Source organism: Trachurus japonicus, chromosome 12, assembly GCF_045865225.1.
Source record: "Trachurus japonicus isolate A0001 chromosome 12, Traja_1.0".
NCBI classification, from domain to species: domain Eukaryota; kingdom Metazoa; phylum Chordata; class Actinopteri; order Carangiformes; family Carangidae; genus Trachurus; species Trachurus japonicus.
This window is the reverse complement of record NC_140918.1, coordinates 24130311-24202399: the sequence shown is the minus strand read 5'-3', so window position 1 is coordinate 24202399 and position 72089 is coordinate 24130311.

Sequence of the window (72089 nt, the reverse complement as noted above, 5' to 3'; positions counted from 1 at the left end):
GTCAGTACGTTCACTTAAATAATTCGTTCCTTCGAACGAATCACTCGCGAACTACACAACACTACATTAGGCCGGTTCCAGGGTGCCATTCCGAAGGGCCGCCACTCCGAACGTTTACTTTAATTTGTCGGAATGCCGACCCTTAATTATTTATGGGAAAAGGGTGCCATTACGAACCTGAAAGAAAGGGTGCCATTCCGAACCTGAAAAAATCTTGAATGGTTTATGGCACGGAGTAAGTACGCCTAATTGCGGTGGTAGCGTAGTGGTCAGAGCATCTGCACTTGACGTGGTGGATCAGGGTTCGACTCCCGGGGGAGATACATATTAACTGTGATTTTATTGGCCTCTACCTAACCTTTTTACTAAACTTAACCAACTCCTTTCTACATTGCCTAAACCTAACCAAAGCACAGAGCAAGGACATTTATTTTCAGCAGGAGTGCCGCGGCTGCATCAGACCATGGATGTACATGCATCAGACTCGCACCTGGGTGAAACTTTGGAGGCGGAGGGGGAGGGGCCGGTCGGGCGCTGTCCCCGCGGCGCGTCGTGTCAAGCCGGGCAGGAAGTCAAACCACGAGAGAATCCGGTCAATTTTCAAAATAAAACACATTCGGAACGGCGGCCCCTCGGGAAGTTCGAAATGACGGACCTTCGGGAATTTTCGGACTGGCAGACCGTCGGAATGGCGGTCCTTCGGAATGGCGGTCGCCCCCCCATTAGGCCAGGACCCGACTGTACCAAGAGGGTTTGACTGAGAGGCGTCTCTCTCATCCCTCTCTCTCTCTCTCTTTCTACTCTTCCTACTCACTTCATGTCGTTTTCCTTTTAATACATGGCTTCTCTTCTTTCTTCTTCACAGACAGCAGCAGCAGCAGCAGCAGCAGCACACTGTCTCGACCTAAATGTACCCTAACTAAGAGCTGTTTTAAATGGATTAAGAGACGTCCATTCGCGTCCGATGAAACACAGGGAACGCTTTGTATGGAAAAGTGCAACTACAGAGGAGTTTTCCTGACGTTTGCTTGGCGAGTCTTCCAGACGCCGCCGGTGTGACTGCAGCTAACCCAGCTCAACCAGCGGCTCTCTCTGAGAGCCGTGTCGGTAAGTGCCGCTTTCTGCAGGTCCAAACTCTACCTCATCTGTGACTCCTCTCTGGAGTCCCCGCGTGTAAGTTTCTTTTTACTGGCCCTATGACCAACTGCTAAAAAGCTACAAGCAACTAGCTCCGTGTAAACAAACTCTACGTCATCACGCACAAGCGTCACGTCATCACGCACTACACCGTTGCTGCCGGAGTTTGTTTTCTCCCTCTTTCCCAGACTATCTCATCTGCTCCCGATGGGTCCACTCACCTCTCCACATGACTGTAGCAGCTGCCTCCACAAGTCCCAGAAGATCGCGGAGCTGGAGAAGCGGATCTCCAACCTGTACTGGATCAGGGACGGAGAGGATCTCATCGACTCCGTGATCGCTATTGGCGCCGGTCCTCCTGGAATCTCCGCGGATTTGGACTCCACTGTACCAGAGCTCAGTGCACCACCTGTCGGCTCCACGACCACCGCTGACTCCAGCCCAGCTGCCCTGGCTCCAGCTGAGCAGGTCTCTCCCCCTGAGCTCCGGAATGTCTCATCCATCACTGCTGCACCTAGGCTGGGTCCTTCGGCTCCTACTCCGCATCTCCATCAGGATCCGTGGTTGCCGCTGGGGGCCAGGCCAAAATGGGCAACTAAGCCAGCTGAGGTCACTTTCACCTTAAGCCCCAAACCGAGGTTTAGAGCAAGCAGTTCCACTCCCAGCCAAGAACACTGGTCCATCGTTCACGGAAAAAGACATAAAAAGTCTAGTCCAACACGTTCGCCGCCATCCGAGATCAAATTAGACAACAAATATGATATCCTGAGCGTCGAGGAGTTTCCTCCGCCCCAGTCTGATCCTGCCTGTTCCGTGTCTGATCTGCTGCCTGCTGCCCAGAAGGATAGTGGGTCTGCTCCGAGACCTCCAGGCAGGTCTGCGACCTCCACCTCACGGCGTAAGATCGTCAAGCAGGCTGCTCTTGCGGCGAGACGCTCCGGTGGTCTCCTTCGCTGGGAAAAGACAGACAGGTCATCTGCCACAGCTGAGTCCGTGACGTCACTCCCCTCTGAGCAGCAGTGCTCGCCTCCTCGTCTTCGCCCCTTGTTTCCCCCAACTACAGCCATAGTGGGTGACTCCATAATAAAGTACATCCGCTTCTTTAATTCCACCACTCATTGTTTCCCAGGAGCCACGGTCGCAAAAATCGCAGAAATACTCCCGGGGTCAGTCCGAGTTGCTGAAAAGCGACTTTAACAAGCTGCTCGCTGCATTAAAAGACTGTGGAAAGTCAGTTTTTATCAGCGGCCCTCTTCCCACACTCGGACGCAGCGCGGAGCGATTCAGTCGGCTCCTCCAGCTCCATTCCTGGCTTCAGGCTGCCTGCACCCGTCTTGGTTTCCATTTCATAGACAATTTCAACTTATTTTGGAACCGCCACTCCTTTTACCGGCCCGATGGACTCCATCCAAGTAAACTGGGCACTCACATGCTTGCGGCCAATTTTCAATATATTGTTGCCAGTTACCAAGCACATGTATGACTGTTTACAACCGACACCCCCTCCGCCGTACCTGCCTCTTCTTCTTCTACGGTGTATTCAGAGGACACGGTCTCCCGGTGCTCCGAGAGCTACTCCCCCTACAGGCCGCAGCCAACACTTCTCCCCACAGACAACTGGTTTCCCACAGACCAATGTATTGATTCAATTTCTGATATCCCCACTGATCTGCAAATTTCTGATGTCCTGGCCAAATCTGGGTGTGACTCTGAGCCTAGTCCCATACCTGTGCTAATTAAAACCAGAGCTCACAAATATCATAATCATACTATCCGCGCTTGTAGGTACCTGAAGCCTCTATTACACACACCAGCTATTTGCAATACTGGTCCTAAATCACTTACGCTGGCGTTGCTGAATGCTCGCTCGATCACCAACAAATCTTTTATTCTGAATAATTTTTTCATCTCTAAAAAGCTGGATTTTATGTTTTTCACTGAGACCTGGCAGAGAGGCAAGGAATATGTATCCATGAAAGAGTTACGCCCGCCTGACTGTGCTTTTATATGTGCCCCAAGGACCACTGGCCGAGGTGGTGGTCTAGCCCTGCTGTACAAAGACAGTTTCTGTCTACGGAGGGTAAACTGTGCAAAGCCTACCTCATTTGAACTGTTAATTGTTACAGTCGGCCGCTTGAATCCATTTTATTGTATTTTAATCTACCGTCCTCCTGGTGTCAGTGGTCAATTTCTGTCTGAATTTAGTGAGTTTTTAGCGTCCATCGCCACATTTGGTAGAATCTTATTGCTTGGTGATTTTAATGTACCTATAAATGACACCACCAATAGCTGTGTCAATAACTTTATAAATCTTACAGAATCTCTTAATTTCATTCAACATGTCTACGGCCCGACACATGTCATGGGTAACACTCTCCACCTAGTTTTTACTCTGGATCTGGACATTGAGTGCATCAGCTCTGAGGAGCTGCCAGTCACCGATCATAGCTGCATCCTTTTTAACCTGTCTGCTATTTCTGATTGTACATCCAGTAAGCGTGTGAAACTGTCCCGCATGTTAAACAACCTCTCTGCTGAGAAATTTTCAACTGCTTTTGAGAGTGTGGTACAGCCTTCCATTGTCAGTATTGATATCGATGTTGATTCTCAGGTTTCAACCTTTAAAGGGATAGTTCACCCTAGAATGATATATCGCTCATTATCTACTCACCCTCATGTTGACTAAGGGCTGGAAGAAGTTTCAGATTCCTCCGTGGCTTCTCTGAGTTACAGGGGGTCTCGGCATAGCAGTGCATGTCCATATAACGGTTGCAAAGGGACACCGGAGCTCTTCGTAAAAAAACACACACAAAAAAACATCCAAATACCTCCATGATGCTCGTATGTAATGTCCGTCTTGTGCTGAAGCCCCAAATTGCGTAATTGTCCCGAAAAAAATTAAATAAGTCTATATTTTAACTCATTGAGTGCCGCGCTCCTTTCCAAAGTTTTAGTCAAGTGTACCGGCAAATTAGACCATATTTGACTTTTTATTTTAGAGCCATAGTGTATTCTATATTATTGCCACCAACACATACTGTGGCTCATTTGAAAGGTTTAACTTTATCCTTCAAATGGCCACAAACCGTTTGTTTCTACGTGCCTCCGTTCCTGAGAAAAGTCAAGCTAAACATGGCTGGGTTTCACCAAAATCCCTCCTTTTTTTCTAGAAAAGGAGATAGAGCGTCTTTTATGAAAGGTGCGCTGTTTGTGCCTGTCGCTCTTCTCACACTCGCATTTCTGGATCAAAGGGCTCGTATAAGATAAATATACACAACAATTGTTGTTCTATTCACAAAACCACGATCGGGGGCGGGGGGGGCGCCACTAAACAACAATAACACAGACGCACCGTGCCGTGTCACAGCCTCTCGCCGCGGAACGTGAGGCTCTGCCGGCCACAGCGGCTCGCGAACACCGGTCCCGCCGGTGGTCGTGGTCCTTCTGTGGTACGGGTCGGTGGTGCCGGTCTGCTTTGACCCAGAGACCATCAGATTTTACCGCGGGAGGACTTTGGGGAGGACACGGTGTTGCTCCAGATGAAGACCGGGCGGGACTGTCGGCTGAGAGCTTCCTGGTTCAGCTCCCAGCTGCTGCAGCCTCGCGGGTGAGAGCGGAGCAGCTGCGGCGCAGCTGCGCTGCATCTGCATGCAGAACTCCGTTTGCAGAAGCTGAGTTATGATAAAAACTTCCAGATCATGAGCTGTCATGTGACTTTGATCGTCATCTATTTCAGTTCTCCTCGTCGTAGAGTCCCCAAATTTACATATAATGTGTATTAAAGTGTCTATTTTCATAATTTAAAAAAAAAGCAAAAAACGAAAAATTTCGTTTTTGGCACTCAACGCATGGGAACGAAAAACGAGAAATTACGTGGTTGGCACTCAATGAGTTAAGCTTGTTTGTGGCGGAAGCTTCTCGAAGCTCCTCTTCCTGGTCCGTCCAAATCTCGCGTGATTTGCGCCTGCGTCAGTGCGGTTACTGCGAATCACGCGAGATTTGGACGGACCAGGAAGAGGAGCTTCGAGAAGCTTCCGCTACAGACAAGCTTAAAATATAGACTTATTTAATTTTTTTCGGGACAATTACGCAATTTGGGGCTTCAGCACAAGACGGACATTACATACGAGCATCATGGAGGTATTTGGATGTTTTTTTGTGTGTGTTTTTTTACGAAGAGCTCTGGTGTCCCTTTACAACCGTTATATGGACATGCACTGCTATGCCGAGACCCCCTGTAACTCAGAGAAGCCACGGAGGAATCTGAAACTTCTTCCAGCCCTTAGTCAACATGAGGGTGAGTAGATAATGAGCGAAATATCATTCTAGGGTGAACTATCCCTTTAACTCACTCTGCTCTGCCATTCTCGATGAGATTGCTCCTCTAAGGCCTCGTCTCATTCCCGCCACGAATCTCACTCCTTGGTTAAATGAGGACATCCGCAGCCTCCGGCGTAAATGTCGGAGAGCTGAGCGCTTGTGGAAATCAACTAAGCTTCAGGTCCATCGTCTTCATTTTAAAGAAATTTTAGTGGAGCTCAATTCTGTGGTTAGGGAGGCTAGAGCCTCCTATTTTACTAATCTTATCGCTTCAAATAAGAGAAACCCAAGGGTTATTTTCGACACCATAAATAATATTACTGGTGCACCTCTGCCTGCTCTACCTGTGTCCTCTGACAAGGACTGTAGTGAGTTCTTATTGTTTTTTGTGAACAAGGTCACCAGTGTAAAAGCCAATATAATGCCTGTCTCTAACTCCTCCCTGCCTGATCCACCTGAACAGCAACCCATCATTGATAATTTCTCTCCAGTGTCTATTCACCAATTAACAGAAGTTGTGCATAAAATGAAGTCCACTTCCGGTCCACTAGATATCTTGCCCACAACTCTGTTGAAAAATGTCTTTAGTACTATTGCTCCATCATCAATTGCTCGCTGGTTTCTGGTTCTGTCCCGTCCCACTTCAAACAAGCAGTCGTTCAACCTCTCCTTAAAAAACCTAATCTTGACCCCTCTGTTCTCAGTAACTACCGGCCCATTTCCAAGCTCCCTTTTATTTCAAAAGTATTAGAAAAAGTTGTTGCCAATCAGTTAGTCACTGCATTGAACAAACATAGCATTTTTGACAAGTTTCAGTCCGGTTATCGTCAATTTCATTCCACCGAAACAGCTCTTCTCCGGGTCTCAAATGACATCTTGATGGCCTCTGACTCCAACAGATGCACAATCCTGGTTCTGCTAGATCTGAGTGCAGCATTTGATACGGTGGATCATGGCATCCTTGTGGACAGGCTGAGAGATTGGGTAGGAATATCAGGGACTGCCCTAAATTGGTTTAGGTCCTATCTGTCTGACAGAGCGTTCTCTGTGGTGGCTGGGCCGCATAAATCAGGGTCGGTCCCCTTTTCTTGCGGCGTTCCCCAGGGTTCAGTTTTGGGGCCCATCTTATTTTCTTTATATATGCTTCCTCTTAGGGAGATCATTTCTCAATTTGATGGCATCTCATACCATATGTATGCAGATGACCTTCAGTTATATGTTTCCTTTGACCCTGACAGGACAGAATTAATAAATTCTCTGCAGGACTGCTTGACAGCGATCAAGGACTGGATGGCCAGTAGCTATTTGCAATTAAATGATGCAAAAACTGAGGCTTTGATTATTGGCCCCGAAGGCTTGGCCTCTAAAGCTGTCACTTGCTTAGGGGCCCTTTCTGCTAATGTGCGCACCAGCTCTAGAAACCTTGGTGTTATTTTTGACCAGTCCATGATCTTTGATGAACATATAAAAACTATAACCCGGTCTTGCTTTTTCCACCTTAGAAATATTTCAAAACTCAGGTCAATTGTGTCATACTCAGAACTGGAAATGATCATCCATGCTTTCATCTCCTCACGCTTAGATTACTGTAACTCTCTCTTCACCTGCCTCAATAAAGCCTCACTAGACCGCCTTCAATTAATTCAAAACGCTGCCGCCCGACTTCTGTCCAGAACCCACAGATTTTCTCATATCACTCCTGTCTTAGTGTGGCGGAACGTGGGGGAAGGGGGAAGTTGTCCAACAACGCCACCTGGGGAATTGCGCCCCAGGAAATACACTCAAACCCTGTACTGGGGCTACTACAGTAGGTCACACAGATTCGTTACACCAATTTATAGAGAGGACAAGAGACGGACTTCCAAAAATACAATTGTTTTTATTTAACAATAATTTACTAGGGTAAAAAATGAGCACATATGTCTTTTACAACCTGAGTGTCGGCTATATCGCAGTAAAGCAAATCAACCCACAAAAAGAAATACTACAAACCAAATCACCACGTGCCACAGCAAAACAAATTAAGGGATGTGAGATGGGACCACCACCAGGGAAGTCTGCCGCACACTGCACCAACTCCTGTCCTGAAAAGAAAAGAAAAGAAAATTATGCGGAGGGACACTCAAAGGTTCGACTGTACAGGCAGCAAAGATTAAAACAGAAGGCCTATACTAAACCACACACACAACACTCATACCCACGCACACCAACAGAAAAGATAAATATTTTAACCTAAATACAAGTAATCAAAAATTTACTTGAAAAGAAACAACAATTCAGCTGTGGGTGGGACCAGGCGTAGTGATAGGCCCGTCTATACTGACAACCCCACAGCTAAGTAACTAAATAATCAAATTAAAGATAGACTGTTAACTCAAAAAGGAAATAAATTTATCAAGAAACAAAAAAAATGTTTTAAACAGCTGGCCCACAAAGAACCGAACACAAAGAAACTAATCAAAAAAACAAAATAATTCAAACCATAAACAAACCCAAATAAGTAGCAAATTAAATAATTAACCCAGACAAATAAACCAAACTAAATTAATCAAAACAAAAGTTGCGGTGAGGATGAGAATCCGGCGCTGCATGGACAACAGCCGCAACGGGAGCTCACAGTGGACTGTGAGAAAAGGACGTCGTCGAAGACGGAGCAGAAGACGGAGCAGAAGATGGAGCGACTGCACCAGGGCTGGAGGCCGTGAATGGTTTACGTTTGGATAGCCGCTGTGGTGCACGTCACTGGGCAGTGCAGTGCAGCCTCACACAGAGTGCAGGAGGAGAAACAGAGGAACCGCTGTGGCTTCAACAGCTACAGCAGGACAGAGAGCAGAGGGCAAACAGCTTTTAGCATAAGGCTACTACAGCCAACAGAGATTAATAAGGGAGCACACTTACCCGAACGGAGAGCTTGAGCACCCCAGAACCAGTCACAGTCTGCAGTGACAACAGAGAGCAGACGCCAACTCCTCACAATGCTGCAACCCAACCAGCACGGCCAACGACACTGAAAGTGACACATCACGGCAGCTATCACACCATACTGTGCCATAAAGTTGCATGAAGTAGCAGCACCCACGCTTACCTTGAGAATGACCACATAGGAAACACACGCCAAACACACCAAGCAAACCGGAGCACGGCAAACCAACGGAGCACGGCAAACAGAGCCCTTCCAGGTGAACGCCAGAGAGAGAGTGCGCCCCGAGGGAGCGCAGTAATTCAACAGGTGGCACCAATGCGCAATCAAGCACCGGTGGTGCTGATTGAGTGGGCGTGGAGCAGAGCAACCCTCGACCTGCCACATTCGCAACCCTGCACTGGCTCCCGGTAAATTTCAGAATCCAATACAAAATCCTCACCCTTACATACAGAGCCCTCAACAGTCAAGCCCCCCCATACCTAGCTGATCTCCTCTCTGTTTACCACCCTGTGAGGTCACTGCGATCTGCTGGAAGCCTGCTACTCCAGGTTCCACACAGCAGATTAAAAACCAGAGGTGATAGAGCTTTTCAGTCAATTGCTCCAAAATGGTGGAACTCTCTCCCTTTTGAGTTAAGAGCCGCTTCTTCTGCCGACACTTTTAAAAAACAGTTAAAGACTTATTTGTTCAGGCAGGCATTTCAATAAGCCTGGGGGTATTGTATTGGGATATTGTATTGTGATGCTGTACGTCTCTTCAATTATGTTGCTGCTTTGTTGTTGTTTATTTTGTATAATAGTGGTATGATTGTATTTTTTATGTATCTGTGAAGCACTTTGTGAGTCTTCTCTGTGAGAAGCGCTATATAAATAAAATTTTACTTACTTTTACTTCTTCTCGGGGAGCATAGCCTACGTACGTCAGTCCGACGGCCCATCTCTCCGACTACCCATTAATCCGACTTTTCTAGACCCATTGGGCCGACTGCCCACTGCTCCGACCAAAATAATCCCTATATTCAGACCAGGGCTAAACACCATCCAGAATTCCGATTTTGGACCGGACCAGCTCTGGGTCAGCTTGGAAAGGCTCGAGGCGAAGGAGACTTACGGCTTATGTGTTTGCCTCTTTCTTTTCCTTTTGCCACCGGCTTTCCTGTTTGTGCCATTTTGTGGAGCAGTCTGCTGCTCTGCTCTGCTCATGCTGCTCTCACCCTCTCTCTCCCTCTGCACAGAGCAAAACGTCACTTCCCTGCCTTCCCTTCTGTAATGTTGATGCACCTTTGTTTTTACAACTTTTTCCGTTTGTAGCCTATCACAATCAATCTTAAGCAAATGTTTATTATAGCAGCAAAAGGAAATGCGCGATAGTAAACCACAGTCAGTTATGCATTAGGTTCTCAAGTCAGCTGCGGACAGCGCGTGTCATAAACCTGAGTACAAAACTGTACACAAGCAGGAAAGCTGGTGGAAAAAAAAAGAAAAGAAAGAGACAGAGCCGGCATAACACCGGTTGGCGTGGAGGAGATGCATCCGCCGCGGGCGATCAGCACCGGGGAGAGCTCCACCCAGAACCCGTTACATCCTGGAAAAACTGACAAGTCAAACTCTAGTTTGTGTTAAGGACTAATTCATCTGACATAACCTGACCATCTCTCTCTCTCTCGGGCAGTGACACGCTGTCATTCATTCATATTTCAGCACTGTGACAGCTGACAGCGCGCTTGGTCATATACTAGTAGGACATTTCAGCACGACTAAGACAAAAATATCAGCAGTTCACTCTTTACCGATAAATCCATAGCACTGTCCATATGAGGCAGAAAGAGAACTCAACACTGTCTTCTCCCGAAGTAGAAAAATATTATTTTATTCAAAAGACAACGTTTCGAGCGACTGGCTCTTTGTTGTAGCCTATTTGACTCAGTACATAATAGCATAACAATAATAGCCTAATAATAATAATAATAATCTAATAATAATAATAATCACAGTAAGTGTGTCCCCAGACTCCCCTATAAGTGGTTCAGTTTGCAAGTAGCCTAGCCTATGGTGTGTGTTTTAGATGCATGCGTAAAACACCAATTTTGGACACTTAATGCTGTTAAGTTAATTTTTTTTGTTAATTTTAGTTTCTTTTGGATTTTTCTGCGTATTATGGAGCATTTTGGTCCATGTTTTTAAGTCTTTTTTCCCTGGATTAAATTTTCTAAAGTTCACGCATCACCTCCTTCGGATGCCGAGACTTTGTGTTATAAAACATGACAAAAAATATAGAAATGTGTGGCCGGAGAAATGGGAAGTCGGACTAATGGGAGCATAAATATAAGGCCAGCTGCTCTGCACTCAAAGTGGCTCATGTTTGGTAGAGATCATCAGGTTCTCCCTGCAGGTCCTTCATGAATGCCGTGTAGCCTATATAAATAGATAAATTAATAAATAAATTTAAATAATTTTATTTGTTTAAATCGTAATTTAAAACTGAGTGAGCACTTTATGTCTATTGATCGCGCAGCAGCTCCACACACACACACACACACACACACACAATTTGTTTATTTAGGTTTTTAGCTGTTTTCGGAGCGGAATAAAAGCAAATGAGACAATAGCTAAATCAATGAGGGGGAAAACGTAGATTCACGTAGGCTATGCTAATGAAATGCTGATTATCATTATTCTATAGGTTTAGGCCAAATTGTTCTTAAAAAGATTGTTGTGAGTATTTATTTATTCATTTATAAATATAATAATAATAACATATAGATATAAATAGGCTAATATTCGATATAACCTAGGCTAGGCTATCTCAAAGGTAGCCATGGTAACACAATTGTTTGCCCCCCCCCTTCTCACAATAAATGACATAAACCAATCAAAAGTGACAATTCTTTTATTTTAAATCAAATCAAACAAACACACCAATTACACGCATGCATTATGTACAGTACATCCAGTTACATTGTTTCATTTCTGTTTGAACAGTTAGCGTAGCACAACCAAGCTAGCTAAAAATAAAAAATAAAAAAGCAAACATTTCCGAAGAACAGGAGAAAAAGAAAAGAAAATACAATCAAACAAGATTGAACTTCAACATCTTGCCACCTAAATCGACACCATCGGATCAACCACCACCAGACCAAGGAGCAGCAGGACAGCTAGAAGAACCCCCAAGCAGCAGCAGCTCTGGGTCCGGTGAGAGAGCCAATGCTGGTTCCGTAGCTTGTCCCAGCTCCAGCTGTGTGGACGCCTGTTGCCGGGACATGGAGACGGGTAACGCAAAACAGCTAATTATTGATAAAAAGGAGACTGCAAGAACATTTGGCCAGAGGGAACGGTATTTTAATTCGGAGTGGTACAAGGGCAGAGAATGGCTGATTTTGTGCACCAGTAAAAAGAGAGCTTTTTGTGAGGTATGCCGATTCGCTGCTGTTAAACAGCTAGTGACATTCTCCAAATGTGGAGAGGATGGCTTTATTAAAACGGGGGTAAATAACTGGAAAAAGTGCCCCGGCCTTCTGGACAGTCACGAAAACACACTTTTTCATAAAGAGTGTGTCAAAAAAAAGTGCACATATTTAAGCCAGGCACCAATCAACCTACAGCTCGACAAACAACTGCGCACTGAGCAGGTGAAGAGGAGAGATGGGCTGATGGAGCAGCTGCGCTGTCTTCAGTTCCTGGCCAGACAAGGGCTTGCAATCAGGGGGCATACAGATAAAGAGAGCAATTTCCAAAGGCTGGTAGAGCTCGTGGCCGAGAAAAACCCCGCTCTCAAAAAATTCATGCTCACGGGGAAATGCGCGTCTCTTGAGACAATAAACAAACTCATACAAGATATGTATAAGGAGGCTCTCACCACTCTCCTCGCTGATATAAAAAAAACACAGCACTATGCCATCGTCGTGGATGAAACGCGCGACTGTGCCGGGCACTAGCAGCTGTCTATGTGCATCCGATGGGTAGGAGCTGATTATGTCATCCACGAAGATTTCATCGGAATGCATGACTGTCCTAACACCGACGCTGAGTCCATCACCCACACCATCAAGGACATATTGCTTAGATGTGGCCTTGACATCAACAACATGAGAGGGCAAACTTACGATGGTGCCTCTGTTCTGCAGGGACAAATGTCAGGTGTTGCAAAGCGCATCAAAGACATTAACCCCAAGGCCATATCAGTCCATTGCACTAACCACAGTTTAAACTTGATCCTCCAAGATGCTGCCTCAAAGTGCAATATTGTACGTGGTGCCTTCAGCTTAATTCATGACATCCACGATGTCATTAAAAACTCACCAAAACGACTTCACGTGTTCAACATGATCAGCGCCGCTTCTTCCGCCACATCAACAACCACCAGTCTGAAACCGCTCTGCCCCACTCGCTGGACAGCCAGAACCAGCGCTATAAAATCCTTGCTGGATAATTTCGCAGCCGTCTATGACACCTTGGATGAAATTATCCGAATGGGGGGAAACACAGAGGCATGCAAAAAAGCACCAGGGCTGCAAGCTTTGATGACACAGTTCAGTGTTTTTTTTGGACTCAAAGTGTCTTTAAAATTGTTCTCATCAGCGGAGGAAGTGGCAAGAGTGCTCCAATCCACAGACGTGTCACCAGAGACAGTTGAGTCAGCTGTGCAGATGCTCCAGACTCATTACAGAGGCATGAGATCCACTGAGGCATTTCACTGCTTATTCGAAGAAGCCCGAAGTGCAGCCATTGACGGCCTGGTCCAGGGGCCCACACTCCCTCCAAGGCGACGCGCTCCACGCCGTTATGACGACGGTGACGCACCTCATCAGTGGCAAAATCCAGAGGAGTACCTGAGGAGCCAGTTCTTTGAGGTTCTCGATCTCCTCACCTCTGAGGTGACACAGAGGTTTGACCAGCCAACTCTTCATCTGCTGATGGGGATCGAGCAGGTTCTCCTCACAGCAATTAACGAGGCCCCAGGCAGCATCAGCATCCCTCAGAATGTGGCTGACATGTACAGCGGTGATGTTGACATGGAGCGGCTCTCCACCCAGCTGTCCATGGTTCCAGCCCTACTGCAGGCACACAACAGCTCCGCTGACAGACCCATTACTCGGGTCACAAAGGTGTCCACAATTGCGGACATGCTGGCAGCCCAGGGACGAGGCACTCAGTCCCTCTTCAGTGAGGTCGACAGGCTTCTCAGGCTGTATTTCACGGTGCTGTTACGTAACAGTGCCCATGTCAAATGCGACCGCTGAGCGGAGCTTCTCCAGCCTCCGTCGTCTGAAAACCTCCCTCCGGTCAACAATGTCCGAACCACGTCTAAATCACCTCCTCTTCCTTCACATCCACAAAGACCTGACTGATAGCCTGGACCTCAGCAAAGTACTCCGCAGCTTCTGCTTTGCGAGTGAGCGAAGGGAGGCTTACTTTGGCAAAGTCTGAGGAGAAGAATAGGCTAATTAAGCTCATCAAATCATGTAAATAGTTCTCAACCGCACACATGCCATATACTCATATACCTACTCTTGCCTTAAAATATCTTGTTGTTGTTACAAGCCTTATAAACCGAATGGAATATTTTCAGTTATTTTAAAAAAGTGTTCTTAATTGGCTCCTCACCTGTTTCTCTGCCTGTTGTTCCCATTGGTTGCTCCGCATCTGCTGTCCACGTGAGCAGCGCATGCTGAGGTGACGTCAGTGATTGCTTGTTAAAATTGTTAAGACATTTATTATTGAAATGAGCCAAAGTTTTGTGTTCCCTCAAAGTAAAATTTGTTGTTAACTACATTGCTTGAATAGTTTTCTTTACTCACCATCTCCCGTGTAAGAAGACTGACACTGCAAGTTAATTCAGAGATCGTGTCTTAATTGGCAGCAGGTGATCGATCCAGGTGTTCAAGTGGGTTACACCCCGCCTTTCCGAAGCCCCGCCTTTCCGACAATAGACTTCCATTCATCGTAATAGCGGGGTTTTCTATTTTTTCTAAAGACCCCGCTATTCCGAAAAGGCTATTGGGGGAAACCCCCAGTGCTCAGTGCGCATTGATCCTTTTTTCCTTTTTGGGGTCAAACGTATCATGTGCATAATTAACTGCAAAACAAATTAATGACATAATGTTCATTATGCTTCTAGCCTGTCTAGCCTCTACCTGGTCTTTTTACTAAACTTAACCAACTCCTTTCTTCATTGCCTAAACCCAACCAAAGCATCTCCCTCAGTCAGCTGTCAGCACGAGCGGCGGCTGCAGCAGCCTCGCGCCCCTGTGAGCTCAAGCCGGGTTCAGCCGCGCTCGAGCGGCGCGCGGGGGGGGGGGGGGGGAGTGTATTTCTATTACTGTGTGGAGATCTCCAACAACGAAGTCAGGGAGAAAGCAAGTGGGACAGATCTGCCCAGTCCATGAGCAGCGCATGTTTCACAGACAAGCCACAACACAGAGTGTAAACAACGTCACGCGGTTCAGCACCTTGGACATTGGACAGCTGCGGGGGGGGGGGGGGGACTGTGTCGGAACAGCGGTGTTTCGAAGTGGGGGTATTTCGGAACAGCGGTGTGTCGAAATGGAGGGGTGTCGGAATGGAGAGCTGTTCAAGTGCACCGCTGTGCCAAACTGTGCGCACCTTCTCCTCTCTCCGCGCCCGTCAGACATCAACTGCAGTCGCCCATACTCGTATTCACTCGGTTTTCCACATACGTGTGCGTATGTGTGTGTGTGTGCGCGCGCGCGCGTGAGAAATAGAACTGAACCGATCTAGCGCACACTGCGCTCCAGAGCGCCAGATGTGCGACCAGGCAGACCGGTTAACATGTGCGCCGAATCTGAAACTACCTCCACTCCAGCCAGGGCGCTGCGCTTCGGTTCCGCGTGCAGTGCGACCAGAGCGACATATTTCACTTCCTATTAACACTTTGCCACTGATAAACGTAAAAGATAGGCTAATTACCTATTCAACCCTCTGTGTGGAAAGAGAGCACCTTCATATTCATGAGTGCTGCTTTATAAATTGTTTTTTTTTTCGTTTAAAAAAGACAGACTCTTGTCGCAAATAAGGCTACTTTCCCACTTGATCTGATGATTGATTGTCATTAAAAATATGCACCGACAGTAATTCAAGTTTAGGACCGCACAAGAACCCCACGGCCCCCCCACCTCTAAAATGAATCCGGCGCCGCTGGTCGTGGCGCTGCTGTTGTGAACGACACAATTGGTTAAGGAAACTGGCTCCGCTTCTCTGCGCTTCACAGCTATTTTTGGTGCTTCTGCAGCTGCTGTGTCCCTGCCGTTATACTGGGGCTTGTGAGATTGGTCTAACTTTCGGAAATCTGACCTCAGTAGGTGTTCTACATTAAAATTCCAACTCAGAGCTTGTAAATTCAGACCTCAGTACATTTGGAGTGTCTTTTCTTCTACTGAAGTTAGCATGCTAACTAGCAAGCCAATTATGTCACTCACTGTGACTTCCAGTCTGTCTAAAGATGTAGCGCTGCTCAGAGGGCATAGAAACCTCTCGGAATGCAACAGTACACAATACGGTCCGTACCTTGGTTTTTGGGTCACGGTTCTCAGTATGGGTTCAGTACATGTTTTGTGCAGAGATTATGTTTAAAATCTTATTTCCTTGTAGAGCTCTCCCTCTCTTACACACACAAACACATAGAAAATGGACCTGAAGCCCTTTTCAAACAGAGATTGCGTTATATTGCCGTCAAGGAAGACCCTGTAGCAACCAAAAACGTAATAACGGCCAATAACGTAATAACAGCCAATAATGTAATAATTTTGGCCATTTTAAATGTAATAAAGCCAATAATGTAATAACGTGCCAATAATGTAATAAAACTTTTGAGCCAATAACGTAATAACTTTTTGCCAATAATGTAATAATGTATTACATTATTGGCTGGTAATAACTGGTGTCGATAATGTAACGCTAAACTGTTTTTGTGCAGTTTGCTAATCAAAAATAGGTAAGTGGATGACATGGTCGTCATATTTATTCATCCAAGATGTACTATCTTTCACCTCTCTCTCTCTCTCTCACTTCTACCATGCTTAATGATATGTTTGCAAACGGAAGAAGTAAGCATTGTAGGCTATCAACAACCTCCAAAACATAACCAAACTTGTGTATTGAATGGTGTCTGCCAGCCAGTTTATGTTTCAGTCATGTATAACTTCCTGCCTCAGACAAACCATGTGAAATGTGATAATCCCAGCATGGCTCGGAGGAGCAATGGAGTTGATTTGGTTTTACCATTCTCTTTCTATTTGAATTTTTTTTTTCAACACGTTGAGCTTAAAGGTCCCGTGTTGGATAAAGTGACATTTTGATGTGTTTTTTGTTGTTGTTGTTTTTTTTTTACAGTGATAATAAAGCAACATAGGTTCTATATTTATACTGTGAAAATATAAAGGTAGTTTTTTCGTTCACAAATGTAAAAAAAAACAAAAAAAAAAACTACCTTTATACTGTATGGAGCAATACAAACATCTACCTTTAGACTTTCACAGTATTAATATAGAACCTAAAGTTGCTTTATCATCACTGTAGAAAAAACAAAAAACATTGAAATGTCACTTTATCCAAATGGGACCTTTAAGCTCAACGTTTTGATGTAGTTTTTAATTTTCAAACATGAAAAACAAAGTTAGATGTATGAAACCTGCAGAGATTTAATTTTAGATCTCCAACAGCTGGTTTCAGTAGTGATCTATTTGTTGATTGGTGCTGCAAAAGAAAACATTTCTTTGAGAAAGAGATTTCTGAATGTGTACAATTGTGCTGCCACTTCATTTGGAACTTCAGTTGGGTGTTCTGGAGATAACGCTAACCATCAAGTTGGACAAATGATGGCTAAATATGTTAATTTAAAAAAAATCAATGGTAAAATTAAATCAATGCCATTGCTCCTCCGAGCCATGCTGGGATTATCACATTTAACATTACCTATTCCCAATGGTTTGTCTGAGGCAGGAAGTTATACATGACTGAAACATAAACTGGCTGGCAGACACCATTCAATACACAAGTTTGGTTATGTTTTGGAGGTTGTTGATAGCCTACAATGCTTACTTCTTCCGTTTGCAAACATATCATTAAGCATGGTAGAAGTGAGAGAGAGAGAGAGGTGAAAGATAGTACATCTTGGATGAATAAATATGACGACTATGTCATCCACTGTACCTATTTTTGATTAGCAAACTGCACAAAACTGCCTTTTATTTCCAAGAACTGCAGTCATTTTTATGTATTATTACATTATCGGCACCAGTTATTACATTGTCAAAGGTTTTTTTAATTCTAGGCCAATAACGTCATAACCAGCCATTCATGTAATAACTTATTACATTATTGGCAAAATGTTATTACGTTATTGGCTCAAAAGTTTTATTACATTATTGGCATGTTATTACATTATTGGCTTTATTACATTTAAAATGGCCAAAATTATTACGTTTTTGGTTGCTACAGACCCGTCACTATGTTATTGGCCGCCACAGTCTCCCACAGTGAGAAAAAAAAGATAAAGATTTTCTCCGACAGATGTAGCGTTGGAACCCTAATAAACTAAGGCCTCGTTTCACAGACAAGGCTTATCAAGCCAAGATATGCCAAATCAGACTAGTAAAGCTAAACTCATTTAAGTGGCTTGCATGAGTGTGGCTTACATTTGTCTTAGGGCGCTTTCACACCTAATAGTCCGGACCAAGGTCCGGACTTAATTTTTTTTTTTGTTACATTGTTTCCATATAGTCCAGTAAAGTTCGCTTTCACACTGCTATTATGACAGCGGACTAAAGGATCTACCGACGTCATGACGGATGAGCGTGCGTCTGACGTTAGCGCATAGAAAGTGCTCTGAAAAAAATTAAATAAAAATATGTGTAAAAAAAAAAAGAAAAAATATAGCTTACTGCTGGAGAGCACGCTGTGGTTTGTAATCGCGGTGCAGAAGAGTGAGTTTAGAGCTGATGAAAAAAAAGAAAGAGGATTGTGCTGCGCTGAAATGCTCTCATTGATCAGAGTGGCAGCGATCAGCAATCAGCTGTTTTGTGTAGTGGAGGGGAACACACACACGCTATGCGCACACACGCGCGATCCTCCTGTCAGATGCGGCTGCATCTCTCCAGGTCACTTGTGTGTGAGTGTGAGAGAAATAAAAGCTCTGACTTGCTGGGGCAGACGTTGTTTGGTGTCACCCGCTGATCCGTCTTTTTCAGACTTTTTTCGGCGGAAAAAATATATATTCGGGTCATTATATAAAAAAAATAGGCTTGCATGTATCGTTTGGGGATTTATATTAAACACTCTACTGTTTAATTCCGTGTAAACGTTTACAAGTGTAGCCTACACTGACACACCCATCCCTCTGACCAAATCTGGATATAATATGATCTCCTCCTCTCCCCAAGTGTCGCCGCGGCTCCTCTTTCCTTTTTTTCTGTTTATTTACTTTTTTCGGCACGAGCGCATCTGACGTTATTTCCTGTATTTGGTCTGATAGTTTGAACCTTCCAAAAAAAATGCTTTCACACTACGCAGCAGCGGACCTTGGTCCAGGATAGTCCGGACCGAGACCACCTCCTGAGGCTGGACCAAAGACTCGGTCTTTAGTCCGGACCGTGGTCCGGGGGAGCTTTCACACCTGTCAATTTGATCCGAACTATCTGGAAAGTCCGAAAGTCCGGACCAAACGAGGTAGGTGTGAAAGCCCCCTTAGTTAGTTCCAGACTGTGGAGTCATGGAGTAAGCTTAAATGAGAACACCTGGGTCAAGCCTCATTGGCCTAAGGGGGGGCACAGTCTGTTAGCCTAATGGTGCTCATAAAAACCTGGAATGGAATTGAGGACAGCTTTGCTGGAGGGAATTTTGACACCAAACATTTCTGAGTATGAAAAAACTCCACTTAAACAAATTGTGGGAAATTATGATGTTATTGAAAGTAAAGGCCGTAGTGCTGCAATTGAACATAAGAAGAGGAGTGCTTGGGCCGCCATTTGCAGTGAATTCAATGCAAATGAAAATGTAACCACAAGAGCGGTACAGCAACTGCAGGTGAGACAGATGTTATATAGTTTTGTGACATTGTTTATATTGCCTTCATAGACTTTGTGGAAGAACATCAAATTAGATTTGAAAAGGGAATGCAGAGGCCAGAAGAGAGAGATTTACTACTGGTGGTGGACCCCCATCAAGTAAAGACAAGACTGATGAATTGGCTGACTTGTTGACTGGAATAATAGAGGACCAGCGACCTCTGGATGGTATACCAGATAATGAACATTGGGACAGTGGACATGAAAAACTGCGCACAAATGGTAAACCATAGAAAGTAAATTAGTTACCTCCTTCTGTACATACAGTGGGTACTAGTTTCATTTGGACGTTTCCCTCACGTAACGCGTGATTCACGCGTTGCGTGAAATTGTAGGTCACACTGTAGCCACTAGGTGGAAGCATCGTACTGAGATGCAGCTCAAAAGATTTTGGGGTAATTCCACGTTTGACCACAACGTAGCTGCAATGGAGAGTGGCGCTGTTCATAGGCCATAGGTACTTCATTTACAGCTGTGGTCGAGAGAGCTAGAGAGTGGATGGAGAGAGGGACCGCTACGCCGGTCAATCAGATCAATGTTGTTGTTTTATTGTTTCACAGTGGTTACAGTAGCCTACGTTCAACAGGATCAGTGGTTCTCAACCTTTTGGGGGTCCCCTGCATATTTCTGATCTCTCCTGCAGCCTGGCTGGGTGGCTCCAAGTTTGAGTAGTTTGAGTGTGTACATGCACTAAGCCTGTGAATATTCTCGTTTGTCCCGGACTCCCGGTCATAGTTATCTCAAGGAAATTTAAATCGAATGCAACTGGACTTGGTTATTTGTCTAGGAAGACGTTTCACCTCTTGGATTACAAGTTACAGTTGCATTCGATTTAAATTTCCTTGAGATAAGTGCACACTGTTTCTGCTGTCAATTCGGTCATAGTTCATTTGTAGCGTGTTTTCTTCATTCTTCATTAGGCTAATTTTAACACTAGAACCACCCAGATGGTCTCACACAGACGTTTGTGTTTTTCTTACGTAAATGACTTTGTTTACATTAAAACTACAGGTCTCTCAGTCCGTGACTTTTCCATGTGTGATGGTTTCTGAAGCTTACAACTTACACAAATGAAACATTCGATTTCTGGGCATTTATACCTCGGACCGACAATAGCTTATTTTTTTCTTCAATTATTGTTTTCATCTACAGTTATATTTATCATAATGTGCCCAATTCGGGAGGGAGAGAGGGGGGAGAGAGTGCCGCGGTCACGTTACATAATGTAACAGTTTCCAGAAAAATACAAAACAGGATATTTATTCATGTTACCCTCTGTTTAGGTAGATAAAGGTCTCAGTCACATTTGAATAAAAAAAATGCAATTAGGCTAAATAACATAGGATCTTTTTTTTTAAAGATAGGCCTATTTTATTTTTAGTTCCATAATTCAGAGATGATTTTCACTTAACGAAATGAAACGAAACAATGAAGCCTACAGTTTTGTCCTCCGGCTTATGAAAAGTGTGAGGAGAGGTAGCTACTGTAAGAACCGGTTTTTCTGTTCAAAGCTGACTGAACAGCTGTGTGAAGTTCTGTGGGGGGCAGGGCTGAAGTATCCACAAGCACACCTATTGATCAGAGATAAATGAAGGTGCTAATGTGTCGCTGATGTGTCTATTAAGCTGGTCCTACAGACCGCTGCATATAAACCACACTGTAGCGATAGCCTCGCTTTCAATAAAACACACACTAGCATTCTATAGCCTAATTGCAATCAGTGAAATATATGAAATCAATATAAAACACAATTTAAATATGAGAGTTGCTGTTGCTCTAGTTTAATAGCGCTGCAGCTGCATTTGCCGTGCGCCCCTGTCTGTATGTGAACCTGTGCCTGTCTATGTGCGGGCAGAGATCAGAGATGGTGTTTTTTTAATAACCATGGTAGCGTTTCACCATCTCTCATCTCCGCCAGTCAGCCTCTCAACCTGCCGCCTCTCTCGCGTGCGGGCGCACCGCACATAGACACACGTGAGACGTGGACACATTTATTTTTTTATTTTTTCTGTGGGAAACACTGATCAAGCTGTGCGTACGCACAACTCTCCGCAATATTCCATTGATAAATCACACCGGACCCAAGAATGGTGCGGACATGAACACACCTCATACTCCACCCCCAGAATGCCTCAGCACAACATGGTCAGCACGTGCATAATTAAGTAGCCATGTGCTCTGTGGAGCGGCAACAAAGTAACAACAAAGACAACACCCGGAATGATGCTTCGGCGGACCTGCCCTCGCTTTTGAGGTCGGTTGTGAGAAAAATGCCTACTGTCCAGACAACTGTGTTTTTTTTAAAGCACCCCTGCATTACACAAACACACACATACGGTAGCCTATATAGCTGCACATATAGGCTATATCAGTGATCATAATAATGATGATAAGAGAAAATGCATTGTTAACTAAAACTGCACGTTGGCATCCCAGACTGAAATAAAATCTTTGCTTATAGTGAGAGCTGCTCTACTAAGTGAACTATACCTTTCTTGCGTTACTAATGTTATTGTGTCTGGAGTGTTTCAGAGTCGGCCGGCTGTAAACCAGCTGACCCCGACTGACTTTTTTTTTTTTTGCGGTCACATCAGCACGGCTGCATCTTCGGTCGCGGCAGCTGTGGCATTTGCCCATATTGCCCTATGGCCAGTCCGTCCCTGCCACTGGTTGTTTGTGTTGTCTGTCAAAACATGGATGAATGAAACCTATCCACACATCTTGTAGCCTATTTCTATCGAGGGAAAGTTATTCCAGGATATCCTGTTTTATCACCCAGCCCGAAAGTGACATAGGCTATTGCCCGTTCATTCATGAGAAATCATCCAGCTACACTCTCAGTCAAACAAGGTGGGGAATGAACACTACTGTACAGTAGTTGGCTCATTTAAAAAACACACCGGCAGCATCGCCCACTGAGTTAATTAACTGCTGTGTGGAAAACCACGCTGTGGTCCATAATCGCGGTGCAGATGGGTGTGTTTGGAGCTGACAAGAGGATCGATAAAAGAGAGTGAGACGTATAGCTGCCGTCGTTACATTTTTCTCATTGAAAAACTATACTGTATTATTATTATGTTGCATTCCCCATTCATGTTCACTGCTCCGTGCTGCTCTCTTATAGAGGCGATCTGCTGCTCACAGATGCCACCTGGTGGTTGTTTGGGCACATTGCAGCTTCTGGTGAAAACACAATTACTCCTCCACAAAAAATCCGCGTGAGCCTCCCGTGACTCACGCGTGAATCTCGCGTGAAACCGTCCAAATGAAACTAGTACCCACTGTACAGATTATTCCACTGTCTGTGTCTATCTTTATTTTTATTTCATTCTAAGGACCATGTGAGTTTTTGTATCTAACAGTAATTATTTCCCCAGAGGAAATTATTCTAACCCTGGTGGAAGAGCCAGTGGACAGTGACTGTGCACCCTCCACATCTGGGGCCTCATTTATCAAAGAGGGTGTAAAACTGCTACTAAAGTTTTGCGTACGGCGAAAAGACGAAAATGGCGTACACCCGAAATATTTACACCTTTTTCAGATCAATCAAACTGTGCGTAAGCACAACTCTCCGCAATAAATCACACCGGACCCAAGAATGGTGCACACGTGAACACACCTCTTACTCCACCCCCGGAACGCCTATATACAACTATATATGGTCAGCACATGCATATTTAATTAGCCATGTGCGCTCTGTGGAGCGGCAACAAAGTGACAACGGAGACAACGGGCGGAGGGCGGGGGAAAGAAGCGGAACTTCTCCGCTTCTCCGAAAGCAGATACACGGGCAATAAATCAGTCAGAAAAATGATCTTGCATTTTAATAAGCTACAATAAAAACCAAAACCTCCCAAATCTCAACAAACAGGAGCAGAAAGAAGAATAATCTTATGTAATCATCTGCCCCTTTATCACAGAAAATCTTTTTTTTTTTTTTTTACACCTAGATGTTAAAACAATAAGCAGGGTTTCCACGATAGTTACCATTACTTTGAACGGTTACGTTGTCTCACGCCTGGTTCACACTGGACGCCGAAGCGCCGCGACGCGGAGCGGCCGCGAGCCGCGTCCCTCCAGTTCACACCAGACGCTGATTTCTCCGCGGCGGTCGCGAGCGCCTCTGCTCCTCAGCTGTTGTTTACTCACATTCAGAGCTGTGTTTTTTACATCATGGATAAGTAAATAACCTCATATAATTATAACACCGTGTGCTGTGGGTCAAACAACTCCCTGTACTTCACTTCCAAGATTAATTTCACGTCCTCCTTCACTTTACAACAACTCGTCTCTGCCTCTCTCTTTCTCTCTCTCTTTCCCTGTTTGTTTGTGTGTTTTGACCCCCCCTCCTCCTCCCTGCAGCCAGCCCACTCCGTGTCTCCCTATCCTGTGTGTGTGTGTTTTCATCTCTCTTGTTCTCTGTTGAGTCTGACAAATATAAATACGGTCGCATTTGTCAATCGCGGTATTTTATTTTGAAAATCGCTTTTATTTTGAAAATTGACCGGATTCTCTCGTGTTTCTTTGTGTGACTTCCTGCCAGAATTGACGCGGTCGGCCGCGGCTCGCGCACAAAATAGAGCAGACGCCGAAACCGGCGCTCCACGGCGCGAGCCGACCGCGGAGGACCGCGGAGGACCGCGACGCTCCGCGTCTAGTCTGAACTACAACACCAGTTAACGAGGGCGCCGAATGGAAGCGGACTCCGCTCCGCGGCTATTCGCGGCGCTTCGGCGTCCGGTGTGAACCCGGCGTCAGTCTTTATTCTCTCGTCAGCTCCAAACTCACGTGCACTTCGTTAACTCAGGTGACAGAATAATAACAGTCTCAGTAGCTGCAGATCAGTGTGCGCTGCTGCCGATGTGTTTTTAAACTTGGCGAGTTTGATCCTTGTCGGACGTCACACTAGAGTGTGTAAAAGCAAAAAAGCAAAATCCTCAATCCACTCTGTTTATCAATTAACATATAGCCCAGTGTTATTATAGAGCGGGTTGGATTGCCAGCATCAACGGTCCACCACTACCACAATTCCTTCAAAGAAATCCTACTGTCTCTTCTAAATGTACTCCGCTCCTCTGTCCCTCTCACACTGCAGTTCTCTGACTCAGCAACGGTGTCGCCAATTCCTCCTGTTCCTCAAAAAAGGCGTAAATCACGGTACGCCAGGGTCAAAATGGGTGTAAATGTCCGCACTTTTCCCCGTCAGGTTTTGGCTTGATAGATCCCAAATTTGGCGGAGAAAAGTGCGTACGCACAAAACGGGGGAAAAAGGGTGTAAAAAAAGGTGTATCCACAATGATAAATGAGGCCCCTGGTATGGCATCCCATAGAAAAGATGCCGCCACCACCTTCCAGCAGAGACCAAAAATTATGTCCATGCATGAAAAGTTAGCCTTAGAATTTCATGAGCAGAAAAGTAAATATCTAAAAGAAGAGCATGACATGAAAATGAGAATTCTACAGGTTGAATGGGATATGAAATTAGAAGTGAGAGCTGTTCAAAGAAAGACGCATTAGACAGCTATTGAAATACAATGTGAAAATACAATTTTTCTCGCTTGACAAGAGTGTGAGTATTATAGACACACCAACCTACATTTGAGAACATCCTTGGTTGAGCTTCTCATTTGACTTTTCAGCACACTATTTATATGTTGTACACAGCAAACACCATAACCAGTACATTCCATGGTTAAATATATCTTTTTTTTTATAACTGAAGTGCTGCAATGTGAAAGCAGCTCTGAGCACAAGTCCTCATTGGTTATTTTCTGCCACTAGCATGGGCACATCTGGATCATTGTGGTCTTCCATTTCAGGGTCAAGACAATTATGCTGCTTCAGGTAGTTGTGCAGCACAGGTGTAGCAATGATCACCTTGCAGCATCTTCTTGGCTCAATTGTATTGCGTAAACACTGGAATCGATTTTTCCACACTCCAAACACATTCTCGACCATCCCTCTAGTGCGAATATGAGCTCTGTTGTATCTTTGCTGCTCAGTTGTTATGGGATGTGGCCGAGGCGTGAATAAATAGAAACTCTGAGCATATCCACTGTCACCAAGTAGTAGTCCACTATGTTGCCCTCTCTCAAACTGAGCACACAATGAAGAGTTGTGAAAAATCCTTGAATCATGTGTTGCTCCTTTCCAACAAGCAACAATGTTTTGAAAACATTGCATACAGCCTGAACATTGGTGGAAAACCAGTTCTTACGGTTCCTGTACACCTCAGCATCATAGATTTCAACATGACATTCATTTATACAGCCAATCATTCCTGGGAAGTGCCCATATTCGTAGAATCGCATTTTACAGTTGGCTTGCTCAGCAGCATCAGGGACCTTAAGGTACAGATTTCTCAGGTCAAAAATGGCACTGCAGACATTGTGAACTATTCTACACACTGTTGCTTCACTGGCACCGCACAAATGACCAGTTTCAAGATGAAAGGTTCCATTATGCCAATAATCTCAAAGTGATCAGAACTTGGAGAGAACTGGGTACAGGCCTTCCTCTTTGAGACATGGAGGAAAGTCTATAGGGTCAAGCAAAGTAATTACTTCAGTACATATTCTTTGTACAAAGCGATCTCGGGAAAGTTATTTCATCAAACTGATTCAATGGATTACACCTATCCACAAGTATTTGTCTGGCTGACCTCTGTAGTGAATGTTGGTCTTCATTTAGATCATTCATTTAGTCCAAATACTCCATGCTCCCAAACCATCTATGCTCCCTTTCACAAACAGTTACTAAACCGAAGTTAAACCTGCCTCTTTGCAGGATTAATATTCATTCATTCATTCATTTTCTATACCGCTTATCCTGCACTAGGGTCACGGGTGAGCTGGAGCCTATCTCAGCTGACTTTGGGCGAGAGGCGGGGTACATCCTGGACAGGTCGCCAGTCTATCGCAGGGCCAACATATATAGACAGACAACCATTCACACTCTCATTCACACCTATGGGCAATTTAGAGTCACCAATTAACCTAACCTGCATGTCTTTGGACTGTGGGAGGAAGCCGGAGTACCCGGAGAGAACCCACGCATGCACGGGGAGAACATGCAAACTCCACACAGAAGGGCTCCAGCCGGCCGGCGGGTTCGAACCCAGAACCCTCTTGCTGTGAGGCGACAGTGCTAAACCACTGCACCACCGTGCCGCCCCGGCGGATTAATATAAACTTTAATTTAGTCCTAGAGTAGCTCTAATCCACCCTCTTGCAATTGTCTTTGTTAAGGCCTCCTCGTAAAAAGTTACCCTTGTATCCCTCGGGACCCAAACGGGTCCCTCTCATAAAAGTGCCATAAAAATGTCATTTTTCTATATATTTTTTTGCTTTCTTCACATCAAATCTGTTTAGTTTAGTTTAGTTTAGTTTATTATTACGGGACAGTGTACCATTAATCAAGAACAAAGAAGAGATGGTTGTACCAGATTTAGCCACTAGGGCTGATTTCCATCTGTAGTCCCAACATAAAACTCACAATACAATCACAATAAAATACAGTTTGCAGAAAAATACAGATCACAGTAAAATACAGGAGAAACCCAAGACATAGAACGACACAGGTGAACTCTTGGACGGCACAGAGGCAACACACACCGCCGCACAAGTAGCCACATGGACAACACAGGGACAACATTGAAAACACAGACATACATCTCCTCATTCGGAATAGAGGAACACAGAACACCAAAAAAGAAATAGTAGGCAAAGTGCTGATAGCAGCAAGATGTTGATTGTCATACACTATATGTGTGGTGGACATATCAGTACAGTAACTGTGTAGTGGACAAAGTGCAAAGTGCTCATAGCAGCATAATTATTCACAGTATTGATAGTAATAAATAAAGTAATAATAAGTAAAACATGAAAGTGGCAACAGTGGCAGATGTAATACCAACGATGGTAGTTCTCAGTTACAAAAAATAAAAAGTTACCAACTATGGTAATGTAACAGGTATATCTATGGATATCAGATGAAAACAGAGACAAAAAGTGCTAACGAAGAAGAGAAACAGCCCAATGAGTCGGGCAGAGCGCCTGACAGCACCATCTAGTGTTGGCAACTTTGATGGCAAAGGAGCCATTTCTTTGTGGCAAGATAGAAACTGCAATAGTTTTTGTTGGTCTTCAGGTCGTTAGGGAGACTGTTCCATTCACCAATGGCCTTAACAGAAAACGCTGATTGGCCAAAGGTGGATTTTCGAAATGGAATTTTACAGTCTCCACACGTTGCAGATCTTAAAGGGATAGTTCAACATTTTGGCAAATTGGCCCATTGCCATAATTGCTATAGTCATAGCAGTAGGTTCATTACCTTTAATTGTCGGTGTAAGCTATTTTCAGTACGGCGGAGCGCAGCAGCTGGCTGCTCAGAGCTACGCTATGGAGGCTAACGGAATTTCTTGGTTTCCCTCATTAAACTCATCAAATACAAAATCCCAAAACTCCACAGCGCTTTTGTAGACAAGTTGTGACCTGCACAACCACCACGCTATGAGATAATGACGGAACGATACGAAACGGAGCCGTTTTCGAGGTAAATACATACAAAACCGCTGATGCGCGTTGCGTTCAGGGACAGTTTTTCAGCAAGCAGTCTCCGTATTTACCCTGTATTTACCTCGAAAACGGCTCCGTTTCGTATCGTTCCGTCATTATCTCATAGCGTGGTGGTTGTGCAGGTCACAACTTGTCTACAAAAGCGCTGTGGAGTTTTGGGATTTTGTATTTGATGAGTTTAATGAGGGAAACCAAGAAATTCCGTTAGCCTCCATAGCGTAGCTCTGAGCAGCCAGCTGCTGCGCTCCGCCGTACTGAAAATAGCTTACACCTACAATTAAAGGTAACAAACCTACTGCTATGACTATAGCGATTATGGCAATGGGCCAATTTGCCAAAATGTTGAACTATCCCTTTAAAGCTCTTGTTTTCTTTTCTGAGCAAGGAAGGACAAATTTTTTCAGTGGAGGAGCTGTATTATTAATTATTTTATGAACTAGGCAGATGTTGTTCAGCTACTTCAGACCTATTCATAAACCTTTTTGTCAGACCCCCTGATTTTTTAATGAGGAAAAAAACAAAATATGCAATATTTCCCAAAAATGGGATCCAAAGTGGATCACTCCATATGAAGTTATTAGAGGCTTGAATATGTCAACAATTGATAACAACATTGATTTGAATGCATTATTTTTTTTGGAGTTATTACAATTTATTCAAAAAAGTTACCCTTGTATCCCTCGGGACCCAAACGGGTCCCTCTCATAAAAGTGCCATAAAAATGTCATATATGGATATTTTTTTTGCTTTCTTCACATGATATCTGTTCAGCTGCTTCAGACCTATTCATAAACATAACGTTTTTTATTATTTTTTGTCATTTTTTATGTTTTTATGCCCTTTTTGTCAGGCGACCCCCTGATTTTTTAATGAAGAAAAAAACAAAATATGCAACATTTCCCAAAAATGGGATCCAAAGTGGATCACTCCATATGAAGTTATTAGAGGCTTGAATATGTCAACAATTGATAACAACATTGATTTGAATGCATTTTTTTAAAAATAATAATAGTTCATTCAAAACAACTTCAAAGAACAAAATAGCAAATCTTTTCAAGAAATTTAGATGCAGACAACTTTCAAAACATCAGCAATCAAAACATCAGCAATCAGAATAGACAACTTCACATCATCAACAGTTTTTTTTGGAACGATATCTCCATTTTTTGTTATGCCCTTTTCTCAAAACATAGCATGTGCAAACAGAACGAACGACTACATGCATGAATCTCAGATTTCAGACAAGTGCTTCTTACACACACTGGATCCGCATTTGCAACAGCGGTTCCACACCCGTCTTCGCTCAGTGCAAAGGGAACACTGTTTCCTCCCGCGCGATGGGCCCGAGCGTGGAGGACCATGCTGGCAGCAGAGGGCACCCTGGGCAGATGGCCCCTCCTTGCTTGGAACGGGAAGATGAGGGCTTTGCCCAGATGTTCCAAGAAGAGACGGCGCCTGTACTTCCTCTTGATGTTCCACTTGGGGTCCGCCGAGAGGTACAGGACGTATACATTGAAGCGCGACACATCCAGCATATGTTGTAATCGAGAACCATCTGGGGTTTTCTTTTTTCAGATGCCTCGACGCTTGGCTCCCGATGCTTCGAGCTCATGAGAAGTACATTTCTTCCCTTCTTAGGGACGTAGGACACAATAGCCCTGTTGTGTGTGAAAGCAAACATAGAGGAGGTTATCTCTCTATGTTTGACATTTAGCAGCTGCGGTGGGAGCGTTCCCACCAACGCTATCCTCCTCTTCTGTAATTCCTCTGCCAGAGGAAAGGACATGAAGAAGTTGGGCCCTAGTTTGCTGGCGCAGCGCAGGTGGCGCAAGGTAACGCAGCTGGTCTAATGCAAGTTTCGACCAGCGCAGCCTAGCGCAAAGTCAGATTGGAAGATTGGCAGATCGCGCTGCGCTGAGATAGGCGTGGCCGCGCAGCAGGGGGAGGCATCACAGATTCAGCTTGGTGCAGTGGAAGTTTTGTGCGAAAATGTCCCGCCGAGGTTGCGCTGAAAGCTCGCCACCTCCAACCAGGTCTAATCTCAGCGCAGGGCGAAGTGCAGCAGGTGCAGTGGAAGTTTGGCTGACTGACCTGCAGTGCACACACGTCACCAAGACCTCACAGGTTAGGTTAGGTTAGGTTAGTTTATTAGTCTCCACCAGGGAGAAATTTGTCGTGGAGACAGGGAACATGTTGCATACATAAAAACACATATAGTACAAAAAGAACATCAAGTTAAAAGACTGGTGGAGTAAACAGACCACTGGACAATCCTGCACATGCAGCAAGCCGACGTGAACGTCATTCACATGCATCCACATGCATCCACACCGCTACTCTAACTGTAATCATAAATATACATTCATATCAGCATCACATAACCTCAAGCATACATTGATCCATTCACTCACATATGTCCATAGTTTGACTCATAATACATTCATTTCCATATACACATAGCCTATGTTCGTATATGTAACCCAGGCCGTGCGAGATCACGCCACTCCACACCCGGACTCTGCGTTGTGTTTGTGTTGGTGTTGGGGGGGTGCGGAAGGAGGGACGAGCGGACACACGGATGGTTTTCTTGATTTATGGCTCGGACCACGCCGCCGTTTATTTCTCTCATTCACAGCCCAAACGTTCAACCTTACGGTGAGGAAACAAACATTTTTCATAAGTAAAAAAAAAGAAAGAAGAGAAGGATTCACCTACGGCTAGCATTCTAACACAAAACATACGGATAAAACATAAGTATTTTACATTTACACAGAGCACCGTTTATGCAGCTTACCTTACGGTGAGGAAACAAACATTTGATCAAAATGGCGTTCGTGCGGGCGAATCCCTGCCAAAAAACGGTGGCCTGTAAGGCCAAAAGGCCACAATTGCCAAACCGCTGAGGGCCAAAAACAACACAATAGCGCCATCCATGGTCACGGAAAGGCAACTACCCTACATCCACCCCTTCTTTGATTGATGGCGTCTCAGTCATCATAACAAAATAAGCAAAATAAGGACCACCTATTAAACATAAACAAAGAGAACTGCCAAAATAAACATGTGAAGAATGAATAAGTGTGGTGTGCAGTGATTTATGATGAAAATGTGTGCATGTACCCCCCCATTAAGGTGGGTGCTTTTGCTGTGTTAGGCTACATGTGTCCTGCTGCTCTTCTTGCTTTAGCTCTCTGCCACAACTTCCATCCTCTCTCTATCTTCTGCCAATCCTCCTCTGACTCCACGGCTCGTAGCTCACAGGACAGCTTTTTGGGGGGACGTCGATTTCTCGGCGCGTTCCTCCTTGGAACATTGGGCCTGGGAGGCAGGCTGGTGCCCCTGGCTGTTACATGTCCCTCCTCTCCTTCACTCACTCGTCCCGTCTCTGTATCCACCTCCTCCAGTTCTGTGTGTTCACACTGTCCATTTATTGTCCCAGGTACACACTTCTCCACCTTGTCCTCCGGGTTATCCACTTCCAAGTCCTCCACTCTGTCTGACTCCTCTCCCTGTATTGTCACCTCGCTGGCTTGCTCTCCCATGTCCTCTGTATTCTCCATCTCCATGTTCTCTGTATCCTCCATGTTCTCCTCTATGTCCGGTTCTACCTCTCCTCTTGTCATCCCACCAGCCCGATCGACTGGAAGAAACATACACTGTGTGAGGAGATTGCGGTGGACCACTCTCTCTGTGTTGCCATTTTCTGAGCGCACCACATACACAGGAATGCTGGGCTGCTTCTTCACCACAATGTATGGCCGGGGCTCCCACTTGTCTCCCAGTTTCTGCCGCCCCTCCACATGACACACTTTCACCAGAACTCTGTCACCTGGGTTGAAGACTTGACTCTTTGCTCTCTGGTCGTAATATTTTTTCTGTTGTCCCTTGGCTTGGTGAGAGGTCTGATTGGCCTGGGCATAAGCTTGTGACAGACAGTCATGCAGAGTCTGGACATACTCATTATACTCACATGGCTCATTAGTGGTCTGCAGCCCGAAGATCAGGTCGACAGGGAGCCGGGGATGCCTGCCAAACATCAGGTAATACGGCGTGTAACCAGTAGAGTCATGGCGTGTGCAGTTGTAGGCGTGTCATTGCATCCACATATTCATGCCACCGCGGCTTCAGGTGAGGCTCCAGTGTCCCAAGCATGTTCATGAGGGTGCGGTTAAACCTTTCAGTGGTTCCGTTGCCCTGGGGGTGATAGGGGGTTGTGTGGGTCTTGGTGATGCCAGTACACTTACACAGCTCCTTCACAACAGCACTTTCAAAATTGCGCCCCTGGTCTGCATGCAATTTCGCAGGGAAACCAAACCGACAGAAGAAGTTTTTCCACAGCACTCTGGCAACAGTGTTGGCCTTCTGGTCTTTAGTGGGGTACGCCTGTGCGTAGCGTGAGAAGTGGTCAGTGACGATGAGAACATTTTCTATGCCGCCCTTTGACCTCTCCAGAGTCAGAAAGTCCACACATACGAGCTCCATGGGGGCACTGCTGTGAATGCTGACCAGGGGAGCCTTTACTCCTGCAGTTGGGGTCTTTCTCAGGCAGCACCTCTCGCACCGCTCACACCAAGCCTTTATCTCCTGGAACATGCGTGGCCAATGAAATCTCTCTCTTATCATCTGCACAGTCCTCTCAAAACCTAAGTGCCCTGAGTCATTGTGAAGAGCCGTCTTGACTGATTCACGCAGCTTCTCTGGCAGTACTAGCTGCTCCACTGCTCCCCTTTGGCTGTCTCGGATGCGGCGGTACATGATACCATCTCTTATCACTAACCTCCTCCACTCCTTTAAGAGAAGGCACACCTGCCCACCACCACTGATCCTCTCGCTGCGGCTCGGCTTCTGGTTGAGACTCTTGTAGTGCAGGACAGGGCCGATGACAGGATCTTCTTTCTGCCCTGCACGGATCTCCTGTTTCGTCATGGCCGGCAGTGACTCCACTCCTATGTCTCTGTAGGGCTCATTAAGTGTGGGGGGTTCAGACTGGGGTTTCTCTGAGGCAGACGTGCTCCTGGCTGTGGGGTTTACTGGGTCCTGTGTGGGCTGTCCCCCACCATGCCTGGGCTCACTGGACCTCACCTGCTGGGGGCACGTTTGCAGGACCTCGGTGACCTCCTGGTTGGACATACGGGAGAGGGCATCCGCGTTAGCGTTGCTCTGGCCCCTCCTATACTGGACATCGAAATCAAAGGCAGCCAGCCGAGACACCCACCGCTGGCCCGTAGCATCTAGCTTTGCAGAGGACATGACATATTTAAGAGGGTTGTTGTCTGTCAGGACTGAGAATCTACGCCCATAGAGGTGGTCATAGAATTTGTCTGTCACTGCCCATTTTAAAGCGAGGAACTCGAGTTTGTGTGCAGGATACCTCGTCTCAGCTGGTCTCAAACCCCTGCTGGCGAAGGCTATGACCCTCTCTGCTCCACCCTGAACCTGCACCAAGACGGCACCGAGCCCCTCCCCTGAGGCGTCAGTCTGGAGGACAAAAGGCAGGCTGTAATCAGGATAGCCCAGGACTGGAGCGGTGGTCAGCCTGTTTTTCAGGGTCTGGAAAGCCTCTTCACAATCACAAGTCCACAAGAAGGGCGGGTCAGGCGCCAGGCTTTTCTTCATGCCCCTCTTTTTCTTTCTGGGGTCACCAGCAGTGAGGCGGTACAAGGGAGCAGCTAGGGCGGAGTATCCACTCACATACCACCGGTAATAACCAGCGAACCCCAGGAATTGCAGCACTTCCTTCCGGTTTGTGGGTCTCACCCAGTCCTTAAACCTGTTGATCTTCTCTGGGTCTGTCCGGACTCCCTCAGCAGACACCAAGTGACCCAGATACTGCACTTCCTGCCTCATCAGCTGGCATTTGGAGGGTTTCAACTTCAAGCCATGCTCCTGGAGCCGATCAAACACCAGCTGCAGCCTCTCCAGATGCTCATCAAAAGTTTTTGAGAATATGATGAGGTCATCAAGGTAAATCAACAGGTGAGTGAAGTTCAGATCTCCGAAGCAGCAGGTCATGAGTCTCTGGAAGGTGGAGGGGCCGTTCTGCAGTCCAAAGGGCATTCTGTTGGCCTCAAACAGCCCCATCGGTGTGCTGAATGCTGTCTTGTGTTTGTCATGCTCCGCCACCTCCACCTGCCAGTAACCCGACGTGAGGTCCAGTGTAGAGAAGAACTTTGCTTGCCCCAGAGCTTCCAGGGCCTCTTCTATTCTGGGCAAGGGGAAGGCGTCTCTTGTGCTGCAGGAGTTTAACTTTCTGTAGTCAATACACAACCTTAAAGAGCCGTCCTTCTCGGTCACAACCACTACAGGTGAAGCATACGGACTCTTACTGGGCCTGATGACTCCTGTAGCCTCCATCTCAATCAACAACTTTCTCACATCTTGCCACTGTGCTGGGGGAATCTTGCGATAAGGGAGCCGAAAAGGCTTGGAATCAACCAGAGGGATTTCGTGCTGCACTGTCTTTGTGTGGCCATAATCCATGGGATGCTGGGAGAACACACCTACATTCCTCTCCACAAGATCTTTAAGGAGGGAGCGCTGGCGCTCATTCTCGACTGCTGCTTCACTCAAGTCCACTCCACAGCTCGCCACAACCTGATCCAGACTCATGCACGTCTCTTTGCTCCTGCCCTCGTGAGATTGGCTCTGCTTTTTGTCTGAAAAGTCCACCACGCTGTTCACCAGGGAAACCTTGGCCAGATGTGTGTGAGGCTTGATGGTAATAGTGTGCTGGGACAGGTTCATTACCCTGACAGGGGCACATCCTCTCTTTACATCAGCGAGGACTTTGGCGACTAAGAGGTCTTGGGGGAGCTGCAGGGAGGAGTGACCTTCAATCATTGCAGTGTAAGTCTTTCTTTGTGGGCCAGCCTTTATCTTGCACATTAAATCCATCTCTTTTCCCCCAGGAATGTGTACCTTGCGGCCAGTGTACACAGCAGGGCCCACCACGTCATCCACATCATTATGTTCTATGCCCCCAATCTCCAGCAGAGAAGTGTACCACTCTGGATGGCTCTGCTTGACCTGGTGGAGAAACTGCTGGCCATAAGTTGCTTGGAGATGGGTTCTGGAGGCACGGAGGACATTAGTTCCCACAAGCAGAGGGACAGATGAGCGATACTCTGAGTCAGTTACAACAAAAGCTGGCACATTCTTGAACTCTTTTCCCAACACAGTCAAGTTGATGCGCAGGACACCATGGTAAGTTACACTCTGACCGGCTGCACCTTCAATGGGAATTTTAGAGGGCTGGAGCTTTTGTGTCTGGAGGATGGGGTGGTTGCACCAGTATTGGTGTGTAATACTGGTTATCTGAGAGCCTGAGTCAATGAGCGCTCTGCACTTCATTCCGTTGACTTCCACCTCCCCCTCATTCCTGGGGCCCACTAAAGGGGTATCCTCTTCTCCATCACCAGTCTTGCTCACCTGCAGTGGGGGGTCTTGCTGCTTGCCCATAGTCGCCCCGGTGACCATGGGCTCTAGCCGTTTAAAGGCCGAGCGGGGTGAGGTGTGGTCCCTTCTGCAGGGGTCATCAGCTGAGGTTGGTGAGTCCATGTCTGATTGGGATCTGGGAACACTGCTCTGCAAACCCGGGCTATATGTCCTTGCTTCCCACAACGGTAGCATGTGACAGCTGAAGTCTGGGTTGGGGGTCCGGGCGGCGGCCGGACTCTTGGTGGGGGGGCAGGGGCAGAGAAGGGAGCAGCAATCCTTGATTCAAGGTGAGTTAACTTCGCCATCTGTTCTTCTTGACAAAGGGCTAATTTCTTGACGAGATCTGTTAACTCTGACCACTCTGATGTATGTTTAGCTTTGTCTGTCTTCACATTTAAAGTACACTCTGATGCAACCTGGACCTGTGCATAGCTTTTCTTTAACTTGTTTAATGACTGGAACTTTTTTGTCTCTTTTGCCAGATTTCTGAGCTCATCTTGCAGCTCCCGGAAGCTCAGAAGCCGAGGTTTCATTGGAGCAATCCTCATGTACACCTCCTCCTCATTTAGTCCTCTTAGAAACTGCCGAGTGAGTTTACTGTCACGGTCAGGGAAAAGCTTGCCCCCTCTTTGGGTTTCTTCTACAGCTCGCAGTGTTGCCTCTAGTGCTATAGCATAAGAGCAGGCAGATTCACCCGGCCGCTGGCCACGTTCATAGAAGTCGGCTAGTGGGTCCAGGGAGCCCTGTGTGTCACCGTACTCTGCCCTCAGTTCTTCAAATGCCTTCTCAGGGGTTTGGTTATGGGGGGGTAGATTCAGGATCAGCTTCCTGGCCTCACCACTCAGGTGACGTACCACAGTGGAGAAGCGGAGGTGGGGCGGGAGCTCTATTGCTTCCAGGAGATATTGCATGTCACGAACCCAGTCCTCTATAAGCATCTTGCTGTCAGCGTTACCAGTGAAGACTTGGACATTCTTCACCTGATGAGTCTGCAGGAAACCGCCATAGGCTGCTGGTGGGGGGCTTGGGGTGGCTGTGGCTCTGACAGGGGCGTTTAGAGGTGCATGCATGTGCTGGATGGAAGATGGAGGCAGGAGGGCGTGTTGGGGGACTGCATCAGGATACATGCTGACTTGAGGGACTGAAGCAGGGGGCTGTTGATATACTGGGGCTTTGGTGTGGGGAGAAGGTGTGTAGTTAAAAGCAGCATGGGCAACATTCAAAGAGGTGGGCGCAGCTGAAGTGGGGCCCCATGCACTGGTGGCAGATGAGTGCAGGGGAATCTGAGAGTGGTGTGCAGCGGCTTGTGACATGTGCAACTGGGGGATTTGTCCATAGTCTGTGCCTTGGGAGGTCTGCTCAGCTGTAGAGGGGTTATTCATAATGTTCATTGTGTGTGGGCTTGGGGTGCAGGTAAGAAAACAGTATCACTGGCGGGTACCTGGGGGCTTGGCTGATAAACTTGCATTGGATAAGGGGAGACAGCTGGCTGGTTCATGGTGGGCTGCTGTACGACTTGTGTCTCTGGGAAGTTGGGATGTGGGGGACTTTGAGGTGGCAGGGTGACTGTGGGGGGCATTTGCACGCTGGTCTGGGGCAGGAGGGCAGGGGGCATGGTAATCTGCCCAGCCGGCTGGAACACTGGGGGAGTTGCACTTGGGGTTACAGGGGCTGGAAATGTGGACACTTGAGCTGGAGCTGCACGGGGATCAGTATAGGGGGACAGAATTGGGGGTGATGGGGTGAACTGTGCGCCCAGTTCAAAGCCTGTGGGCTGCCGGGCTGGAGTGTGGTACTGCAGCTGCTGAGTAGGGGACCTGGGGAACTGGGTGGTTAGCTTTGACCTCACAGATGGCTGTTGGTGACTGGTGGAAGCTCCTTCACTGGAGAGGTGAGTATGCGTTCTGCTTGGGGAGTCATAGCTGTGTGTTGTTACGGGCACAGGGGTGGGTGGGCCTGTTGTTGCTGCAGTGAGACCCTGCTTCAGTGGAGAGTCTGCATGGTCACTCATCATCTTCAATGTTCTCTATCTCAGATTTAAGCAGCAGAATAAAATGTATATACAGTATGTGTGTGTGTGAATTACTTGTTATGTTTAACTGTGAATGAGTGTAGCTGTGCTTGAATGTAATAAACAAAATAAAATGTGTGGCAGGCACAATTATCACTTAATAACCCAAATGCTCACACAAAATTTCAATTCAACTCAAAACGTCATTACACTACTCTATGTTCAGCACAGAGAATATGAATGAGAAAAAAGCAAAACTTGCTTAATATCAATCACAAATTATCCTTATAGGAATGTTTCACACAGAATATTCATTTAGGTACTGTAGCTTTAAGACTGTTTTTTTTTTTCGTCTCTTTTTTTTTTTTTTTCTTTAGAATATCATGGAAATGTCTTTAATGGAAAACACAACAAAATAAGATGCACTTCAACTTTCAAAGGATATGCTGGATAGGATGAAGATCCTGGCAATGCATCTTCACAGGAATAACTCAGTTCGTCACACAGTTCAATACGGCGGCGGCGCTGAGGGGCTGCGGCCAGCCTCGCTTCCTCTTCGGTCTCGAAGCGCCACAAATCCGGGTCACGGCACCAAAGATGTAACCCAGGCCGTGCGAGATCACGCCACTCCACACCCGGACTCTGCGTTGTGTTTGTGTTGGTGTTGGGGGGGGTGCGGAGGGAGGGACGAGCGGACACACGGATGGTTTTCTTGATTTATGGCTCGGACCACGCCACCGTTTATTTCTCTCATTCACAGCCCAAACGTTCAACCTTACGGTGAGGAAACAAACATTTTTCATAAGTAAAAAAAAAGAAAGAAGAGAAGGATTCACCTACGGCTAGCATTCTAACACAAAACATACGGATAAAACATAAGTATTTTACATTTACACAGAGCACCGTTTATGCAGCTTACCTTACGGTGAGGAAACAAACATTTGATTAAAATGGCGTTCGTGCGGGCGAATCCCTGCCAAAAAACGGTGGCCTGTAAGGCCAAAAGGCCACAATTGCCAAACCGCTGAGGGCCAAAAACAACACAATAGCGCCATCCATGGTCACGGAAAGGCAACTACCCTACATATACATATACAGAGACATCGCAATCATTTCCTGCTGTTGAGAAGCTTGGTTGATACAGGCACAAAGGAATGTTTGTATCGATTGTGCCTGCACAAGGGAAGCCTATATCTCTTTCCAGAGTTCAGGAGAGTATATTCACTATTCAGCACATGAGAACTATCTGTTAAAATGGCATTTGCCTGTCTGATCGTCGCCTGCTCAAAAAGGTCCTGTGGATTTAGGGGGGGTGTTATACCCATAATCTTGCCAGCAGTTTTGACAAGGCTTGAGATTTCAGCTCTAGATTTAACAGTTAGATTACCAAACCAGCTGGTGATACCATAGCGGAGTATTGACTCAATTGCTGCTCTATAAAAAATTAGCATAATATTTTTGCAAACTCCAAATACTCTGAGCCTACGTAGGAAATGGAGACGTTGGTGAATTTTGGCACACACATTGGCCACCTGTGTGCCCCAGCTCAAATCGCTGTCAACATGGACACCAAGGTACCTGAATGTTTTGACCTGCACAATGTCCTGGCCATGGACGGCCACAGGCCTCTGGTCTCCCATTGATCTAGGATCCAACAACATCTCAACAGTTTTAGTTGTATTAATGAGCAGCGAGTGGGCATCACACCAGTTGACAAACTTGTCAACCGCAAGTTGATGAACACTCAAATTAGTATGTTTGGTGAGCAGGCTAAGTATGACAGTGTCATCAGAAAATTTTATTGTGAATTGATTTGGCTCAGAACTGACACAGTCGTTGGTATACAACGTGAACAGAAAAGGTGAACTAACACACCCCTGAGGGGCACCAGTGCTGCATACAGCCAGGTCAGACAGAACTGAGTTAAACTTAACCTGCTGTGGCCTATTCGATAAAAAAGAATAGTACCACCGAATTAAGAAAGGATTGACATTTAGCTGAACTAATTTCTTCAAAAGAATGGGTGGTTGAATGAGATTAAAAGCGGAACTAAAATCAACAAAAAGAAGTCTAGCATATCCAGTTGGATTTTCTAGGTGCTTCAGAACAAGATGCATTACAGTCGCTATGGCATCACTTGTGCTGCGGTTTTTGGTGTAGGCAAATTGATATTTATCAAGCGCTGGTTGCACAGCTGTTCGAAGCTTCTCTATCATGATCTTCTCTAATGATTTAAAAACATTTGAGGTGATGGCCACCGGCCGGTAATCATTGTCCTCCTGGGGACTGACCTTTTTAGGTATGGGTAGTATAATAGATTTTTTCCATAGTCTTGGCACTGTATAAGTGTCCATGGAAAACTGGAATAGTTTCACCCAGACCGGGGACAGTTCCTCAGCAAAAGATTTCAAAATAAAAGCTGACAGGCCGTCTGGACCTGTTGCCTTTTTAGTCTGAATAGTTTTAAAAGTTTTAATGACTGTTTCCAGATCAATTTCAATTCTATCCACATTTAAATCACAAATCACAGATTCTAAAACATCAGCACAATCTGCACTATTATCAACATTAAAACGCATATAAAAATTGTTCAGTTCATTTGCCCTGGTAATTTCGTTATGAGCAAACAGAGGTTTCTTTTTCGCGTCCATGTTCGTCATATGTCTAATTGAGTCCCAAAGTTTCTTAGTATTGCATTCCGCCAGGTTTTGCTCTGCCCGTTCTTTATGTTGATGGCGCGCTGCTGTTATCTTCAGATTTAGGTCCTTTTGGGCCGCTCGGACCGCCGCTTTATCCCCCAACTTGAAAGCGCCTTTTTTCCTTTTAATACAGTCCATAATGTCAGGGGTAAAATAAGATTTATTGTTGGGATACCGTTTAATTGTCTTTGTGGGTATGACAGACTCAATGCAAAAATTGATGTAGTCAGTAGTTGCTTCTGTAGCACTGTCTATATCCGTATCCTTGAGAAAGATATCCCAATCCGTACAAAGGAAGCATCCCTTCAGCTCCTCCAATTTATCATTAGTCCATACCTTCACCGTCTGAGTGACCGGTTTGGTAGATTTAAAAACAGACCGATATGTGGGAAGCAGCTGAATTACGTTATGGTCTGAGTTTTTAAGTGGAGGTCTGGCTCTGGCAGTATATGCATCTTTAATATTCCCATAACATTTGTCCAGTATATTATTATTCCTGGTGCTGCACTTCACATATTGGTCAAATCCTGGCAGCGTTTTATTTAAGCTGCAATGATTGAAATCCCCAAGTATCATCATTGGGGCATCAGGCTTGCTTTCGAGATGACGGTGAACACAGTCTGCGATTAGGTTTGCTGCCCTGCCCGCATTACCGCTGGGTGGGACATAGACAACGCACACAAACAAATTGGTAAATTCCCGGGGGAGATAGTGTGGCCGCAAGGTGACACACAAAAGCTCTAAATCAGGGGTGCATATTCTGTCCCTCACTGCAAGGTTTCGGCACCAGCTGTCATTGATGTAGATACACACGCCCCCTCCGCGGAGTTTACCTGAGTTTGCGTCTCTGTCCAAACGTACGTGGGAAAACCCCTCAATCTGAATAAAATTGTCCGGAACATCCTTACCGAACCAAGTCTCCGTAAAAGCCATAATGCCCGACTCCCGATATTCATAGCAGGCTCCCACCTGTTGACGCAGATCATCCAGTTTATTTTTAAGGGAGCGGGGATTGCATAGGAGCATTGGCGGTAGCGGTAGCTTGGTGGCTGATCGTATGCGCCGTCTGATGCCGCCTCTCCTGCCACGCTTTCTAGCCCTGCTTCGCCGATACTTTCCCCCCTGGTGTCGGCACAGTCCGCCAGGGACATCCTGCAGAAGACCAGGCGATGGTAGTGCGCCGCTCTCCCGCAGTCCCAGCAGCTCTGAACAGCTGTATGTCCTCAGGCCGCTGTTATTGATAGGATCCTCCGCCATACATTGGGTGACGGGTCCGGCCAGGATCATCCACGCCAACACCAGTGCCTTAATTCCTCGCCAGTTCACTCCACATACACGCATCCTACAGCTCAAAGCATGAGCGGTCATCTCCAATAAATCTGCGCATTTAATCCACCGAAGCCAGACATTAAACGGGGACATGACAAACAAACAAAGGACATGCAACAGGAGCCCTTCTCCATGTCAATCAATCAATCAATCAATCAATTTGTTTATTTCGGGCATGTCAATTTAAATCATCATCATCACACTTCATCATCAAATAATACAATACATGGCCGAAAGGGAAAAGCGGGAGAAGCAAAAGCTTATCTAGTCCCGCCCCCATAAGATGTCGCCAGCAGAGCAGCGCCATGTTGAGGCAGCGCCATGTTCAGGCAGATCTCCACAGTTCCAGACACATTTCAATGCAATAAATATCCACAATAACCACTATTTAATGCAACTAATGGAATCAACACGTGAATTTATATCTATATAGATTGTCCCGTCACATCTGACTTCAGATCAAAGCAGAGATCAAAGGCTGTCGGTGCGTAAAGGAAACTCCACCTGAATTAACACAGCAGGAACGAACTGGCACTGAAAAGCAGCTGTGGATGTCCCAAGCAGGACTGAGGGTGGATGACTGCATGTCGCTGCCGTGTTGAGATACCACTCTGCCCTTGTGATGATCGCGTTATTTATTTATTTACTTATTAATTCATTCGCGCGAGCGACCGCATCACGCAGCCGTAATGAAAAACAAAACACAAATCTTCATCTCTCTTAGTCCACCACAACAGCCTCGGTATCAGATAGTCAGTATATAGCCTACTACAGTATACTCAGCATCTCTATCACAGAGAAAAAAGAGAAAAAAAGAGACGGACAGAGAGAGAGAGAGAGGAGGACAGAGAGAGAGAGAGAGGGAGAGAGAGAGAGAGAGAAAGAGAGCGAGCGCGCGTCCTTTACGCATATTTATGTTGTGATTAGTGTACACCTCTCATCTGTCTTACACAGAGAATAATACATTGAAATGAATAAATGTGAGTTTCTTCATTAGTTTATTAGTTGTTGTTTCTTACATTGGGCAGCCGTTCTCAGTGTATCAGATCAATCCTGGTTAAGTATATTAGTAAACTCATTATTGGTCACTCTGAGCTCGGACCTCCGGACCAAAACAGCTGTTTCCTCCTGGGAGAGGTTCGGCCTCTGGCGTCGCTGTTTCCTCCGTCCATGTCAAAGTATAAAATGACAAACTTGCAGTGCGCATCACCCGCGGCGCAGTTAAAGGTGAGGAGAGGAGCTCCTTTGATTGGTGAAGATCCGAATCGGCTGTGTTAATCCCACTTCTCCTCCTCCTGTCTCCCTCCCGCCCTGTCTCCTCCCTCTTCACCGTTTGCGCCGGTGGGAGGGACGAGGGGAGGGGCTGCGCTGGTCTAAGTCTGACTGCGCGGCCCACCAATCTTGTGAAATGGACCTGGGCCACACCCCGTTGGCGTGGCGAAGCTGCGCTGATGTTAGACTTCACCTGGTCTAAGAAACTAGGGCCCGTTGTCTGTGGTTAATCCAGAACAGACTAAAGTTAAGCCATTTTAAACAGCATTTTAGTCTGGGACTAGGTGTTCAGAAGAGAAATTGAATTTGATCCCACTATGAGTCTTTAAATTCAGACGATATAGCCCAAACTTTGGGCAAAATTATATTTTCGAGTAAATCCAGGGTGAAAGTGGGGTAGTTTATTTTGCATTAGATAATGCAGGTGCACAAATTATGTGTCACGTTGCTCATGATTCCTCAGTCAATGATATCAGGATCTGTCATCCGTCAATAAAACGTCTGAGAAAAACGAGGGGTACGATGGAGGAGACTCGTCCACCACCGACAAAACTCTCCTCTGTCTCTACTCCACTCTCCTCCAGATCTCTGTGGTCCATCACTTAGCCTAGCTAGCTAAATATCCTGCCCGCTTGATAACGCCCAATCAAATTGGTTTTCCTTACTCGTGTAAACTCGTGCTTAAACTCATGGAAGGAGGTGGGACAAACAGGACAAAGGGCCATATCTGAACCTTTTTGACTTGTTTGTGAAACCGGGCCATAGCCAAATCACGCTAATTAAATCAGCGGCTGCTAGTGCTGCCATGTTTGTTTTTTTTGTTTGTTTTTTCGCTTCTGTGTGTGAACTGCAATTTCAACCCATTTCCAGTTGCAACAGTGATAGGAGGTTAGTCACCATGAGTGGGTTCATGGAGAAAAAAAAAGAAAAAGTATAATCATTTAAAACATATCTCTGTCATTGTTGAGGCTTTTTGGTCCATGGTTTTGAACTCTTTTTGAACGTTTTCATGTTGCCATCAACCTTCATACCAATTTTTATTGATTGGTGTTTCATAGGGGAAATTACAAGATGCTGTATTTCTATTGCTGGAAGCCACATTGGTTTAAGCAATATTTTGAAAGAAAAATGTTATGAGTCACTGTAACAGGATCTTGAACTTGTTCCTCACAGTTTGTCGATGAAAAGGAGGTTGTTGTTATTGTACTTCCCCTTCAACTCTTTGAAACATCCATGCATGTTGTAAAGAATTACATGTTACTTAATAACAACTCAATATTGTTGTTATTGTATTATTGTTATTTTTTGTGCATGATGATGCGTGCTTGTGGTCTTGTGTTGTCTTCTGCTGCTGGTAACATTGTAATTTCCTGCAAAGGATTAATAAAGTATCTTTAACTTTAACTTTAACTTAATAAAAAAACAACAACAAAAAAAACAATCGGTTCATTGGTAACATATACTGTACTGTTGGCATTTATAATTTGAAATTAGAAAAGTCAGTGGTTGACCTCGGTCAAGTTCTGTTCAATGGAGAAAAAATACACATGTTTTAGGGCTTGAGTATTGAGACGGAAACATGTCATGAAGTTTGATGTTTGTAGATATTTATCATTGTTTTTCTGCACACACACTTTTAGAGGAGTAGCTACCATAAACAATAATCTCAACAGAAACAATAGGATTCCTGATGTTTACTTGCTCGGACCCCTAATGATAGAATAACAGGAAGGAGTGGAATAGGTATTTTCACAAACACACCTTCACACTCATGTCTCACACTGTGCTAATATTTAAAGACAAAATGTGTTTTTCCCAGAAATATATTTTTGTATAGGTCCACTCTGCCTTGTGTTTAAGGATAATTTCTCTTTAAAGGGACAACGAGGAGTTTCTATTCGGTTATAAAAAAGTCTCACGTTAATGTGGATGAATCTCCGCTACCCACACTTGTTAATGGGCCCATTTTCGATAAATATATCGTTCTGTCTCTATCGTTATTTTGTTATTATTAGTGGTGGCAGAAATGCTGGTCGAGCCGACCAGCATTTCCTTCGTGGCGAGTTATGAGAATAACGCCGCAGAATCGCCGTTTATGGTCGGAACTACGACGGTATGTGAACCTCTTTGAACCTCTGACTTTAATTATTGATGAATGAAAACATGAGTCTGTCTTGCGCCGGTCAAAGAAATGTACGGTGCGCGCGGAGGCTCATAAATGTAGTGTGAAAACGCTTCGCTTTTCTCCTCGTTGTCCCTTTAACCATATGACCGTTTCATAAATTTTGCCACTGAAAAAACAAAACAAAAACAACAACACTATATGTGTGTGTGTGTGTGAGAGAGAGAGAGAGAGAGAGAGAGAGAGAGAGAGAGAGAGAATAGTTTCTACAGCATAATTCAGAAAAAGGCTTATTTGTCATTCATGTGGGACTTTGACAGTGGCCCACTGGGAGCTTCTGTTCGAAAACTCTGACAGATGTGTCCTCATGTGGGCACATGTGGAGCCTAAAACACTGCGTTTATTCCCACATTACATATTTAAATATAACTCAAGAGACAGATGCTGTGTTCATTTTAATGATTATCTTTGCTAAATACTCTATTAAGAAAACAGCTGAGGAGGGGGATTGAATCCACATGTTGACACCTGTAAAAATTGGACCTCCTGTAGCACTGTGCTCATCTCTGACTAGACTGTGGTGTTGACGTGCAGTAGGAGGCTGAGGTCTGGTGCTGGTGTGTCAGAACAGTTTGGTCTCAGCCTGCAGACAGATTGTGGACCCGATTGTTAATTTCAGACAGTGCTTTTACTGCAGACAGAAGAAGTTGGCACATTAAATGGAAATCACTCATGTTAACTCTTTCACTGCCAAAGACGAGTTATCTCGTCTTAGCGAATCCAAGCGTAGTCTGCCAAAGACGAGATAACTCGTCTTAGCGTTTTTTTAATGGCAACGCCATGTTGAATGTCTTGCCCTACTCCTCTGTGAAGATCAGACTTGTATCATCAAAATAAAGTGCAGAAAAACACATTTGGATTGAGAGATATAAAAAATATAGCGTGTTTTTCCCCCCTCACGGAGCGGAGCGGGTGTCTGACTGCAGCGGCGCCGCTCCGTGACACTCTGGCCGTCGGTGAGAGCTTAGGGGGCGGCGGCGGGGCTCATGGCGGCTCGGCAGCTCGTTGAAGCTCCGTGCAGCTCCGTGATACAAAGCACAAACGTCAGTAACAACAACCCCGTTGATCGCTCGTCGTTAGTCGTCAAGAGCGTTTGGAAAGTCGCCAGATTTTGCGAGAAATCACTCAGATAGCAGCTTGAAAATCCCGTGATCTAGTGTGGATGAGGAGCGGACGGCGCCGGCGAACGTGACGAGCGCTAAAGATGGTGGGAGTGTCTGTTGTGAGCGTAGACTGTCTGTGGCTGTGGGTTCAGGGGGCTGTGTGTGTGTGTGTAGATGTGTGTGTGTGTGTGTAGATGTGTGTGTGTGTGTGTGTGTGTGTGTGTAGATGTGTGTGTGAGACAGAGAGAGTGAGACCGCTGCCTGCTGACCAGTGGAAGCTGGATCTGATCTAAAGCGCCGTGTTTCGGCTACAAAAACCGAAAAAACCGAACACACGCACACACACACAGACACACACGCACACGTACATGCACACGCACACGTCACGTACGCACACACACTAAAAAAAAGGAAAGAAAAAGTTGTAACTCAAAAAAAAGAAAGAAAAAAGGCTGCAGTAGTGTGTGTCAGTAGCTAAATGTTTTGTCTGTTGTCATCAAAAGTCATTTGTCAGTGTTGATTTAGTTGTTGTTTACAAGAGAACAACTGTACAGATGTTGAGGCGTCACTAAAGCAAAATATAAAGGAGCCAATTGTACTGGTTCACCTGAAAATGACAGCCGACACAAAAACCTCTTTTTCTCAAGATTTTGGTGCCAAAATGGCATTTTGGGCTAAAGTAACATATTCAACCACCAATTTCTCAAGACTGGAACAAGATAGAAACAAACAGGTTGTTTTGCTGGAAAGTAGAGACCATCATCTTTCCTTTGATGGGTTGAATGTGTATGTAGTAACAGTACATAATATATGGTGGGTCTACGGAAATCAGTCAAAAAGCTGGAAAATGCCTGGCAAGCTGGAGGAAGCTGCTGTGAGAATGGCTGGCAGTCAAAGAGTTAAACAGCATGTGAAGAGTTACTGAATGGGTCTGTTTTTTTTTCTGTATCTGTTTATGAACCTCTACTTTATACCAGGTGAAAAAAGTGTAGTTTACAGTATAAGCTTAGTATCATCAATTAACATTGTTTTCATAGATTCTCCAAATATTTAACTGAAAGGGTGACTTCACAGATTTGATTCCTAAGGTTCTGGTTTGGGCTTACGTACATATCTACGGCTTTCCTTTATTCTCATTTAAATCTCCATAGAGTGATATAAAAGATCACTTGATGGAGTTTTGCAGACTGCGTAGACTACAAGCTCTCCTTCCTCTTCTTGCTGCTCTGTATTCGTCACTCTGTAAGCCTGCCTTCAAGAACAGCCGCAGGGCATGTCCAAACTGAGAAAGCACTGCATAATGTTAGATAATATTTGGTGATTCTTCAACCAGAGCTGTGGAATCACACTCTACAGCTGTAGGGAGGTGCTGTGTGACAAACGCACAGCCATTGAGACCGAAGTGATTTTACCTGGTGGCAACAAAACTCCACTCAGTTCCTTTCTTATTCATTCTTGGGATGAAGTTGCTGATTCCACTGAGAATGAAGGAACACAACCCAAAGTTTTGAGTTTTGAATCAAATATTCAGTGCTACATTTATGAGGCAAAATACAAAGTTGTTAAATTTGACCCAAGAGCAAAAGGAGAAGCAGCCGTCACAGCTTGGTGACAGCTTGACTTAAAATAAACTGAAATAGAAAAAACCAGGGGTACCAAGCAAACAAATCAGCTTCTTCTTATGTAAAATATCATAAACCACAAAGTCTGTATATGATCTTCATGATCATGAAATACAGCTCATTGTAGAGACTGGTATCAAAGGTTTTTATCTACACTGTTGCCCATAAAGTTGGAATAAAATATGAAGAGTTCATTTGCAAAGGCAGATAACTCAGTTTTAAAAAAAATCTAGAATCTTCATTTTTTATTTTTTTATTTAAAGGTGATATCAGTCAAACCAAAGTTGAGTGACATATCTAAAAAAAAAAAAAAAAAAAAAAAGTTATATTGAAAACAACACTATGCAAAGAATAATTACAAAGCTTCAGCTCTTTTTTTCAAAATGGCACTTATCTGCTTTTGCAAATGAACTCTTCTTTACTGTATATATTTCATTTCTTCTCATAGAATTATTGTGATGATGTGATTTTATTCTTGATAGATAAAGTGTATATTTTCTCAAAACTGCTGGGACTCAGTAATCATTGCACATGGTCAAATGTGATTACTGATGTGTATAAATAGAGGAATAAAAAGAGAAATGTGTCTGAAAACAAAATGTTCCAACTTCATGGGCAGTGGAGTATTATAAAAGACAAAAGAAAGAGCAAGAAACAGCAAAAACACTGTATGGCTTACTTCATATTTGTTTCTTCACCAAGGACAAAGTCTTGAAGGAGACAGCATCTATACTGCCGTCAGATCACACAGCATGTGACAAGTTATCCTGTCACTAACAGACTCCAGTTTGTTCAGTCTCAGCACAGACAAAAGGTGTCTTGTTTATGAAGTTATGAACAAGTGGAACTGAAGTTGTTCTAATAAATCTCGTTTCAGAGCATCTCCACACTGTTCTCATGCTTTTCTAAGCTCCTTATTAACAGCTCTGTTTGCATTTTCACTCTTGTGACTACACTGTTTTGCGTACAATCACAGCTGTGCGTGATACCCCGACACAAAGTTTTTATTGTTACCTGTCAAGGCTGATCTGCGAGTGCTGTGTACATACAGCATTAATAATGTAAAAACTCATAATGATGTGCTGCAGTAGAATACATATTTCCCCCTGTCACTTCTTGTTATAATGTAATTCTAAGAAAGCAACAGCACATCATACAAATTCTATAATAAGACAGAAAAATATAAACTGCATAATCCACTCCAAGTCTTTTTGGATGGTTGTGGTTTAGTTGCACTTTTTTGTGGAAGCATTATTTCAGTCCGTGTGCTTACGATAACAGTCCAGACATAATATTTTCTTTGTTTGTTATTTATCGATGTATTCATTTTGTTGTTTTAATTGTATTAATAACTCAGCATCAGCGGTTGATTCCCTTTCCCTCACTGAGCTAGCAAACTACAAGACAGAATTTTCTTTTCTTTTTTCAGGAAATGCAATTAAATTAAAGGGTGCCAGCAAGCAAGCAAACACATCATCGCAGTGCAGTACAGTACCTTCCGATAGTGGCTCAAGTGTTGTTGTTGTTTTGTTTTTTTCTCTGAAATACAGGGCACTTTCCTGTGACTGGTTGTGCGTCACAGAGGCTCACTTAGAAGAGTTCCTCCTATTCCAGCTGACACAGGGCGAGGGCAGGGCACATCCTGGACAGGTCAACCTTTAATGTGCACCAACACAGAAAAGGTAGGTGGAAAGGGAAACATTACTGGAGCTGGGTGGTGGAAGGTGCTTTGGCAAGAGCTTGACTTTCTCACTTGACGATGTGATGAAAAGTGGTTTAGGTCAAGGAGCAACAACTTTTTTTCTCTATACCTTTTTAAAAAAAAAGAAATATGAAAACATGTGATTCTAAGATTTAGCATTTACTGTCTTTTTAAGCTGGATGAGGAGCATTGATAAGCCTATAAAGAGAAGCAACAACACTGTTTTTCTATTCAGCTGGGTATTTACTAAGATTACAGATGTAAATGAGCCCAGTCCATTAGATTTCCATAAAATGCAGCCAATTAAGATCTGATGTCTGATTGTTTTGACGTGTGTGGAAAGTAATAGAGCACCAGGGAAAGTTTTTTTTCTGTTTTTGCTGCTCTTGAAATAATAGATGGAGAGAAGACAAGTCATCTACAAAGGGGCAATTATCCTGCAAGGCAAAAGATGGATGTATTTGTGAAAATATAAAAAATAGCCTGGCGTTAGGGAGCAATGAAAAATATATGTAGGAGCTTGTCAGACCTCCTCTGTCTCTAGACTATCTCTGTGAAGATATACACATGGTATGCGTGTGTGTGTTTTTGTGCGTGCGCACATCCATTGTATAGCAGTTGCATTACAACCTATTCTGAAGGAGGTAATCATAATTGTGATGAAAATGCTCAATGTCCGCTCGTGGCTGTTCATGGAGATCTCATTGAAATGCTGGGGAGGACGCAGTAAGATAAATTATGCTGATGAACTTTGATTAAACCTGTTTAAACCTCGATGAATCCTCTGCTGCCTATATTGTCTCTTTTCAGCAGAGCCGCTGATGTTGCTGTTATTCTGTGATTTCTCTGTCACCTCTGGTTCCAGTATCCCCAGGTTACAGTTACAGTCTTTAATCTGCATGTGCTCCGTCGCTATAGAGTATTAATAAACAAAGAAACACAAAGCTGCAGTGCGTGTACATACATTTGTATGCCGTGCTGTTTCTGGCTGTGCCTCTATTTTAGGCAACTTCCACTTCATTGTTTTCAGCGTTGTTGAGGAGAGATACTGAGACCCCCAAAGGACATTGGCAACGCCACGTGAAAACACAAACACAACATTCTTTAGCATATCAACCAGAAATGGAAAAGAACAAGGACGGAGAAATATGTTGCATGAGGTTTTTTTTTCTGCAAGAAGGTCAGCAAAAAACATTTGGACGACTTTTGAAAGCACTTTGCAATGTGTGCTTATACTGATATGTTTCTGCTGCCGGTTAAGTGGCACTTGGTTAGGAGAAGTGCCTATTTGTTGCCATGTTCAACTTAAGTTGTCGGTTTTCACTCTGTCTGTATCTGTTTTGTGTTTTACAAACACTCCAGCCCATGTTGGTGTCCATTAACACATTTATTACTGGGCTGTGAACAGTCACCCTTAGGCAACCTTTGGTTTTCTTTCTTTTCTTTTTTTTCTTCTTTTTTTTATACTCTTACCCTTTACTTCTTAGTGTGAACTCTCAGACAGACATGGAAATCCACTTTACAGATGCAAAGATGTGACCTGACCTACTCTGTCCCTCTATGTGACTGTGAACCCCCCTGCCCCCCCTCTCTTGCTTGACCATCTGTCTCTGTGTTCACCTGGACTTTTTTCTTTGCCTAACATTGGCTTGCAGTCAGTTAGAAGCAAACACTGTAAGTCTGAATGTGCATAAGTAAGTCTCATACACATTTCTAGAGTTGTATTTATAGCATTGACAGACATAAAACATATTTCTCAGGCTTCTCTCTGGAGCTCTAGTAACAACAGGTGGGTGAGCCAATCAGAGGAGAGGCTCAGAGACTCTCTTCTGATTGGCTGACTGTTTTCTGACTGATATGATAAAAATACAGCAGATTTCAGAAGTCCTGAACGCTCCCTTACTGAATATAGGCTGCGTGCATTTCTCTGTAGACTGAACTGTTTGATATTTTCACAGCATTAATATTGAACGTTCACCTGTTTTATAATTTAATAGGACATTGAAATCTCAAATATGGGACCTCAATGTAAACGTGTCACGGACTAAATGAATAATTTGTTAAGAGAATGGTTATAAGTCTCTTCCGTGCCCAGTGTTAGTTAAAGCTCATCTCCTGAAGTCGTTGCTCAGTTTATGTATGTGTCATGTTTGGTGGAAGTAATAGTTTGGGTTATTTGTGTGAGCCAGTGTATTACCTGCAGAACATTTGGTACATTTTGGCCTATGGAACTACACTTTGTCAACAGTTGAATTACTGTACAAGTGCAGCAACACTGTGTTAAGCGGCAGATCGACCAATCCCAAAGATGTGCAAGTACGCTTGTGCATATAAGTGGAGTAGTTCAGCGGTTTAGAAAGTGAAGTTTGAAAAGGGAGAGCTGTTTGATGGCAAGACAAAGAGCAACAAAATACTCCAAACAGAGTGTACAATTCAACTGATGTTGACTTTTGTGGTGGGATTTTTAAGTAGTTAAAACATGTTTTGGTATTTTTGTTTTGTTTTTTACTGCTAACCCCACAGCAGAACATCACTCAGCTTCTCTGCCAGTGCTCGTGCCTCCTTCTCTAAACTGGCAGCGCACCAACCAGAATCTACTGAGGGATCTCCATAGACAAGTACCTCACATAACCCCACATCAAATAACCTAAACTGTCACTTCAGGAACCAAATTCCAAGGATCCTTATCAAAATACAGGTGTAGGTCGTGTGTTTGTGAAAAAGAAGAAAAAGGAAAATAACGGACAATATTCTAAAACCTTCACCAGCATCTAAAGCACTAAAAGCATGTTCCACTAAAGTTATCACATCAGTATTATATCAATACTATAATCATAATGTGCAATGTTTATAGCTTAACTTTCTGCTATACTTAAATCACACTAACTTTATTACTACAGCTCATTTTGGGATTTTTATTCCAATCAAGGTACTATGGGTGAAATGAATGGCTTCCCAGCAAAATAGAAGATTAAATATATTGGCACGCTGTTGTCATCTTTCTATGCTTTACTCATAATGCTCTCATGGAGCACTTCATTGCATGCAGCAGCACTGTAATGTGGCAAATCACACAGATCAGGGGCTTCAGGGAATCAAATATCAAAATGAGGACAAATGTGATCTGATTGTCAGACTGGGGCATGACTGTTGATGCCAGAAAGCTTGTTCAGTGTCTAAACTCAAAAATGAATGTTGAGTTGTTGAGGACACATGCCAAGTAAACGTCAGAATTTTTCATCTGACCAACAATGACACGTTGACTGCTGGCAAACTCTTTGGGGGCGACCTGGTCTGATTAGGAGAGACATTATTCATCCCATGATGGATGTCGCCACTCTCCTGTGTAGAAATCTAAGATTATTTCTACACCAAAACCATGACAACATACGGTAGAGCTGAGTATCACTCCCAAACCAAACCTATAGAGACATGTGCCCCCTATGGGAACAATGCTAGTACGGCCGCTTTTCCACTGTTTCGCTAACACTCTTCTCGGCCATGTGCATTTGTTTTCAACAAAGCTGGAGAGAAAGCATCCCATAGAGCGGTGGATAAAGTTGCATTTGTTTTCAACAAAGCTGGAGAGAAAGCATCCCATAGAGTGGTAGATAAAGTTATATATCATATACGTGATACGATGTATATATTTGTTGGTCTGTCATAACCAAGAGATTACGGGTTACGGGGCACATCTGTGTTGTGATGCCACTGAGACACCGGGCTCTAGTTTTAAGGGGTATTGGCAGATCCCGCTGACAGATAGAGCGAGGGAGATTTATCTCACCATCTGGGTTGTTTTCATACACGGTAATGAGTTTTGGTTTGCGGAATGCGCCGGCAACATTTCAGAGGCTAATGAATATGGTGGTGTCTGGGTTGGATGGTTGCGCAGTATATTTGGACGGGTTACACCCCGCCTTTCCGAAGCCCCGCCTTTCCGACAATAGACTTCCATTCATCGTAATAGTGGGGTTTTCTATTTTTTCTAAAGACCCCGCTACTCCGAAAAGGCTATTGGGGGAAACCCCCAGTGCGCAGTGCGCATTGATCCTTTTTTCCTTTTTGGGGTCAAATGGATCATGTGCATAAGGAAGGAGTATCTGTGCGCTGCAGCCACTCCACAGGTGGAGGTCGGTGCTCTCAGGAAGGACCAAAAACTTGAGGAAACGAAAAGAGGAACCTGGAGCACACGAGTCACTGGTGATGGAAATAATTTACTTAGTGCAGAAACAAGACCAACGTTTCGACGTACAACGTCTTCATCAGGGTCAAATGGTTCTGGTGCGGACTACAAGGCATTTAAATATCCTCCCGACTGTGATTGGTCAAGGAGGGTGGGAGTGCCAGCGCCTATCACATGGCCGCATACATCAATTCAGAACCAATCAAAAGTGTTCATTCGTTACAAAATATACAACTATACAAACATCAATATAAACAACATTTACACTTTCATCAAGCAACAGATCGGTACGGGCAAATGGCACATAGCAAGATCAAAACGAAAAAACGAAAAAACAAAAAAGCAGCAAAAAAGCAACACGGAACACACAGTAGCCTGATACAAAACACATAGGCTATTAGAGACAATTAAAGAAAACATGAGAGACTGAGTTCTTCATTCAGTCCGAGTGGTTCCACTGTGTTGAGGGTGTAAATCCAAAACGCCTCCCTCCTGAGGAGCTTATTGATAATATCTCCGCCCCTCAAGGAGGGAGACATTAATGTGCATAATTAACTGCAAAACAAGCAAATACTTCATATTAATGACATAATGTGCATTATGCTTCTAGCCTGTCAAGCCTCTACCTGGTCTTTTTTACTAAACTTAACCAACTCCTTTCTTCATTGCCTAAACCCAACCAAAGCATCTCCCTCAGTCAGCTGTCAGTGCGAGCGGCGGCTGCAGCCTCGCGCCCGTGTGAGCTCAAGCCGGCTTCAGCCGCGCTCGAGCGGAGCAGGGGGGGAGAAAAAGAAAAAAAGTGTATTTCTATTACTGTGTGGAGATCTCCAACAATGGAGTCGGGGAGAAAGCAAGTGGGACAGATCTGCCCAGTCCCTGAGCAGCGCACGTTTCACAGACAAGCCACAAAGCAGAATGTAAACAACGTCACGCGGTTCAGCACCTTGGACATTGGACAGCTGCGGGGGGGGGGGACTGTGTCGGAACAGCGGTGTTTCGAAGTGGGGGTATTTCTGAACAGCGGGGTGTCGAAGTGGAGGGGTGTCGGAATGGAGAGCTGTCCCCATTTGGACGATGTGGTCATTCACAGTGAAACGTGGCAGGAGCATCTATCCCGTATTAACAGTTTGTTTGTTCACCTGAGTGAGGCCCGGTTGACTGTGAACTTGGCCAAATGTGAATTCGCCAAGGCCACAGTTGTTTACCTGGGTAAAGTTGTGGGGCAGAGGTAAGTCTGTGCAGTGCAGGCAAAGGTGAGTGCAGTAGAGGAATACCCAGTTCCCACCACCAAGAAAGAGCTGCAGCGGTTCCTTGGTCTGGTGGGATACTACCGCAGTTTTCGCAAGAACTTCTCCACAGTGGTAGCGCCCCTTACTGACCTTCTGAAGGGAAGCGCCCATTTTGTTTGGTCCGCATCGTGCCAGAGAGCTTTTGATGATATTAAATCTGTACTGTGCTTGTCTCCTGTCCTTGCAGCTCCTCGTATGGATCATCCCTTTGAACTACAAGTGGATGCGAGTGACGTGGGGGCAGGAGCGGTGCTACTTCAAAAAGACATGAACGGTGTAGATCGGCCCGTGAGTTTTTACTCCAAGAAGTTGGGGGCTGGGTTTTGGTGGGCTGCTGGTTGGTCTGCTCCTGTGTTCCAGGGTTGTCGGAGGTGGCACCGTCATCAAGAGGAATGCGCCACACCTGGGCCCGGTGGAGCGCATTTGACCCCGACGCTGGCTGAACTCACTCTCTCACTCCTCTCCACGCCGTCCCAGAGGACGCCACGGTGCGGCCGGCTCTCCTGTTTTCTCTTCTGTTCCGCACCCCCCCACACACACACATGCACCCACACACGCCTACACCACTGATCACTGGTACTGATTGCTTGTCCTATTTTTGATTATGTTTAAATAAATGTGTCACTTGTTTTGGAACCTCGTCTCCTCTCCCATCCTTTGTTACCGTCTTGGAGCCGGACTGTAACAGACCCCCCCCCCCCCCCGGATGACTGTTGTATTGTCCATTGTCTATTTATGTATTTATTCACCATGGCTAGGTGCAACAGCAAACTGAATTGCCCATTGGGATCAATAAAGTCTCTCTCTCAAATCATCAGTTCCCTCCTGGAAAAAGTTTGGCCATCTGGCGTCGCTATCTCCTTCATCCATGTCAAAATATAAAATGACAAAATTGCAGTGCGCCTCGCCTGCAGTGGATTTAAGGGTGAGGAGAGGAGCTCATTTGATTGGTGAAGATCTGAGTCGGCTGTGTTAATCTCCCTCCAAGCCTTCTCTCCTCCTTCTTTCCCACTTGTGCCAGTAGGTTGGACGGGGGTGGGAAAGAGGAGTACCCGCTCGTGGACACACCCCGTTGGCGTGGCGCACCTGTAGTATGCTTCGCTTGCGCCTGGTCTTTAAGAAGATCGAATTTGCTCACGAATTGTGCCACTTCAACATGGTCGATACAATCCTCGATTCATGGCAAAGGATATGCATCAGGTTTTGTGACCACGTTCACTCTGGTAATCCGTGCAAAACCTCGGACTCTTATCCGCTTTTTCCACAAGTAAACATGGTGACGCCCAACTGGAGGATGATGAACTCAGCGATCCCATTTTCCAACATGTACCCAATCTCCCCGTCCATAACTTTGCGCTTTTCCTCGGATACTCTGTAGAACCGCTGGCAAATTGCCTTCGCAGTACCTACGTCAATGTCGTGTTCTACCAAATTGGTACGACTTGGAGTATCCCCAAACAGGCTAGGAAAACTTTGGATCAACACAGACAATTGAGCACTCTGTTCCCCGGTCAAATGCGCCAGCAACGAAGGCAGATTTTTCAACATCTCACTGTTTGACAGTCGGCCGCGCAACAGCCCATCATCGGGTGCAGTAACCCCATCGTCCTCCCCCCCCGAGAACGGACTCCCTGCTGCTGCTACAGCTGACACAGACTTGGACTCACGGCAATAATATGGCTTTAACAAATTAACGTGGCAGAGTTGCGTCGCCTTCCTGTGGTTTGGGGTTGACAGAATATAATTTTGGTCAGATACCTGACACAACACAGTAAATGGACCACAAAACCTAGAGGGTGGGGCCATCACAGGGTCCAAGCTCACAGTGGCCGAATAAATGGCAACGCTAACAGAACTTCATGGGCTAATGAAGCAAAGGTAACCTGGGAGGAGGTTACTGATATTGTTAATCAGGTTTGCCCTGATACACTGAGAACCGTTGCCCAGTGTAAAAAAAACGAAGAAAAAACAACAACACCTTTTTTCCACAAATGAAGACACTCACTTTTAGAACCCTATATTTAAAGCGGAACTATGCAAGTCCGCTCGCTTTTCCGCTGTTCTGGTTACGATCAAGAAAGATCAATAAATTGAGTGGTGCATAAAGTTACATAACATAAACGATGTTATGGCGCGTGTGTTTGTGTAGTCTTAACCGTCATGAACAAAAGATTACAGGTTACGGAGCGCGTTTGTGTCGCGGTGTACAGAGACAAGAGCTGGGACACCGGGGCGGGGCGGCAGCCAGGTACTACATTGATGTTGCAAGGTTGGTTTCAGCCGTGAGACGCCAGGTGGAAGACAGAGAACCCTCTGTTCTCACTGGTAATAAGTCACAAGTCATGTAGTTAATGATTGCAATTTGAGCTTTTTAATTAAGGCAAAAATGTAGCATAGCCATGGGAGAAATCCCGCTTAGTTCCTCTTTAAACCCTGTGTAACAAAGATACTAAGTAGTGTGCACAGATCACAACATTAACAAATACCATGCGTAACAGGGATGAAACCAGAAGCAGCACCTGTGCATAAAGGACGCATCGCCAAGCCCCGTGGCCTGGCCCTTGTCGGCGAGCGTCTCTCTTTTTCTCTTTCCTTTTAATTTTCTGAGATGCCGAAGCTGTTTGTGGTTGGCTGAGACGAGAGAGATGTGAACTTGTTTGCATGACAGTTTCAGCTGGGTTAATTCAGACGGGTTGAGTTTCCATTTCGTGTGCCAACTGCCTTTGATCTGACATCAGATGTGATGAGACAGTCGATATAGAGATGCATTCATGTGCTGATTCAGATAGTTGCATTGCATAGTAGTTTTTGTGATTATTTATTACATTGCTATGTTGCCTGACAATCTGGAAACCTGTTTGTGAGGTTTTGGTGCGCATGTGCACCGGTCAGCTAAACTACCACTTGACCGGCTGCGCTGAAAGTAGACCAGGTTGGAGCTGGTGAGCTTTCAGCGCACTTTCGGCATGAAACTGCCACTGCGCCGTGCTAAATCTGTCGACACCTCCCCCTGCTGCAACGTCACACCCATCTCAGCGCACCTCAGTCTCGGCCAACTGACTGAGTACTATGTTGCGCTGCACATATCTAGCACTGTGGAAACTACAGACAACCGGGTCAGAGGTGATGATGTTTCAAGGTTGGTTTTCAGCAGAGAGCCTCTATTCTCCCTTGTAACAAGTTAAAAGTCATTTATTTAACCATCACAATTACTCCAGCTGTTTAAGGTAAAAAAAAATTATCTTTCACAGTCTCTCTTGAAGTGAATCAAATCAACTGTAAACAAGAGGTATAATTCCTTCAAAAACAAGTGAAGTTTAATACAACTACTGCAAACATTCGACGTCTGTTGACTAAAGCTTTTTTAGTAAACAATCTAAGATCATCACATTTATATTGTCATATTGAAACCTGGCTGTGCCATGATAAATATGTTAGTTCAAAGAAATTCACTCCCCCGTGTCATATTAATACACACATTCCTCAAGGCAGCAGTGAGGAGGTGGAGTTGCCACAGTTTCAACTAAGGCCTATCAATCAACACTAAAAACAAACTCAGTCATAACTCATCTGACAGACTTGTTTTAAGTGCTTTAAACCCAACCTGGAAAACACAGCAGCCAATTCTGTTTAAATCAACAGAGAGTAATAAGAAAAACAAAAGTGTTATGAGCAGTTATGAGTAAAATAGGATTTATTGGGAACAAAGACTTTATGGATCAATCACCAGATAAAGTGGTCAATAGGTTTAAGGGGATAGTTCAACATTTTGGCAAATTTGCCTATTGCTATAATCCCATAATAGTCATAGGAGTAGGTTTACCTTTAATTGTCGGTGCATGTTGTGGGGCAGAGACGTGAGCTGCTCAGGTAACACAATTGAGGTGAACGGTATATTGTCCCCTGTCCCTAAAAACTCAACTCAACTACACAATCCAACAACTCCAAAACACTCTCCTGGAGAAGTTGTGGCCTACACATTCGTCATGCATTGTTTTTGGGGCAAATGCATAGCCGGAACTACATTCCAGACATGGCGAAGTGATTTCAAAAGCACAAGTAGTTCAGAGTATTTGCTATGTTACATAATTAAACATGATTATTCTGGGGTGCCGAGTGGCGCAGTAGGTTGAGCAGGCGCCCCATGTGCAGAGGCTACAGTCCTCGCTGCTGGTGGCAACAGTTCAAATGCCGCATCGGGCTGCCCTTTCCTGCATGTCACCCACCCCCTCTCTGCCTCCCCAGTTCCTGTCTCTCTCAACTGAACTATCTAATCAAAAAGGCATGAAAAGCCAAAAGAAATATACTTTAAAAACATGTTTATTCCATAGTATGGTGTGCAGGTCTCATGGAGTTGTTGGACTGTATATTTAATGAATGTTGAGAGACAGGGGACTATGTACCGCTACCTCAATTGTGCTAGCTGAGCAGCTGGCGTCTGTGCCCTGCGGATCTCAAAACAACATGCACAGAAAATTAATAGACCTACTCTTGTGACTATAGGGCAATAGGCAAATTTGCCAAAAATGTTGAACTATCCTTTTAAGAGTCTTTCAATTAGAGGAAACCTCCCCAGAGCCTGAAGACCAGTGGTGGTGGTGGGAAACTCTGATTTTGGTTTTGATTGGAGATGGTCAAGCCACAGGTGAAGTGGTGAAGGGGTGGAGCTGGATCATGAAATGTTCCACCATGGACACTATTGACATTAGAAAGAGAAAACTTTTGAAGGTCGACATCATACAAGTGCATGGCTAAAGGCGAGCATGTCAGATTGTGATTGGATGACGATGGAAATGAGCTGGAGCTCACAGACGGCAGGGGGTGACTGCACTTTCCCTGGTGCATTCCTGTACTCAGAGCTTTGATTGACTTTTAAAGTATATAAAGTAATTATAGCAGCTGATTTAAAACTCATGTAAACAATGATAGCCTTCATCTGCCTTTATCTCATTATTGGACTCAACACACTTCTTTCAGAGTGTAAATAAAACCATTCAGTGTTTTAACAACCTCCATTGACCTTGGTGTGGCTCCCAGCATTGAAAATGAAGATTTAGATGTCTTCCCACAGAATACTCTGTTATCAGACCACAGTTTAATTACTTCTCAGTTCTTGTTACTGGATTAAATGCTATTAGGTAAAAAAAAAAAAAAAAAACCTAAACCTGATCAGATAGCATATAGCTAAATGTAAGGAAGTGATGCCATCAGCACTTAATTAAAAAACATGTCTCAATATAATGGAGCCCCCCCCCCCACACACACACATACACACCACCACCAATGAAGCAATTTGAGACCAGCCCATGCAACCTTCATGCAAACCCTACGTATATGTATGTAGTATACAAACATAGCAGAAAGCCCATAGGCTTTAAGGTAATAACACATGTAGTGTATAGGGCCATATAGTGTCCTCTTTCTCTCTACCTTGTGACTACTTTTCTGGCTACGACCAAAGGCCGTGTATAAATCAGTTACAGCACTTAAATTTTCTGACCTCTCATAAACAATTATTAGAACGATGAACCATTATCAAATGCAAACTCTGTGTAGAAAAATAGGGCTGGCAGCAGCAGTATGGACACAGTTCAGCAAGGTACAATAGTCATTATACACAGGTGAGATGATTCAAGGAGTTAATCCCACTGGGACATGTCTCGACCCTCCACCAGCACCAAATAATCTTGTAACAGCTGATATATATTTAGACTGTTTTTCTCTCATCGACCTGCATCAGCTGACGTCAGTGATTTATTAGACCCGATCCCATCTAACAAATGTTTCAAGAAGTTTAGACCTTATTTAGCTTTTCTTTACTGGACATGATCTGTCTTCATTATCTACCTCTGTACCACAGTCTTTTAAAAGAGCTGTAATTAAACCTCTTCTTAAAACGCTGACTCTTGATCCATGTGTATGGCCAACTACTGTACAAGTAAATCTAACCTCCAGTTTCTGTGTGTGACGTATGCTCTCTCACAGATCGGAACAATTGCGTGACTTCCTCTCTTTTCACTCAGGATTTGGAGTGCATTGTTGCAGAGAGGCAGCACTGGTGAAAGTTGTGCAACACCAGTTTTTGCTGACACTGGATATCAAACAGAAAATCCTGAAAATATCGTGTTAACTTGCTGCCAGCTGTAAATTCATCACCTCTGCACAGAAAGCAGAAGATAACGTTATCTCAGAGGCCGATCGGGCACGACATCTATTCTTCAGGGCAGGTGTTTTCTGTCTCACTCAGACCCACAATCCCGTTGGCTCTGGGTCAACTGTCTTCTGCCTGTACGCATCACACGCATCGTTGCAGAGCAGATGGGACGACTTGAAATATGTATCCTGTCCTTTCACTGACAAAAAAACAAAACAAAACAAACAAACAAAAATATGCTTGACTTGAAGAATCTCGGTTAACTCGGGGGTCTCTGGTGGCAGAGCCTTAAGCTGTCAGACTTTTCTGTAGAATCATCGGAGTTAAGGAGGGAGAGACCTGCTGCACATAAGCTTCAAACGTTCCATTTTGTGGAAAGTTTGACCTGCTCCGGCTAATGGAATGAACTTCTTCAACTACTTCTACCCCCTCAATTTTTACTTATTCACATCCCATTCATGCATGTTACTAACTCTGCATCTTGTCTCTATGGAGTTTTTCTCCTCCAGTTGCTTTCTGCTGCTTCCACATCTGTAGAGTCTGGATCTTTCACCACAAACCACCTACTGCCCCCCAACACTCCAGCAATTATAGGTATTTATAGGTATTATTATAATGTAGGCGTTAGATATATATGTGTGTGTGTGTGTGTGTGTGTGTGTATACCACTATCATTTTCTCTCTACTTTCCCTGTCTTTCTTTCTTTGTCATCATGTGGCAGCTCAGCCTGGTTCTGCTCAAGGTCTCATCACATTCAAATAGAATAGAAAAGAATAGAATAAACTTTATTGTCCCACAGGGGAAATTTGTTGTGGACTCAGTGCATGGTAAAAAAAAGCTGCCTTAATATACATAGAATACATAAATGACAGTTGACATGTACACACACACTCATGACACACCCAGTTAAGAGTTAAAAAGATAAAAAAGTAAACAAACAAACAAACAAACAAACAAACAAACAGACAAACAGACAAGCATCAGTTATTGCACATCTCCCAGATAAAAAATAAAAATAAAAACAAGAGTTATTGCACACCTCCCAGGCCTCAGCGTAAAGTCTTGTCTTTCCACTGACACCAGGTGCATGCTCATAGAGGAATGTATGTCTTTGTACATGGGTATGGTCTAGCAATGCTCTGTGTGAAAGGTGATGAGCTTCTGTCATGACTTGGTGCTATACAGTGAAAACTGTCATGACTTGACTTCTGAAACTGCTGATCTTCAGTCTCTAGACTTCACTCAGAATGGTTTGAAAAAAGAGAAAACAGCCAGTAAGCTGCAGTCTTGCGGGTCAAAATACTTTGTTGATGAGGGAGGTCAGGGGGGAATGGAGAGGTACACAGATGGTCCGGTCAGTATCTGGCATCTACAGCCCGAATCCATGGACCCAATCTGGCCTGTGTCAACAGCCCAGGCTCCTGCTGCTGGTGTAATGGTGTGGGGGGATGTTTTCTTGGCAAACTTTGAGCTCCTTATTATCTATTGTTCTTGGCCATGCCCATAATTTGCTGGCTAGAATTCATCATCTTCTAATAAGTATTTCGAGCAAGATAATGCTCCCCTGTCACAGACCAGAATTGGTTTCATGAACACAACAATGAGTTCAGTAAACATCTGTGGCCAGTGTAGTCACCTGATCTGAATCCAGGACAACATCTTTGGGAAGCGGTAGAACAGGAGTTTGGCAGCATGGACGTGCAGCTGACAAATCAGATGAAGTCATGTCAACATGGAGCAGAATCTCAAACCAATGTTTCTAACATCTATGTTGTTCCTAGCAAATAGCTTGACGCTTGACATTTGAGATTTATGAATGAATGTTAAAAATAACCTTACATTAATATACAATCAGTTTGTGAACCAATGTCACAATCTCCTGATTTGAAAAATAGTTTAACAGTTACCGTGTCAACATTGTGATATTACTCTTTGTGACTTTATATTTGCTGTACGGTTATTGATTTAGAAACGTTCATTTGCATAAAGCTGAAGAAGTCTCAACATAATATTAAAGAGTAGAAAAGAGACATATACTAGAGCATTTTGTTTGTAGATAAATTATTTATGAAAGGAGGTGATTTACAGTAGGACTGTATCTAATGTCCTGCCAGAATATCATTTCTCAGACCTCCTTGATTGGGGCTGACACCTCTGGCACATCCTTTGTCATCATCAATATCTGTAAATACATTTTGTGTAGGATTTAATCTGTTCTGCCATTTTTTATTACACACCGGGGCGAGACATATGCGACTACTGCTTAGTTGTTGTTTCAGGACCATGGACAGCGCTGGCTGTTGCGTGTATAAGTGCCACACTTAGCTTGAATAGTGCAGAGGAGACTCTTTGAGTGCATAGCTTACTTTTGTTTGGTTTCCTGCTTTCTTTTTGTTGTTATACTGTAAGTAGAATGTTTGACTCTACTTAGAACCCTTATTTCACCAAATGGAAAGGAAACAACAGTGAAGTGAATGAGAGAAATGGGTCTGCAAGACATACACAGCTTCTTCTGTGCATGCGCTGAATACTCTGACTTGAAATGTAAATGGAGCATGCTTAGTTTTGCGGTGGCTGTTTTGCTTTAATTGTTTAGGTTCAACAGCTAGTAGCTTGTCTCTGTCCAGTGTGATCCAGGGTCTGTGAATATTGTGATGCACCCTCTGTGTTCTGGGACGCCCTGATTTACAAATTAACTGTTGCCCAGCTAAAGTTGAGTCCAAAAACACAATGCAGAATGTTCTGTGAGGATAACAGAAAAGGCTTTAGGGAGTTGTGGTGCATGCTTGCATGGAGCATGATGTCCTGTTGTGGGTGTCACAGAGGAAGCCATAGCTTTCCAAATTAGCATTAGTGGATGTCTGGAATTTACCATAGAGCACCTTGACACTCCACTATGCAGCACGTTGTGTGGCATTGCATACTAACACGAGGGGAGGTATCATGATTATTTCAAGCTGTTTTGCTAGACAGCTTATTTATCTTAAAGGATAGTACAGTGGTTGAGTAAAGTGACAACCTCCAAGACCAAACATGCTAGTAGAAACAAAAACCTGCACTTATTCAAATCAATCCTCAGACTCCTAGACTCCAAAATGCAATAAACATGTTTGCAGCCTGGTTTTAAAAAGGGCTTTGGCACATACTGGCAAGATGCTGACAGTGAAGCTGCACACTCTGGGTCAAATCAGAGCCCAGACCTTCACACAGTGAGTTAAGTGGAATGGCAGTATGCATGCATGTATAGTATATATGTGCAATTTGCATGATATCCCTTTGTCTGCATGAGTCATCTCCAGTTGCCCCAGTTTCCTTTCACAGTGCAAAGACATACAGGTTGATTTCTGTTCCTAACATGCTCAGTGTGGATGTGAGTGTGAGTGGTTGCTTGTCTCCGCTTGTCAGCTCTGTGATAGACTGGCGACTTGCCCGGAGCTGTACCCTGCCTCTCTCCAATGTTAAGATAAGGATAGGCCGTACAGCTAATGGCTGGGTAGATACATAGTCAAACCAAGAATAAGCCTGACATTTGGCTAATTACAAGATAATAATGTGAAATGTCACCATGCATATATCTCTGCTCACTTTTTATCCCTTATCATAAAAGAGCCTATTTGTGGTTAAACATTGTCAGATATATCCACATAGTAATTTGCTCTCGTTCTGTCTCTCTCTCAAATGACTGATGCCAAACTCACTGTTTGGTTCAATTGTACTGATTCATATCATACGGTGGTAGAAAGGTCAGATAAAACAGGAGAAGTAATTTTGATGCACACTATGCATGCTTTACAACACCCTCAAAGAATCAGTTTGTTCATATTATACCAGCATTTATTTAACCTTAACCATATCTTCCATTGGTTAAACATACCTTAACCACAGTGTATTGGCTGTATCAACAATCTTTTCCACACCATTGTTGGAACTGATATTGTTGTACAGAGACAGAATTTAATTTAACGTTATCGTGGGTTTTGTCCAATATTGAGGAGCTTGTCTGGTGATAGAGTCTGGTTGTGCTGCCCTTTATCTCTACTCGTATTAATCTATTGTGGGGGTAAAAATAGCAAATTAGTGACCAGGGCTCCCTCTGATAATATTTCATTTATAGGATGTTTTTTTTTTTCAACAAGCTGATAAAATACCTTCCAAGCTGCCATGTATTTAATTCAGATAGACCTCTACTGTATATCAAACCCTAATTAATGTATAATTCGGATCTAATGCGCAGTAAGGTATTGCAGACCATATAGCCCTCTGAGTTCAGTGGAGTCATATTAGTCATGGTTCAGCCATGTCAGGTCATCCCTCTGCTTGACCCCCTCAATGCCACTGGACATCCAATCCAAGCCCTTAAGCTTGCATTGATTGCCTGAGTCATGGTGGAGTTTAACCTCAGAAAGGGAGTGGGATTCCTGCTGGTTTCATTTGATTGGTGCACAGTGGAGTCCTGCTCAGCGGTGGTGCTGAGCTGGACCCCCACAGAACCTATCAAACACACTTCACTCAACATCAATAGTCGACTGACGAGGATTTCATCACTCGCTGAATATCTAAGTCTCAAGGCACTGGGGTGTGTAAAAGAATAAAAAGCGCTGCTTGGTAGGAGCCATAAATACTCTATTTGTTTCTACATGGGCGATGCAGTTTTGGCTCTGAAGTTAATTTGCTCCCACATGTTGCCATCAGGTGAATTACTGGAAATCACTCAGAAAATAGTTTGAGCTGAGTAAGACTTTTTGAGATTTTTGACCAAGGTTTTGCTTTGAAAGTAAATTCTCCCATTGTTCCTGTGTTTTGTGTGGACTTACCCAGGAGTTCAGCAACTTCATCATCTTTGTTTCTTTACTTTCCAAGAGCTTTGCTTCTCTTCTTTTCACTTGTGAGCTAGCCCTGGCCTGGTTGGCCAGTTTTTAAATACTGAGTCAGTGTAGTGTATAGTCTGAACAGGGAGAGCGGTGTATTAGAAGATGTCTTATAATCTCTTTCACTATGACTGAAACACTCAGTAAGACTGATAACAAGTAAACACCAGTGAATGCTAACACTAGCATTAGCACATCTTACAAATGACTCCTTTTAAATTAGTCTCTTAAATATTGAGACTCGGTTTGGTCCAGTCTAGTTGCAAAGACTGATAGGTAAACAACCATTAATGCTAATGCTAACTAGTTTGAAGCGCAAATCTTATAAACTAACATTAAATTAATGTCTCTTTGTCAGGCTGTTCCAAAAAAATGTGATTGGTCTTTCATTGAATCTGATGTTTTTTGTAATAAGAGCCAAGAATTAGAAACTTGAGTATTGAGTGTTTCTGCGCCAAACTGGAGCTTCTCAAATCATTCACAATGATCTTTTTTTTTTTTCCTTTTTCTTCCTTTAAACCACTTTCCCATGAATTTTAATTGGCTGCAACTGGATGTCACTTCTTTGAAAGTACTTTGGAAAAAATACTCTTCATCTCTGTCTGCTTTGACAATGTCTCCTCCACAGATCTTGAGAAAGTACAGCCTAAAAACAAAACAAAAACAACAAACTATCGCTATGTGGTGCAAGTAAGTACACGTTACTACAATTGCTATGTAAAAGAATCCAGATGCGGAATCTGCTGCACTGAGGTTATCCAGATGTGTCCCAGATGACACCGATCATAGCCGTTTGTCTGGTCTGAAATAGCGAGAGTTGATAGCGTGCTGAGATCACACTCTGTGTAGGAAGAAGAAGCACGACTGGGTTTCTGATTATAACCAGGGGGAAGACAGCTTGCATAGATGATGCTCATTATTCTAAATATCCCCGTTTTTTGTGTGAGTGGCTGGTGGATGGTACACCAGTGACACAACGGTTAATTGTCAAGTTGCGGACCCCCCGGCAGGCATACTTCCAGTCATCACAATGTTTCAACTGACACACCAACCTGAACTGCCCCCCCACCCCACCCGACCCCACTCCACCCCACTCACTGTGATTCATTCATGTTTGCCTGACAGCCATGCCTCCTCTTCTGTGACTCTGAGAGCGAGCAGGAATGACAGCGTTGCCTCTGGCACATGGGTATAAACCATTAATGGCTTCCCATGCCGCAGGGCCAAGTGTTTCCGTTGACCAGGCTCCTGGGAGCGTTAAACTCCCGGCCTGCTCGTGTATCAGCGTCTGTGTGTGGAAATGCACACTCCTCACTGCCGTTCTAGTCGTGTGACAGCAGACAAGATAAGCGCACATTGATTTCTAACCCACTGACATTGGCTGAAAGGAGTAATCTTGCCCTGATATAATTGCATTGGGCCCTCGCTTTGGAGCTGTTGAATGGGATATGAGCCAGCAGATGGGTGTGAGCAGCGACTGACTAATATGACATACACTACACAGACTGGACTGGCTGACCCTGTAAAAACGTTCACGCTTGTTTGCAGACGCCTCAAAGCAAACTCGTCTCCACATTGGAGTGCCTTCCAGAGGTGATCTCCAGCTGCAGCTTTACTGTAGAATGAACTGTAATAACAGCATAAAGCAGAAGAGCCCCCATTCATTCCCATCATCCAGCTGGCGCCTCTTCAGAATCCAACTCTGCTTTTCAAGTCACATCACATCAAATTCGAGGATTGCTTCAAGAATCTCTTGATATACCTCATAAATCTCATGTGCACAAACTGTGTCAAGAACATGCCTGCTATAATTGTTAATCTGTATGAACATATTTTTATATACACTTATAAAAGATATTTGACATTCAATTCATTCACTGCTGTCTCTGAGAGGATCAGAATCCCAGCAGTGGAGCAGATCACACACGTGGCAATCTCATGAATACATTAATTTATTCATAGACCTGCTCTAGTGGTTTATGTTTTGTTTTTAATGCGTGACAGCAAATAGATGCACATACAGTACATGTGGTGATTTGTCTCAAAGAGACTGTAATATTTTCACCACATCTAAATTGCCGCCCGTGGCAGCAACTTTATAGCCAAGCTTATGAACCATAACTTAGTCCCCAAAGGATTTCACAGAGGTTTGCTTTAGCAGCTTATGGCAGAAATTGTGATGCAATTTGCAGAGATTTAGCCATAATTGTTGTTTTTCTTTTCAGCAAAAGCATGGAACAAACTGTTTACAGAACTATGGGGGAAAGAGCACAGCTTTTTTGGAGTCAGCAGCTCCATTCAGTTGTGTGTTAAAAAAGAAAAAAAGGAAAAGGAAAACACTACTGGAAAGATCTACATGGCTTTTTCTTGGTGTTTAGAAAAAATACCTGTGTCTCAATGGTAGCATATAAACACAATTTTAACACATTCCCTTAATATAACCCTATAACATGTTCATGCCTTTGTGTCATCGTGTCATTTGCCTCAGTTAATCGGTCACCTATGAATAGAATTTAAAACTCGTTGATTATTTACAGGAGATTCTTTCTCTGATCACAGTGCTTATTGTATGGCAATGTCATGTAGATGATTCATATTGCTATTAATGCTGAGCTTATTCTTCCTAATTGATTTAGTTAATTGTCTGTACTTTTAACGCAATCACTTTGATCATCACATTAGATGTTATGTGTGAGGTATAATACCTAAATGGTCTCCTTCTGTTACTGATAATCAAAACATGTTCATGCACAAGTAATCATCTTTATGTAAATAATACCAGACATTAAAGCTGTACCTTTGCAGACAACGTTCCTTGTAAAACTGACATCAGTGACAATGATGCTGCTGCTGTGAGCGAATATTTATATGTCATTGGTGATCCCTGTGCTCAGATCAGGCTAAGATGAAGACAAGAATGCTGATGGTATTCAAATGATAGCCTTTGGATCTGAACACGTCAGAATAAACTGGTGGCCTGTCTTCTAATTAAATGCTTTAGTTGAGCAGCTTCCACCCCTGTATCTGGGATATATGGCTGACGTTTTTACCAGGCCACTTAGGAATATTTGTGCCCCCGGCAGCTTGTCTTTTCAGCAGTGATGCTTTTTTCGACTGCAGCGTCTAACTGAGCGTGCAGCTCCTTGGCAGTGTTCTTAAAGCTGCTGCTAACCTCTGAAAATAATGTTCCACGTTGACTTTGTTAGCCTTGTTGTCATGTTTAGTATAGAAATAATCACAGCAGCACACTAACCTACTGTGTTTATATGTTTAGACCAAATTCTGTCAAATGAACAGCCTTATGATGGCTGTCCATAGACGATCAAAACAACACTATATGATATCACCAATCTCACAGTACAATACAGTTTTTTTTTTCTTTTTTATACACGTACAATAATCCTGCATTATAAAAAACTTAATTTCAAACTCTCTTGGATTTGAACATGAACTACTCTTCCTATGCAGCTTGGAAAAAAGGGGGAAATTACATCATCATGCACCCAGTTCCTTGAAAAATCTTATCTTGCAATAAGTGCTGCCTTGTTCACAGTTGATAAGAACAAGCTTGCATGTCCTTTCTGTTCAGTGCTGGACCCAAGTGTGTCTGAGACGAGCACACAAAAGGTTTTTTCTTTTTCTTTTTTAAAATAATTTTTGATATTCTGGAGATTGTAATCTTCTGTTCAGCATATTATGCAATCTGAATAACAGCCTATAGCTGTTTTACAAAATTAGATATTTAAATCACTTTTTCCTATCAGAGATATTCTGGGCTTCAGATTATACATGCTTTGTGGTACTTCAGCTCAAGTTTTTCAACACAAAACCCACAGTATTATAAAAATATAGTTGATCTTGTGTCATTATTTATCAACTGCACTTCAGCTGAGTTCCCGTGTAAACACAATGAACATATTCTATTTATTATATTAGGTTCAAAACATGATTTAATTAAGAGGATATTTTCAGTGATATAAGAGGACATTAGTGCCTGACATACCTAGAACTTGAAAATGTTCTCAGTTTGGAACTGACAATGCAATTAGAATAAAGTCAGTAAATATTCTGTAGCTGCCTTGTTCATGAACCTAGGCGCATACGTGTCAGTGTTCTTCACAAAGAAAGTGTGTTAACTCAGCTGCGACAAGTTTTTATTAATAACCTTCCTACTACACCTCATATATTTCCATTCTGCTATCATGTTAAAATCTTCTTAATTAAGCACAAGGTGTCAGACTCTGCCGAGCCCTCTGCAAAAGCTTCATAACTTGATTTTTCCTCTATATTTTATGTTTGAGGGGTCAGCCCAAATGCAGAGTTGACGTTAAAATGACGCAAAGACAGATTTACTGCAAAATGCTTTGGTAATGGATGGTGAATGGGGAAGAGAGAGTGCCAGGAAGAGAAGGTTGAGGACAAAAGGGGGAAATGGCGGATGGCATGGCTGGGCTGAGCGAGGAGTGAATGCTGAGAAGCTGGCAGGCATAACAGGGGATTGAGGGAAGCCGGGGGCTGGTAGAGATGAGCAGGTTTTTGAGGGAGGTGAGCTGAGCTGTGAGTGTGGCAGGCAGAGAGTTGAGCAGGCAAACAGGTAAGCAGCAGATGAACCCAAAGCACAGGGAAACAATGATAAGTTCAAGGTGGCCACAGGAGGAGAGGGAAAGTCAGAAAACACAATTCTAAAACGGCCGAGAGCACTTGATACTGAAATGGCCGAAGGAACGATTTGACGGGAAGTGGATGCTGAGTCAGTGTATACACACTTCTGGGCTGATGAGTGGTGGATAGCAGGTGTGGAGACAGACTGACAATCAGGCCGCTGGGAGATAGTGAGGAGCACCACGCCCGTCGCCCATGCATGCACACAATTACATGGGAAGAGAGAGAAGTGGAAAAAGCACCAGGATAAAAGGTATAAACTCAGGTCACTATAGTGGGAGTGGCACTGTAACTATGTTTGTATTCTTCACAGCTCCTGCAACAATCAACAGAAAAAACACCAATGTTCAATGTAGATAACTACCATTTTCACCCTGTCATTTCACAATGTCACATAGGCCTACATTTTATTGTTTTTATTCTCCCTCCATTTCAACGAAGATACAACATACTCATCTTTCCTTCTTAATACAAAGCACATCAATAAACTATTACCAGTCACTATTCACTCAAACTTCGATAGCACTAAGCACAATCTGAAAACTGTCTGTCAATAAGTCACACTTCTGATCACTTTCCCAAAGATGATAAAAAAAAAAATAATAATAACACAATCAAAACAATCAAACTAAGCCTTGATAATGTGTTTTTTTTAAGGTAACTATAGTATCACAGTCACATGGTTGACAATAAGAAAGTGGGTCTTTTTCTTAATCTCATACGAGCTTGTCAGCGCTAGATGTCAAAAAAGGAAAGAAGGGGGAGAAATACACCATGCAAGGAAGTTGGTATGCTGCAGATTAGTGAGAAACTCTTTTGTTGAGACAATGAATAAAAACCCTAATCCCCAAAGTATTTTTAGCCAATCAGGCAGAACGGTTCTAGAAAAGACAGTGTTGGTCTTTCAGTCGGTATACAGCTTTGATCCAGAGTCGACTAACTGTCCAGTTATACCATGGTCTGGGTGAATCCTCGATTCTGATTGGCTGCTGGGTGTCCATTAAAAAGTGATAATGGACACCCATAAAGATGTTCCGGTAAAATTGCCTGATTACGTTCTAAATATTACTGCGCTGGCTCAAACGCTTGTTGGTAACCACGGCAACGGACACTCGGACCAAAACAACTTTTTTTCAGCGCATCACGGCACTGGAGTCTGTAAACACACCAGCGGTAAGAAGCACTGGACCTCTGAAAAACTTTGTGTCACGTAACATTTGAGCCATCACCTCACCTCCCTTCACTGATCAGCTATCAGGCTGTGGCAGAGTCACCATGGCAACACGCTGCGGTAGCAGAGTCACTGGCTGTAACGTTACGCTGCGGTCACAGCGGGTCCCTCTTTTTTTCTCTTTTATCGCCGACAAGTGTTATTAAATAGTCCGCTCGGCTCAGCCGCTTAAAGACGTATGATTTTAACGGTAAAAACAACATTAAATTATAAGTAATTGATTTAATATGTATTTATCTCGTAAGTGACCATGGTATAAGCGGGATAATGCCCTTCGAGGTGTCTGATTATCAGATATTAATGGA